Source organism: Bubalus bubalis, chromosome 21 (assembly GCF_019923935.1).
Source record: "Bubalus bubalis isolate 160015118507 breed Murrah chromosome 21, NDDB_SH_1, whole genome shotgun sequence".
Classification (NCBI taxonomy): Eukaryota; Metazoa; Chordata; class Mammalia; order Artiodactyla; family Bovidae; genus Bubalus; species Bubalus bubalis.
The window spans coordinates 47,541,174-47,602,121 of record NC_059177.1 but is presented as its reverse complement, the minus strand read 5'-3'; the positions used below and the strand labels follow the sequence as shown (position 1 = coordinate 47,602,121).

The window sequence follows — 60,948 nt, the reverse complement described above, 5'->3', positions numbered from 1 at the left end:
TCAGCATCAGTTCTTGCAGTGAGTACTCAGGGTTGATTTCCTTTCGAGTTGACTGCTCAGATCTCCTTGCAGTCCAAGGGACTCTCAAGTCTTCTCCAGCACCGCAGTACAAAAGCATCAACTCAGATGCCAGATATAGAAACAATAAACGGGGCTTGGGTCGCAAAATGTGTAGGGATCCAGATTTTGTACTTGCTTCAGAAGCCAGGGCCCCATTGCCAACACTGTGAGAAACTCCACAGAAAATGGCGTGTAGCTTGCTAAGAGTGTCTCTAGAGCTCTGGCAGGGCTCAAGCAGTGCCAGACTCATCTTTTTGGAGTGGCAGGGACCTGGGTACAAAGACACCAGTTCTTATGGAGTGTGGCTGCCTTCTCGGCTCCACGTTCTGGAGCTCTTTTCAGATGGATGGGCTGATATCAGTCTAACCAGACCCCGTACCCCTTCTTCCCCTTCTCAGGATAACAGAAGCTGGTGTGTTTCGAGCCCTTTCTGGAGGCTGCACTTTGAATGGCCTCCTCCTCCCAGGGATGTGGGGAAGATTAACAAATAATGCATACAATCACACAACAAATGTTGGTTATTACTCATGGGACTGTATTTCAAATTTATTCCAACTTAACTGAAGGAAATGTTTGTGAAACACGATGTGACTGTCATGTTGCTTTTGTTATCACCTCCTTCTGAGCCATTCTACCAGTTGGGCATAACATATCTCTTAGCAGCCATCCGCAGAGAATTTATTTGCCTGGTGAACCTGAAGTGATGTGTGGAAGCCCCATCCTCCCGCCAGGTAGGAGGCTTATGTCATGAGTTCTATTTGCGTTGAGTATGGCAGCAAACTCTAGGAGGCTGAGGATCTTGAATGGATTTAAGCCCTTTAGAAACTTGTTGACTTCTTCCCATTACAGATACCAGAAATGCAGTGTCTGAAAGAGGGAATGCAGGCTGGGCTCCAGGGTTTGCTTGATTTAGTGAGTTTCCTGCTGCTCTTCTCTTCTGCTTTCCAAGAACCCTGCTTCATCCTTAGAGGAAACCCCGTGGCTGGATTTCCAGCTGCTCATCCAGGAGAGACAGGCTGCTTCCTGTAGCTCTGACAAACATAAAAGCCCCAGCAACAGCAATCTAGAATAATTTATCATGGAGGCAATGGAATCAAGAAAGGAATTCTAGACCAGCCTTCCAGTCTGCATGGCTTCAGGTCCTTAACTCAGTGCTGGCTTAATAAGCAGCAGCCTTTGGCACATCCTTGTCACTCTTGGCTTCAACTCCCTTCTCTCTAAAATGGGTTATTGTGAAGATCAAGAAAATAGGTGCAATGTTTATGTGTTGAATGAGCATGCATTAGTGGTGACTGAGTGTGTGTATAAAAGTCATAAGAAGAAAAGAAAGAAAGTCGCTCAGTCGTGTCTGACTCTTTGCGACCCCATAGACTGTAGCCTACTGGTCTCCTCCGTTCATGGGATTTTCCAGGCAAGAATACTGGAGTGGGTTGCCATTTCCTTCTCCAGGAGATCTTCCTGACCCAGGGATTGAACCTGGGTCTCCCGCATTGTAGGCAGACGCTTTACCGTCTGAGCCACTCATGAAGTAAACAAGTCATAAAACAAGGTTTAAGCATATGCTCTGCTCTATGAAAGCAGGCAGGTAAAGCAAACATTTTAGGGAGAATTTCATTTGGAAACATACTGGGTTGGCCAACCCTATACTTAATGTGAACAGTTATCAGGGACTTATATGATTAACACTTTTCTACCCTCTTCCCTATTTCCCATAACAATCACAGTTTATTTTCTTCTCTCCCTCTTTCCTTCTTTATCAACCTAGACACCAGGCACATGAATTGAGTGCATCTGAGAAGTGACTCAGAAGATAAAATTCCCCTATAAAAGACTATTTCTCGTCCTGATTAGACCTGTTCCCTCTATCTGGGGAAACCTTTTGGGAATAAATGGATTTGTTTTGTTCTCTCACCCTACTCCCTCTCAGCAGTAGGAGGCTCTAGCACAGTGTAGCAACTCATCCGAAAGTTCCTAAGTCTTTAAGTTCAATAAAAACACAATTAAAATTGAGTAGGTGCTAAAACTTGGTTTTGAACTTTTATTAAAAAAATATATTTGCAAACATATAAAATTTAGGATGAAAAATGCTCATCTGAAAACAGGTAATAACTTAATATTTGCAAACATACACAGATGGTATAAAATCCATACCATTAAAAATGTTAATGATGCTGCATTGCGCTCATGGAACAAAAATCTTGCCACAGTCCCAGAGCTTCTCAGGCCCACATTCAGGGCAATGAGACTGGTACACTGAAGGTCATGAGAGCCACATGGCCAAAGCAGGAATACAGAATAAAAAACCATTGAGAACATATATTTTAAAAACATGTTTCTGAAGGAATCACACAGATAAAAGGGAAACACAACTCTGCATTTCCCCCTTTCAAAGTGAACGGTATTGCATCAGAGCATTTCAAATGAAGATGTCACACACAAAGCCAAGTGAAACATTGCACATGTCTCTCTTGCTGAAAAAAACAGGCTCCTGGAGGCCCCAGCCCACTCAGGGAAATGTTCTCAAGCACAGCTTTTAAAGAGCTCAGTGTAAGTTGCTTTACTTCTTTCAGATCTTAATATTTTAGACACCTGAAAATGCAGGGCGCTACTGGTTCCAGCGGGCCCTTTGAATACAACTGAAGAAAACCAAAGACAGGTAAGAAAGAAACATGTGCTCAGCAGCAAACGTGCAGCAAGAATGCAGGACAGACGTCCCTGTGAGTACTCGTTTTCACTCACACGGACCGAGCCTACCCGTGCCTGTGCCGCCTCTCATTCCTCTGTGTTTCATTTTGCCCAGAGTTACAGTATGATGGCTGATTTTGTTTTTTAAGCAGTTAGGCACCTTCAATTTCATGTTGCATTATTAGTAATACAATGGCAGTTATGGCCTCTACTACCAAAATGAGAAAAATGTCAAACTACATTCTTTGGGGAGGAGAGTAATAAAGCTGCATGGTTTAAAAATATTTACCTAGTAGATTTGATGGGGTTTAAGATTTTTTACAAGAACACACAGGTGGAAAAAGAACAATTCTTGACATGCAAAATCGGGTCCTATTCTCAACTAAGCCTGTGCCTCCTCTGGCAGAGAAGTACCCAGGTCAACTTGGGCTCTTAACAAAACCCAGCTCCCAAAAGCCTTCCAAAGTAAGCCGTGGACATTCATATTCACATGCAGATGGCATGAATGCTACTCCTGGAGCTGACAGTCACTGGACAACATGGGATTCCAAGTCACACCTTACCAACCTGGGGGGAGATGCACAATGAGGAGGAGCTTCTGCCTTAAAGAAACGAGGCTGTTTGGGCAGTGGGAGTCCACTCAAACACACCACGGTAACTGCAAGAAAAGAAGAGCAGGGCCGCCCACTTGGGTGAGGGGCTCTACAGACAGACACGGTGACCTAAGTGCAGGGCACCTGGAGTTCTGCAAACCTAGCAAGGAGCGTCTCCGTTTTGGTGTCCATTTTGACTCAACTAAGGTTTAAAACTTAAGATTCCAGTAAAGTTACTGCAGCAATGTAAACATGCAACCTAAACTAGCATGAGGTTCTGGACAGAAGTCTGAATGAGGGGTAAGGCAACTGAACTGTGACTTTTGGCCCAGGGTCATCCAACTGCCACTGTTCAGGCTTGGCCTGACTTCGCTACTGACTCATTCTGGCCTGAACTTCCTGGTTCTCATGACGGTGAACCTCTGGCTTCTGAATTTTCAAAATGCTTTGAATACAGAAATTTGGGAGTTGAAACAGGCTTACCCTCTTCAAGTCTCCATGACTTGGGCACTTAAAAGTTTACTTTCACACTAAGGAAACCTCATCCCAGATTCTCTACTGTCTATCCTATTCATTCCTTGAATTAAAGGGTGAAAATGAACAGATTTGATTACAGACCCTCTTCAGGACAGTCTCTCAACTGTCTTGTAATATTGACCCTACTCAAAGCATCATTTCAACTCAAACATCTATCATAACAAGAACCCCTCGATTCTTCCGCTTTCCAAAGCCCATAGAGACTTACACCTGGGATGCATGCCAGCCTGCCAGGGCAACTGTCTTCCGAGAACAGTCACAGGGGCGCCCTGGACACCACCTCCTGGGGTCAGCGACATTTCACACCTTACTGTAACTATCTCTTTCCTGGGTGATGCGCAAGCAATTCATTTTTGGTTGCTGAATTTACACACTACCTTTGAAAACAAACTATTCCTAATTCCTAATTGAGTATGAGAACTTAGAAGCTTCCTGGACTTCTGCACAATTCACAAATAACAGGTAGACACAATAGAAGACACTAAATTTGGAAGCAGAAAAGTTCACGTTTAGATTAACAAAAGCCAATCAAGGTATTCTTTATGCTAAAAAACAAAAAACAGAAAACAAGCGCAAACTAAAACAAGTATGCAATTCACAAGTAATTTTCTAAAATCTCAGCTAAAAGAAAAAAAACCTATGGATTTATGATTGAGTTACCATTAAAGCTTAAATGATTGTTCCCAAGGAACCATCATATCTGTCAGCATTATTCACAGCTAATCCTTAAGCTAGCTGGTTGAGCCAATTGGGTTTTTACCCCATCATTAAATAGTGCTCAGAAAAGTAAGCAGTGCATTTTAATTGGTTAAATACTACAAAATGACCTGTATCATAGAAACAAAGACACTTTCATTCAAAGAATATCTTAAAATTACTATTGCTGAAATAAATCAAATCTACATTAAAATATTACTAATCACCATTACATGCCATAAAAGAATAAATATAAATCATGGCAGATCAATAGCAGCATAACAAAGCATCTTTACATATTTTCAGACTTTGGGCTGCAGAAGTACTCACAGCCTAAGAATACATTGGTAAAGTTCAGAATATCACACTTGGTTTTTAATTCCATATTCTATAATAAAGTAAGGGCAGTGTGAATAACAGTTCCCTTTTCTGCATAGCTTTAAAACTATTCTCAGTAGACTTGAGGAATGGAACCAGAATGGCTTTGTCAGATTGGTCCACTGGTCCTTTTGTCAAAGTGTTAAGGGAAACAATTAACAATGACCTCTCACTGTGTTTAGACAGAAAAGGAAAATAAGGCTATGATTCACACACAAGCTTAACATTTTCAAAACCAGTGGAGAGTTTAACTTAAAGTGAAGATTTCTGATAGAATTTGGGTCTTACCAGTCCCAGCCTTTACTCCAAAGGTGTGCCACGCCCGCTCCCACCTCAGCACAGGGCCGGCAGGGCCCTATTCAAACATATCCGCACAGGGGAAGCCCTCTGCGTGGCATCACCGGGGACACTTAAAAACAGAACACAATTAATAAACTTCAGAACTTTTAAGGCCCCAAAGGGGCATTCATATAAAATACACTTCACTTGAACAAACCAGTCCTAATTTGCCAGCTTAACCTCTGACCCTTAAAACCCGAAGCTACTTTGCACAGAGCTGACTTTTGCTCTGTTCAGAACTTGACTACCAGCCCAAGGCTCAAGTTTTTAGATGGAAATGAGGGAGGGGAATGGGGGTGTGGGCTGGGCTGACTGCCGCAGGGCTGGTGACCTCTTTTCCCTAAGACCTTGAATACGAAAGTGAGTTGAAAATCAGATTCCTTATTTCACAAACTTGTTTAGAGCTGATGAAAACACCCACACAACTGAACACAATGGTCTCCCCCCTCCCCACCCAAAACAAAGGTCTGCTGGTGATGCTTCACAGTGAAACCTCCATTATCACTGAGAACGTCACTTGGAAAACATTCTTAAGCAATGAGTCTCTTTCTCATAGGCTCAATTTTAGAATTCTCAAAGTTCAATGTTCCGTTTAGAAGTTTCCATGATGAGGCCTGTTTGTTTCTGAGGTCGACATTCTGCCTTCAGAATTACTCTGCTCTAGTCATAGGTTGTGGTTGTCTCTGTTCTTGGTCAGAACCTGTAGGTAGACTTCATGAAGTGTGCTGAGGAAGCTGGAATCATTCTGGAAGAGATGGTCATGTCACATTTACCTCCTTAGAGCTTACTGTCATGATAACAGCTTAGGAAGAAGTTATATACGTGCTCTGTATAACTAATTATGCCAAGAATCCCACCACCCAGAGACAATCATGAGGAATATTTTGGAATTCACACAGATCTATTTTTCCACTTTGAGAATTTTTCCACAGGGAGAGAGAAACACTGGTCCTAGCTGGTCTTGGATTTTCTTTATGAATTGATTTTTTTAAAGAATCATACAATTATTTTTTTACAGAATGAAAATCCAAAGACTAAACTGATATTCTACATACCTTGATTAGATGTATTAATGTATCCTGGAGCTGAGACTTGCTGAGGATGATGGAAGGCTTTCTCTGATTTTCTGTCATCCCGACGGTGAGAGGAGAAGGGGAGCTGGCTTTCCTCTCAAGGTCTGAGGACCTTGTAACTGTCTGCTGGAAAACACTGGGGGACAGCAGGACTGAGGGTGCTGCCGAGGTTGTTGCGGGAACCAGAGGGGGGCCTGCCACCTGCAAGGGAACAACGGTTATTTTGCAACAAAGAGCGTGGGAGCCAGCAGCCAGGCCCAGAGGAGGGGACGCCTGATAATAAGCACAGCAGCAGGAGGCTGGAATGCAGAGTCCAGTGCTAACTATTTAGAGTTCAGATAAAGATTCGGAAGCAGTATCTAAGCATTTAATGTCTGGATAGGAAGCTTGTTAGCTGAAGGATGAAGAGCCCATATACATGATAAGGATGGCCTAGAGCTGTTATGAGAAGCCAAGCCCCATCACTACAGAAGGGGAACCTGCTAACTAACAGCAGGGTAGGCACAGTAAGAACAGTCCTGAGATTAAGTTGAATATGTAAAGTTTTTCCATGAGGGACACAGAAACGCTTGGAGGAGGGTGTGAAGGAACTTTCTGAGGTGACGGAAGTGTTATATAACTTTTCACTACCCAAGGGATATATGTGTATTAAAACTCAATTTAAGAAATCTGCATTTTATTATACATAACTTTTAATTCAATAAAAAGAATTACATGAAGCATTAGTTATATGAAGTTATATGAAGCATTAGCTTCTTTAGTCGTGTTCAATGTATTTATTATGCCACTACAGTCATCAAAGATACAATTTTAAAAACATAAAACTAATATTTATCTCCTTCTTTCATTTAGATATACTTCTGGGCTAACAATGGCTAACCAGCAGAACACAGTAATATTTTTTTTTGAAAATGAAAGTTGCTCGGTCATGTCCGACTCTTTTAGACCCCATGGTCTTGTATAGTCCATGGAATTCTCCAGGCCAGAATACTGGAGCAGGTAGCCTTTTGCTTCTCCAGGGGATCTTTCCAACCCAGGGATCAAACATTGTCTCTCGCATTGTAGGTGGATTACCAACTGAGATATGAGGGCAGTCTTTTTTTTTTTTTTTTTTTTACTAATTCTCATATTTTGATACACTCAACACGAAAACTATGTATTTTTCCCCTCCTATCTGTCACCCTCCTCATCTACAAAGAACCAAACTGTCCATAGTTTGAGAGTGCAGTTTCTGGGTTCTGCGCCATCTGCAGTTATTTTTGGTGCAACACCAGGCTGAGAGATCACCAAGAAGTGGTACGCTGACCACCATGCAACAGGGCAAGCTGCAAAGAAGACCTGCTAAGACCAGTCAGAAGGTGGCTTTCGTTTACAATCTTAGGCTTCAGGAGAGGTGTTAAGGCTCAAAAGCTAATGGAACCTAAAAGTTTAGGAACTGAAAAAGATGAGTGTGCCTGTCAAAGCTGGTAGGGAATGGAGGATGAGGACAATGTCTAAAAAATGAGGCAGGGGGGAAGCAGCAAGGCGCAGAGCACACAGGCCTGGGAGGTTCTGCCCACAGGGCAATGGGAAGCCAATGAGCGGTGGTGACACTGCCTTGTCTACTGGGCACCACGGTTCCTCCAGGGCAAAGACCATCTCCTATCCACAGGGACGGGGCTGACGTGCTCTCAGCAGTCGCCCGCTCACAACACAGAGGGAGGGGAGTGAGCGCCCCTGCCGTGGCCAACCTTGTCCTCCCATACACGCACTCAGGGAACTCATCACTGAGGACGGATGACTTGAGGACTGCAGAGGCCACAGCAATGAGCTCTGCCTGGGGGAGTGGGAGGGGCATTTAAGAGGCACCTAGGTTTGAAAGCTGAAACGTTTCACTTCACACTCAGCAGAACTTAAGACATACTATGCTCTTTAGAAAAAGGGGGATCCTTACCGGGATGGCACTGGATAACACCTTAGGCTGGGCAAAAACTTCAGGATCCTGGTTTTGCTGCATAGACTGCAATGTTTAAACAGAAAAGATGAACAGATGTAGCAACTTTTCATTTAAGATTTCTTAGTTACTGGGGGAAAATCTAGGTTAGCAACTGTAAGGAGGAGTTCAAACATGACTTGGTTCCTAGATTCCTGAGGGAAGTGGCTGACCAGAATTTGTCACAATGCAGGATAGGCACTTCGGGACAGCCCCCAACCCCCTTCAGTTCCACCGGAGAAAAGGGGTGTGCAAAGCCTTGAAAAGGTCTCTACAGAAAAAGCTGAAACCTGGGTCTCTTATAAGAGCAGGGACAGACCAAGCATATTTTTGCTGCTGAGAATGTAGAGACGCAAGATCCTGACAGCATGAAGCCTCCTGATAAGGCGGTTCACACTCTGGAAGGTGGCACTAAACAGTCTTACACAGCCACACACTTCCACAGACAAATGTTACACCTATTCCCTGGGAGACACAGAACTTCCTGTAGCAGAGCAAATACATTAGGACTCAGTACGGTCCCAGGTGCTGAAATTTGATACAGCCACATAAATGAGAAAGAACATGTTTGTAAGCTTCCTCTGCCAGGAGGCATGCTGGAGAGCAGGGTGCTGTCCCAGAGGCCAAATCTAGAGTGGGCGGTATTCACGACTGCTGCTGGTTGTATTTCTAGAACAACAGGAATAGTGGCAGCAGACACATTTCAGGGATGTTTTATTAAACAGAACATTCTTGCTGCGCCTTATACTACAGACGGAAACGGCACATATGACAATTTAATCATGTAACCAGGACACTAGGTTTCTTTTTCTGGACAAAATTTTAACAGAACGGAACAAAACACTCCATTAACTAAGAAATAATATTATACAGAAGAGCCAGGATAATATTATTTGGTAAAATGTTCAAGAGCTGGGGATTGTAATTATTAAAGGGCATGAGACTAAAACCTTAAAAGGCTCTACCCCTTTTCAGTTCTGTGATCTTGCACAAGTCACTTCAACTGTGACCTGATTTCCTCATTTGTAAACTCACCAACCTTATAAGTTACTGAGGGACAAACCTCTTCTTCACCCCTATATCTAAACCCCACCAAGTCCCACTCATCCTCCTTCTTAATAAATCCACATGTCCACACTGCCCAGTATAGGCCCCTGCCCGCTCAAGCCCAGGTGACTGCCCCGACCTCCTTTCTGATGGGTCGTCCTCCTTCCATCGTCTCCTCTCCCAGTGTGCCACCCTTGGCTCACGCACTTAAAAGACTCTCCAGGGCCCTCAGAACAAATCTCTAACTCCTTGACACTATTTACAAAGTTTTACTCATCACCAATACCTGCTCCCCCATTTCTTTCCACATAGATCCAGTCACCACAGTTCAAGTTCACCAAATGCCCTCTAGTGTCTAGGCTTCTGCACCTGCTATTTTCCTTGCCTTCACACACTCTTCCTACCTCTAGGTCTGGCTAATTTCTCCTGAGTCTTCAGATCTCAGCTGATGGCCAGTTTCCCGAGGAAGCTTTCTTTGACCTCAGACCTGCAAATGTGGGATGCTCTTATGGCAGCCCTAATGCACCTGGCACAAGGCGGGCACTCAGAGTACTGAGGGAGCAGGGGATGGAACAAAGTTTGGGATAATCTGGATCCATGGTCTTGAGTCAAATAAGGACTCCTAGACCTGTCAGGCAAAAATAAACGTTAAAATGCACACCCAGGAAGGAAAATACAGTTTCTCAGCTTTTATCAGCTGAAATTATTTTGGGAAGTGGAACTGAGTTACACCACCAGTTACTGATGGTTTGGTTGATCACTGCAGGGCTTCTCACCTCTCCTTTCTTCTAGCCCCTGACACACTCAACGGTTGTCTCTTTAAACAACTCTGTCTCCTCTCAATCAAAATCCAGTTTCATCCCACTAGGTTACAGCCACCCGATCTCCCGCCAGTACCTGAAGGGGAGCAAGCACCATGTTGCTCAGGGAGGCTGAGGCTCTCGCTGCTGTCGCTTTAGGGGAAGGCTCTATGAAGCTCTCAGGCGTGGCCAGCTGGCCGGCTGCTGGAGAAAAGCTGGGTGCCGCTGCACCTTTCCCAAGTGACTGTGTCTGTATTTGGTCATGCTGCGGGGTCAACCTGAGTTTCTGGAGAAGATCAACACTTGGGAGAGACGGACTGGTTGTGTTTGTCACGCTCAGCGGGGCCCTGAATGGGCTCTGGCTGGCAGTCAGGCTGGCGTGGCTCAGCTCAGGGACAGGCTGACTCAGGAGTGGAGACCTCTGCCTAGGCGCGGTCTTCACTGTTTGCATCATGGTGGTTTTTCGGGGTAGGCTGGGGGGAGCCTGTCCAGTAGAAGCTTCTGCTTGTAGACTGGGACTGAGCACAGAGTGCAATGGGATGGCATAGCTGGGGGCCTGCTTTTCACTGGACTGAGTGATGGAAGCAGGAGTGATTAGCACCGGGGTGGTGACTTCGGGCTGGACTGAGGGGTGGGCAGCAGGATGGACACCCAGGTTTTCCGACTGGGGCGCCCCACCAGGCTCAAAGGAAAATGGTAGGAATGAGTTGGGCTCTTTCTGGGAGGCATCTCCTGGCAGCTTCTCCACTTCTTCTGAATCCAGACCCACAACTGTTGGCTGTTCCTTTGACAAAGAGGTTCCAAATAATTCTTCCACTGTCAGATGTTTGTGTCCAGATGGAGCAGACTGAGAAACAAATCAAATCACCCCAATGAGAGAAAACTCTTGCAAACCAGCATAACTAAGTTTCTTTTCCATCAACCAAATCAGTTTGCAGAAGCAAGGCTAGGTAGAGTCTGAAAATAGGAAATGGAACAGGCTGAAGATGTCCTCAGGATTAAGGCCAAGAATGCACCTAGTATCCCCAAGGTGGTGAAGAGATATCTACATTTGTAATAAAAATCAAATTTTAGGGACTCAGGTGATAGTTTAGAAGTCACCTTTTTTGCTTCGCAAACACATGTAAGGTAAAGGGGCAATTACTTTACTCAAAGTTAATTTGCCCCATGCCAGTCACACATGGTAGGGAAATTACACTCAAGAGGATATGAGGACCAAATGATGATCAAGCAATCCTACCTTTATGTTCATTTTTTTTTTTTTAATTAAAAGGCAGGCATTGTACCTTAAGGACTAGGCCTCAAATACCAGAAAATAAATTTAACTATTAAAAAAAATTAAAGTATAGGTGATATAACATTATATTAGTTTCAGGTATACAACACAGTGATTCAATATTTTTATAGACTGTACTTCATTTAAAGTTACTACAAAATATTGGCTATATTCCCTGTGCTGTACAATTTATTGTTGTATCCTATTTATTTTATACATAATAAGTTTGTACCATTTAATCCCCTACCCCTATACTGCCCCTCCCAATATAACCATTTTTTAAATAGCAACCTTCCAATTCCCAAATCACAGATGCTGGAGGAAAAGGAAAGCATTTAAGCCTGAAAATGTTGAACTTACTTATATTTTAGTGATCTGGTTTACTGATACCACTGCAGTGACTCAGAGGAGACATGTTCACAGTTCTCAACTGTGAGCTTTCCTGCACCTCCCTTCAAGCAGTACTGCTGAATTCATTTAACCTTTATTTGCTGGGTATGCAGAGGGTGCCAGGCCCTGCTCTGACCTGGGCCCAAAGGACTCCTTTCATTTATTTTATTTTTTGGCTGCACTGTATGGCTTGCAGGATCTTAGTTCCCCAATCACAGATTGAACCAGTACTCTCTGCAGAGGAAGTACCGAGTCCTAACCACTGGACCCTCAGGCAAATCCCAATTACGTAACTCTTAACCACCATATTCTTTTACATATATATATGTGTGTGTGTGTACACACACACACACACACACACACACACAAACCAACATTTAGATATACCTACTTTAGAAAACATCTGCTGGATCATGGAAAAAGCAAGAGTTCCAGAAAAACATCTATTTCTGTTTTATTGACTATGCCAAAGCCTTTGACTGTGTGGATCACAATAAACTGTGGAAAATTCTGAAAGAGATGGGAACACCAGACCACCTAACCTGCCTCTTGAGAAATCTGAATACAGGTCAGGAAGCAACAGTTAGAAGTGGCCATGGAACAACAGACTGGTTCCAAATAGGAAAAGGAGTATGTCAAGGCTGTATATTATCACCCTGCTTATTTAACTTATATGCAGAGTACATCATGAGAAATGCTGGACTGGAAGAAACACAAGCTGGAATCAAGATTGCCGGGAGAAATATCAATAACCTCAGATATGCAGATGACACCACCCTTATGGCAGAAAGTGAAGAGGAACTAAAAAGCCTCTTGATGAAAGTGAAAGTGGAGAGTGAAAAAGTTGGCTTAAAGCTCAACATTCAGAAAACAAAGATCATGGCATCTGGTCCCATCACTTCATGGGAAATAGATGGGGAAACAGTGGAAACAGTGTCAGACTTTCTTTTTTTGGGCTCCAAAGTCACTGCAGATGGTGACTGCAGCCATGAAATTAAAAGACGCTTACTCCTTGGAAGGAAAGTTATGACCAACCTAGATAGCATATTCAAAAGCAGAGACATTACTTTGCCAACAAAGGTCCGGCTAGTCAAGGCTATGGTTTTTCCTGTGGTCATGTACAGATGTCAGATTTGGACTGTGAAGAAGGCTGAGCACCAAAGAATTGATGCTTTTGAACTGTGGTGTTGGAGAAGACTCTTGAGAGTCCCTTGGACTGCAAGGAGATCCAACCAGTCCATTCTGAAGGAGATCAGCCCTGGGATTTCTTAGGAGGGAATGATGCTGAAGCTGAAACTCCAGTACTTTGGCCACCTCATGTGAAGAGTTGACTCACTGGAAAAGACTGATGCTGGGAGGGATTGGGGGCAGGAGGAGAAGGGGACGACAGAGGATGAGATGGCTTGGATGGCATCACTGACTTGATGGATGTGAGTCTGAGTGAACTCCGGGAGTTGGTGATGGACAGGGAGGCCTGGCGTGCTGCGATTCATGGGGTCGTGAAGAGTCAGACACAACAGAGCGACTGAACTGAATTGACTGACTTTAGAAAACACAGATCATATTGGAATGATCTTGTAAAAACTTAAGAGTCTTTTCCAGTGAAGAATACTATTTTATAAGAAAAGGAACAATCAAAAACCAGACATGGAGAAACCTCACCATGAAATACACCTTAGGCTTCGAAAATGATCCAGGTAGCAATTTTTATCTATCTAGTGGAACAAAAACGAACCCTTACAAAACCAAAATTACCCACATTTACATGTGAAGTGTTTCTATACTTGAACTTAAGAACAGGTATTTCTGATCATTTAAAATCTACTTCATATTAAAAAATGAAGTCATCTGGTAGTATGCAAAAGCAGCAGTAAGTTTCCAATTTCTCCATGCTGCCTCCCTGCAACATCTGCCAGGCCAGAGACAGATTATTAGACTTTATGGAATAGGGTGTGTGGTAAAGCATTAGGTTTCAGAGGTACCTCACGTAAGGCAGAAGAAATGAGGTTACAAGGCAGTAAGAATAATCACAGACAGAAGGCTCACTGTACAGGAGGCCCTGTACTACACACTTTGCATGCGTTACTCTATTAATCGGTGAGGGCAGTACTATTATTATCGCCATTTATGGATGATGCCCAAGTACAACAGAACCAGATGCCAACCTAGTTCTAACAAGACAATCCATATTCTTAACCATCATGCCACTGCACCATTATGTCCACCGTGCAGATGACAGGTTATCTAATCAACTGAATGGTGATATGATCCTTTGGAAAAGAGAGGTGCAAGTAAGACCTGAATAATTAAGAGCTGGTGACTGGTCAGATTGTACCAACTTTTGGAAACATGTAACTGGGTGAATTAGTCACTAGAGGCTGAGGGAGCAGAGCCTGTGTCTTTACACAAACTCCCCAAAGCTTTATTGTCTCTGAGCTGGTTTGGACAGGACCCGTTCCATTCTCCTCTGCCTCTGACAAGAAAAACTGGCTGCATTCCTCTAGTTGTTGGGCTTATTTATTCATGGATTCATCATCCATCATCCACAGAAAAGGTGAAATTTTATTCTTTACTCATGTCTGAATATACTTACAGTCTGGATTCTGAGTTCAGTAATGCCTCACTTAAATCAGATTTTAATCTGACCATTCCCTTGTGAAATGTAATTCATGAGTGACAGTATGTATGGGACTGAAAAAAATTTTTTTTAAGAAACTATATCAGGTTTTCCATTGTTCCTCTCTCACCCCACAGCTCTTGCTGTTTACAGAATTTCATATTTCTGTTTGAATTTACTGTGTCCCTGTCAGATTTCCTACTCATTAGTGCCCTGGGCACACTAGAAGGTGTGATTATTCTTAACCACAGGAACAAAAAAACAAAAACAAAAATAATACAAAACAAACTAGGGAAATTGTCTCAAGGAAATTCTACTAAGTGAATAATGAAACTGAAATAAAATTTAATACTATTAAGGCTTGACAGCAGTATTTGCTCCTCAGCACTAGATGGCAGTGTTACTAAACCAGTGTACTATTCTGTGTACACGGCTGGCTATGGATCTGAGCTAACTGTAGACAATCACATGGCTCAACAATATCCAGTTCTCAGTATTTTACAAAACGCTGTCACTTTGGCCTATAAAATGGAGTCTTTTTGGGTTCATTTTTTCATTTGGGTTTCAAAGTAAATCTGTGAGTCAAGTACTGCCAGAATCCTTAATCCCATGATTTAGAAATGAAAAGGAAAGTGACTAGCCCACTGGACATTCATGGCTGATAAGCCAGACCAGAAGGAATCTGCTCCTCCACTTGCTGCTTCTCTTAACACATATTTTTTAAAAATTAAATTTTATATAACACTTTCTCTTTTAATATACGTTTGACCTTCAGGATCTTAAATTCAAATACAGTAAAAATGGAGCAAAGAAATGTAGTATACAAAATATGGTTTAAATAATTTACCACCTGCATCCCTAGAAACATTATACATACATCGTTTAGGAATGTAAAGATGCAGATGACACCACCCTTATGGCAGAAAGTGAAGAGGAACTAAAAAGCCTCTTGATGAAAGTGAAAGTGGAGAGTGAAAAAGTTGGCTTAAAGCTCAACATTCAGAAAACGAAGATCATGGCATCCGGTCCCATCACTTCATGGGAAATAGATGGGGAAACAGTGGAAACAGTGTCAGACTTTCTTTTTCTGGACTCCAAAGTCACTGCAGATGGTGACTGCAGCCATGAAATTAAAAGACACTTACTCCTTGGAAGGAAAGTTATGACCAACCTAGATAGCATATTCAAAAGCAGAGACATTACTTTGCTAACAAAGGTTCGTCTAGTCAAGGCTATGGTTTTTCATGTGGTCATATATGGATGTGAGAGTTGGACTGTGAAGAAGGCTGAGCGCTGAAGAATTGATGCTTTTGAACTGTGGTGTTGGAGAAGACTCTTGAGAGTCCCTTGGACTGCAAGGAGATCCAACCAGTCCATTCTGAAGGAGATCAGCCCTGGGATTTCTTTGGAAGGAATGATGCTGAAGCTGAAACTCCAGTACTTTGGCTACCTCATGGCAAGAGTTGACTCATTGGAAAAGACTCTGATGCTGGGAGGGATTGGGGGCAGGAGGAGAAGGGGACGACAGAGGATGAGATGGCTGGATGGCATCACTGACTTGATGGATGTGAGTCTTAGTGAACTCCGGGAGTTGGTGATGGAAAGGGAGGCCTGGCGTGCTGCGATTCATGGGGTCACAAAGAGTCGGACATGACTGAGTGACTGATCTGATCTGATCTGATAGCCTCTTGGAAAACAGTATGGTAGGGCAATTTCTAAACTAAAACTTGCAGTTATGAAATTACCTAACATTTGTACTCTTGGGCATTTAACGCAGAGTAAAGGAAATTTAAATCTGAGCTTCCTTGCTGTCTCAGCAGTAAAGAATCTGCCTTCCAATGCAGGAGACAACAGGTTCAATCCCTAGGTTGGGAAGATACCCTGGAGAAGGCAATGGAAACCCACTCTAGTATTCTTGCCTGCGAAACTGCATGGACAGGGGAGCTGGCAGGCTACAGTTCATAGGGTTGGAAAGAGTCGAACACGATTTAGTAACGGAAAGGACAAAGGAACAACAAAGGAAATGTGTGTACAAAAATCTGTATACAAATGTTCATGGAAAAGTCATTCACAATAGCCCCAAACTGGTAACAACACATCCGTCCTTTAACGAGTGAATGGTTAAAAATGTTAATTCCACTCAGCAGTGAGATTCAGAACTATAATATATGTAACAATTTCAATGAATCTCTTCAATGAGTTAGAAGAAACATACTCCCAAAAGGTTATATATTGTATGATTCCATTTATAGAAAATTCTTGAAATGACAGCGTTATAAAGCTAGAGACATATCAGTCACTGCTGGGGTTAGGGATGCCAGAGGAAGGCTAGGAGGGTGTGACATATAAGTCAGTGTGATAACAAATGGGTAATACAAAGGAGTCTTGTGGTGATGAAGTCCTCTATCTTGACCGTGGTGGTAGATACACAAAGCTCTACATGAGATAAAAGTGCATGGAACTAAACACACACAAATGAGGCTTCCCAGGTGCTGCTAGTGGTAAAGAACCCGCCTGCCAGTGCAGGAGACATAAGAGACATGGGTTCGCTCACTGGGTCGGGAGGGTCCCCTGGAGAAGGGCATTGCCTGCAGAATCCCAAGGACAGAGGAGCCTGGAGGGCTACAGTCCATAGCACTGCACAGAGTCGGATACGACTGAGGCAATTTAGCATGCATGCAACACACACGTGCATATACCCACAGAAACGAATATGAATACAACAACCGAGGAAACGTGAACAAGATGGGTATACGGGGTTAATATTCTGGTTGTGATACTGTAGTTTTCAAGCTGGTATCAATGGAGTAAACAGGCGAAAGGGACATGGATCTTTCTGTATTATTTCTTATAACTGCGTAGGAATCTGTAATGATCTTAAAAAGCTTAAAAAACTATGGCTTTTACTCTTTCTGTATTATTTCTTACAACTGTATATGAATCTGTAATTATCTTAAAATAAAAAGCTTAAAAAACTATGGCTTTTACTTGATATCTGTTCCCTTATCAAGTCATCAGTTTCAAGGAGAATTACTTCATAAAAATATAAATAGTAAAATAAAAAGAAATAAAAACAAAGAGAACGATTTCATTCAACAAATATTTACAGTACTGGATGCTGAGGATACAGTAGCAAACAAGGCAGACCCTATGATACTTGGATTTTGGTGGGGAGGAGACAATCAAAAACTTTAAAAAACCACGAACCCTGATAGCTGGAAGAAAATAAAGCACAGCAGAACAGGGGTAGGGAAGAATTGTTATTTAAAATAGGGTGGTGTGAAAGGCCCTCACCTATATGGAAGACACTAGAATGGGAGCAAGGTACTTCTAGGAGGCAAGTCTTTCAGGCTGTGGGGACTCTAACTGCAAAGGGGACTATACCTGCAAAGGCCTGTACTGAGGCAGAGGCAGGTCTGACACATCTGTGAAAAGGTAGAAAAGCCTATGAGGCTGGCAACAAGGCAGAAAGATGGAAGATGAGGCCAGGGGTAAGGGGGCCAGATCAGAGAGGGCCTTAGGGGTTATTGCTGTGACCCCGGCTTTTATTTGAGTGAGATGAGATACCACTGGAGGAAAGCCACGGTCTAACTTAGGTTAAACCAGGATTACTTTGACCCCTGGGTCAAGAAGAGGAGAGGGAGTGGCTAGGGCAAAAGCTGGGAAACCAGATAGGAGGCTACTGCAAAACCCGGATGAAAGACAGTTACACGGACCAGGGGAAATGACACGAGAAGATGACATCACGCTACTGCCTATACGCACATACTCTGACAGATGATCAATGGCTCAAACTTGTACTGCATCAAAACCCTTACAAAATGCTGACTCTGTGTTAGGTTACTTTGGACAAAGCTAGGGCTTGAGCTGTACAAACCTTATCTTGCAACCCAGATGGTGTCTCTTCTAGCGTCTCAGTGCTTCCCAGATTGGAGATCTGAGTACTTGGCTGCAGCCCAGGGCTGGAGATATTTGAGTCGCCCATCTGATTCTTAAATTAAAAGGAAAAGTATATCATGTGAAAAAACTTGCTATTGTTTGGCTTACAAAACAGCATTCAAGGTTACTGTTAACAGAAGTATTATTTTAAAAGTCAAGGATAACCATCCCCACCAAATGCCAAATGTTTGCTTTGGACCTGCATGTAAATATGGAAATTAATTGGACAATAAAATTTCTAGAAAGCTAAGCACATGATTTTAGACAATAGTGTTCGTAGCAACTGTTATTTTTATAACCCCTTTAAGGACAAGCAAACAGCATTACTTTATTATATATTCTTTTCCATTTTTTTTTAAAGTTAATAATATATGGTAAAATTAACTTTTGAAATGTATCAAACAGGCTTCCCTGGTGGCTCATATTGTAAAGAATCTGCCTGTAATGCAGGAGACCCTGGTTCGATCCCTGAGTTGGGAATATCCCTTGGAGAAGGAAATGGCAATCCACTCTAGTATTCTTGCCTGGAGAATTCCATGGACAGAGGAGCCTGGAGGGCTACCATTTCTTTCACTTTCAAAATTAACTTTTGAAATGTATAGTTTTGTGTACCCATTACCACAATCAGGATATCCGATCACCTCCCCAAACTCCCTTGTGCTATCCCAAGGCAGTCGTGCCCTCCTTCCACTCCTGGCAACCAGTGACTCTTCTCTGGCACTAGTTCCGTCTTTTCGAGATTGTCATCTAAATGGAATGCTGGCTTCCTTAGCATAATCATAATGCCTTTGAGATTCACCCAAGTTGTTGCATAGATGAATCTGGCAATCTCCCAAGTCTCTACCTAAAGATAAAGGGTCTATTTGGAATCATCTAAGGCAGAGGAGAGCTCATCCAAACACTAAGAAGTGAACTCATGGGCCACTGCTAAGACTAACAGCATATGATTAGATGACAGGCGAGTGCAGACAAGCAACAATACTCCTGTTTAAGGAAGTGCCACCTATTTATGGATGGCTTCAAAAATAGAAAGAACACATTATGCAGGAAATATCAAAGATTTAACTAAATCCCCAAAGGTTTAGTGTTAATCCAACCACAGAAATTTTATTTACTCCATACCATACCAGAAGAATTTTCTTTACAACAGCAATTATTGCGCTCTCCATATTTTCTACCTTTGCAATGTGCATTAACCAGAAATCATGTCAGATTTATATACTGTTCATGTGACCTAGAGTTCCTTTGCAGCTCTGCACCAGAAACAAGGCTTCAGTTCCTTCTTTCCTCTGGAGATGACTTGCTTCCCAGCCTGAGGGGGAAGGCGGGCCATCTCCTGGAGTGTGTGCTCTCGTGTGCAGCACCCCTACGTTCTGTCCCATGTGGCATCTTGGTCCCGTCCTCACTGTGAATGGGCGACAGAGCTCTCAACTTATTAGCTGTCACCACAACACAGAAAGGTCTCTATAAAAACAGAAGACGGCATCTATGTAGATAACGCATATCTCATTAAGGGTATGGGAGGGAATTTATGGTAATACATGGTAACTTAAAAGCTCAGAAATGATTCTTGATATTTATTTACTTCATCCAGTTTCCTAAGAATCAATGAATTCATTGTAGAGATGACTGCCTTTCCTGTATTAATTTTCATAGATCCATAAATTCTTCGTAATTCTCTAAGATAGACATTGAGGAATCTGGTAGAACTTGAAATGTCTCATGGGTTCTAATGTACATTTCTTTACCCAGGAAGTGGGACCTTTTATTTTCCAAAATCCTTTTCTCCCGCAGTAATTTTTTAGGAATAGAAAAAGAACACTTTGAATTTTCCGAGGTAAGAAAATCCCCTTCCTTATCTATAAGACATGTTTTCTTTCTGAACTACTTATTCCCGCTGGCCCTGGAGGTGAGCTCCCCAGTCCACCAGACCCGCCACAGGTCTCCTCCCTGCTCTGGTTTTCCTGCGCAGCGCACACAGCCTCACCCTCTCGTACTCATCCTTGGCTCTGCTTAGCATCTCCAGGATGTCAATGGGCCTGTGGTCACTGCAGCCATTGGCCTGGCTGGGACTCTGCTTATCCCGAGCTGCTTGCTGGGACCGCCGTGTCTCCTCTTCTACCACACTAGAGGAAGAGAACCAAGTTTTAGAAAGACCTTTTTTGACACAATATGACCCAAGATTTTGGCGTCCATTTTCCAAGGATACTGGAAGACTGCCTCATGGTAACAATGCCTTCCTCACAATACAGAACACAGAGCCTCAGCTACCTCATCCCAGTAAGACATGAATGACTACTTTCACCATCTCACTCACAACAGTATCAACCAATATAGTTCACTGTTAGAAGGCCAAAAATACAGAATTCCTTTCCAGATTTGGTAGAAGTAGATACTTTTAAAATCTACTAAATTACTCATTATTTCTCTCTCTTTCTTTCCTACAAGTATCTCAGGATCAGTCAAACTAACTGGTAAATTAAATCTGAAAATGGACAATGCCACCAAGACAAAGGAAGGCTGTACAGGTGAACAACTTCTATGGAGAGTGTGTATTAATAATGGGGAGCAAGGAAAAAGCTTAGCATCTTGAAAATGAAGATCTTGGTGAATCTTCAAAAATCAGTGATAACTCTACAAGCAAACAAAAGATTTTCCTTGTCTCCTTAAAAAAATCACTAAGTGGGTAACTAAAGTCAGGGTGATTGTGGCAATGCTCTTTATCTTGACTAGTGCTACTTAAGCTAATTTTGCACTTGAAAATATATATAAAAAAAGCATGAAAAGTCAAGGTCTAAGTCAAGGGTTGCGGTCTGCACATCTATCTGAGGGGTTTCGTTTCTTAGGAACATCCTTTCTCCCTGCCACATCTTAAAGTCGGAAGCAAAATGTGAGAAACTAAAAGTTGGGTGGTGAGCACATAAATGTTTTATTGCTGCTTATATTTTTTTCAAGCTTGAAATTAATGTAATAAATTTTAATAAGATAACTAATCTTTTTTTCTTTTAAACATCCATTCAGGTTTCAAGTCCAACTGTAATGAACAGGCGTACTTGCCATGGGATAGTATAGGCACAGTCGCACGTGATAACTGAATTAATTTGAGAACCTTCAGACAGTGCGGATGGCAGGCAATAAAATAATTCAGTTGTAAAAGGCTTTTTTATGGACTACGAGGCACAGAGCAGGGCACCCAGTGTCGGTTTACTGCTTTAAAACAGCCTGCCTAGGAACTCCTATTAGTGTGTGGGGGATGGTTCTTTTATTTGAAAACATCGGATTAAACAATATTAAACACAGATTTTTTTTTTAAACAGCAACATTGTTCTGAGTTTTTAACAAGCTACAATGTATTATGATTCTCCAAGGATGGGTTTAAAGCTTTCCCCAAGCTGAGAAGTCCCTGGTGGTCCAGTAGTTAGAACCCCATGCCTTCACTGCCAAGGGCCTGGGGTTCAATCACTGGTGGGGGAATTAAGATCCCACAAACCTAGTGATGCAGTCAAAAACCAAAAAACACTTTTTATTTAATACTCAGCTATAGGCCATGCCAACCATCAAGGACTGGTCACACAGCCCGTTTCTACCCACCACCTGCTACACTGTCTGGCTTACCCATGCTAGTATTCACCTCTCTCTGACCTGGACTGGATTTGTGATCTTCACTCAAAAGAAAAGACATTTCTAATAATCACCACTGTTCATCCACCCAACGGGCTACCTTATAAAGCTCTCCACTGCTGAGAGCAGAAACTGGCTGGCGGCATGGAAGGCACACCGAGCTCTGGACTCTAAGGCCTCTTCCAATCACACTCTGGGAAGAACAGCCCTGCCCCTCTTCCCTTCCTCCCAAACCCAAAGTATGTCCCAAGACAATCTGTAAGATCAGGAATAGGGCTCACTTCTATGAGTTCTCCAAATTTTATAGTCTATGTATAGGCAAACATTCAGACTAGGTTTTGTTAAAAACACTTTCTGGCAGACTGAATTTCCTCTTTAGGAGAGGCGACATTTTCCAAGTTTAGTGAATTTTCAATTTTGCTACTGATCAAAGAGAATTTCCAGATTTATTTATAGAACAGGTCTAGAAGTTTACCTGTTCTATATACCTTCTTAGTTCTTATTAACAACCTTTTGGAATAAATCAATGTTTTACTTCAAGAATTTTTATTATATTGCAGCTGTCAAAACAGTGGTAGAAAGAACTAGATTTAACAGAGCGGGCAGTGGCAGGCACTTTTGTTTAGATGCACAATATGTCCCAAAGAATTTTACCTGTATCTCTGGCTAACAGAGATGATATTCTGAAATATGTAGCAAAAAGAGGCTGTATGCAGGCAAAGTCAGAGCAAAGGAAGACAAAGATAACCTTTTTATCTTTGGTGACCAGAACGCCATTTATCACAAAGTTAATGTGAACATATTTGGTATTCTCTTCAGCCATAAATAGGCCAAACACTTGAAAACTCACTATCAACAGCTTCATGCAGGCATTTGCTAATCACTTTCAATGCCATTGCTTATAGTAAAACAAGCTGAGAGTTTAAGCAAATGCCCCTCTTTTGCACATCTCTAGTGAAGGAAACCTGAATGCCCTTCTTTTCCCTTTCTGCTTCCTGTTTCTATTTCCTCATCCTATTTTTATGTTCACTACAGTATTTTCAGATAAGCCTTGCTTTATCTTCTGCTTTATCTATGATATGAAGTCTTACCTTATGGGTACCGCCTAATTATAGAGAATATAGTTCAAAATGGTTTCCTGCAAATAACTGTTAGAGCTGAAAGAGCCAGGGTCTCTCAATTTGGGCCCCAAAGCTCTCAATCTGCAGGAGAAAGTCTATGTATTAACATACTCCAAAATATAGACATTTAAGAAAAATACTGTCAATTTCAGGATAACCAAAAATCAACAAATCTCTGTCTTCTAAGTTATCAAAAACTGCCTCTGCTGTTCCTTTCAAAAGTACAGATAGTGGTCATTAAATAAACGGCTTTGTAAAAAAGTAGTTTCCATCTTTTTTTTTTAAGAGAAAAGTTCTAAAAAGAAAAGTCTGGTTGTGGAAAGCCAATACATTTTCAAATGAATGACACAAGTTCACGTGGAACAATGCCCTTGGGGTCACACCCACAGCAAACAAAGCGGGAAGCAGATAAAAACCCAATTGAGACACGTTAGCAGTCCTGGACTAAACTGTGGCCTTAGCCATGTGCACTTCTTTTAAAATGCAAATGTATCTGGAAATGGGATGTGGGGCCCAATTATTTATTTATAGTTTAACAGGATTTAGTTTAATATTAGACAAAAGAAAAAGAAAAAATCAACTGTTTTCTCCCAAACATGTAAAAATTTTGCAGAAGAGCAAAGGGAATTCTGATTTGATGGAGGGGGAAGAGAGGCCAGCATTTCTGAGGAAATCCAGGCAGAAACTGAAAAGGAAAACTTAAATCCACCAGAACTCGTTGCCCACTGCAGCATTCTGTCCAGGGTGTAGTAGTACCTCAGGCCCCTCTAACCCCTGTGTCTTAGATTCCCAGAAACCAGAATGGCAGTACCAGCAATACAGAGGGATGGCTTCTGTGGGCCAGTCTGAGAAAGGACAACGACCATCCCTCAGAACATCAATTCAATGAAAATTAGTTTCCAAATTCCAAGATTCTGATTTATAAAAGCTCTCCTGGGACATAACCCATTAGAGGACTGGGGATTCTAAACCTGGAATCTGTGTCAAAAATAAGTTCTCTTAAAGGAAGTAGCCATGGATGGGTGTGGGAGTTCTTTGTCAGTTACTGAACACAGCTCCACCTGCTACAGTGGAAATCTGGAGAGAACCAGAGTCAGATGCACTGCAAGTGGTGGGGCTGTGCTCTGGACACAGAGAATACCCTCTGGAGTGAGGCAGCTGGATGGTTCTAACCACATGCTTAACAGCAAGGCTCTGGTTAAATTAGGATCTGTCTGCAGAACAGAATACACAGCAGACATAAATACTATAGAAGACTATTTAATGTCCTGGAAAAATGCTGTGGACGTGAAAAGTCCAATGTACAGCGTAATCTTACTTCTGGAAGTGTAAAAAAAAAAGTGTTGCCTGCCATTCCAGTTCAAGAAGGATCAAGCCTACGGGCCACTGCAGTTACCATAGAGCGCGCCGTGAGAGGAGCTCAGGATGGAGGAAAACAGGAAACACTCTGGGCTCTGGATATACTGGCCCGTAGATAATTAAGATGCATATCCAAGGAATCACTTCACTGACCTCAGATTCCTGCATCTTCCCACATATAGGAAAGCACTAAAATCTTCATCATGAGATGTCTGTTTATTACTAGGAGTAATCTTTTGATACTTGACTATACGTTTTTCTCAGCAAAAAAGTTTACCTATCCTCATTTTATTGGCATTCTCTTCTCTAGCTCCCTTGTCTTTGCTTTTATTTTTTCCAAAAGTATTTTAAAATTCTTGTTACTATTGCTGAGGATCATATTTTAAATTCATTTTTTCTGATATGACTACACTAAATACCATTTTTTGGTTTGATTAATTTGGTAACAAAGCAGTCTTTAGATGATTCCAATTATGTAAATATTTTTCCTAGATATTCTCCTCTTGGAGGTATTATCTCTTAAATAATTAGATGAGGCTACCTCCCAGGCTATAGGCCTTAATATAGTCACTTAATAAAAATTAGCTCATAACTCTTTTTTGTTTTGCATTTTTCTTTCAGTGAACATAAAAAAAAGAATAAAAAACAATCACACATATCAACCCAAGGTACACATAAAAAGAGACTGGTGGTAGTAGGATTATTGATAATTTGAGATTTCTTTAAGCTTTTCTGCCTTTTTCAAAACTTTGACAATAAAAGGAAATTGGGGGAAAATATAAGAGTTAGTGGACTCTGGTAACAAAGAGAAGGGAGAAACATTATTTTTTCATCTGCCATATATCACTAATTAAAAGCTATGGTGTAACAGAAATACTTACTCGGCCATGAGTTTGGCTATGCGGTGACAGTCATTCTTGTCATAAAACCAGATACTGTATATCGACACTTGAAAAACAAACAAACAAAAAAGATAAGGAGAAATGAAGTTTCAGTACTTGAGTATATGGCAGTAATATATTATTGCCATAAAATGTCACAGAATTTACCATCAGACCCTCAAACTGTTAACAGTTCCTCTAAAGAAAAAAAAAAGCCTCCCCACAAAATGGTTAATAAATTAATAAAGTTGGGTCAGGTAAAGTATACAGACAGTTGGTTTTAGACATCATTATCAGATCTCATTGAGTTTAAGATGACACTAAACTATAAGATTCATTATTATTTTATGTATTCAGATCAGATCAGATCAGATCAGTCGCTCAGTCATGTCCGACTCTTTGCGACCCCATGAATCACAGCACGCCAGGCCTCCCTGTCCATCACCAACTCCCGGAGTTCACCCAGACTCACGTCCATCAAGTCAATGATGCCATCCAGCCATCTCATCCTCTGTCGTCCCCTTCTCCTCCTGCCCCTAATCCCTCCCAGCATCAGAGTCTTTTCCAATGAGTCAACTCTTCGCATGAGGAGCAAGGGAAAAATGCTGCCAATTAAACTAGGAGTTTCGAGGTGGCACATTAGTAAAGACTCTGCCTGCCAATGCAGGAGACACAAGAGAACATCGAACACTAGTGTTCGATCCCTGGGCCAGGCAGAGTCCCTGCCTGGAATAGGAAATGGCAACCCATTCCAGTATTTTCGCCTGGAAAATTCCACGGACAGAGGAGTCTGGCAGGCTACAGTCCATAGGGTTGTAAAGAGTTGGACACGACTCTGCGATTAAGATACACGCGACAAACTAAGAAACAACACTGATTGTGTGGAAAGGGAACGGTGTCTACCATTCCAGTAAATAAGGAATGCTGTCCTTCCCTGCTGCAGTGCCCCCACGGTGAGTGCTAAGGGAAACTCAGGATGGAGACAAACAGGAAACTATGTGCTCTGCATACTATGGCCCTCGATGGCTGTATATCTAAGATGCCTACCTAAGGAATAATTTCAATGAGCCCAGTCATCTTCCCGCACAGAAAAAAGCACAAAAATCACTAACCTGAAGTATCTGTTTTTTTGTGAATAGCAGTAATATTTCGATGTTTGACTACATGTTTTCAGCAAAAACTCCTATACACCCTGGCTCCTCCCTTATCTCTTCACAGCATTCTTCAGAGTTATCTGAGGCTATCCCCTAGGCCTTAGTTCTCAGAGAAGTCTCTGAATAAAATTTAACCTTTAACTTTTAGGTTTTATTTTTCTTCACTTGGTCACTAACTGCAAAATACCTTCCAAATTGACAGTCAAATGTAGAGGGAAAAATTAGTGAAAATCACATTAAACCACATTCCAAAACCAAACACCAGAATCTTTGAGTCTCTTGAAATTTAAAAATATAAAATTAATACCATGTTACGGTAAAACAAAGTTTTAAAAACAAACACCCACCCCAGAACCTTCTATGATCAACTCTACTCACACTTGAAATGGACGTGCCCAGGCTGAGCTCCATACCACACTTCTTTTCCAATCTTTTATTCCCAATATGGTGATCACGGCTAAGAAAGCTCCCCAAAACAGTGGTGAATAATAAACAACAAGGTCCTACTGTATAGCATTATATTCAATATCCTGAAATAAGCCAGGATATATTAAAAACAATAGGATATATAAAAAAGAATATAGAAAAGAATGCATACATGTGTATACCTGACTCACTTTGCCAAACAGCAGAAATTAATACAACACTGTAAATCAACTATACTTCAACAAACAGAGAAAAGCCTGGTGGATGCATAGATGGAACTGTATTATAAAGAATATAAAACTGCTCTAAATACTTCTTGAATATATTTTTACTTTTACTTTTTTATACAATTTTAAAGGTTACTTTCCATTTACAGTTACTACAATTTTGGCTAGATTGCCTGTGTTTTACATATAAATACTTCTTGCATAAGGAGGACCCTTATTGCCAAGTTCAGACTTAAATTGAATAAAGTAGGGAAAACCACTAGACCATTGAGGTATGACCTAAATCAAATCCCTTATGATTATACAGTGGAATTGAGAAATAGATTTAAGGGACTAGATCTGATAGAGTGCCTGATGAACTATGGATGGAGGTTCGTGACACTGTACAGGAGACAGAGATCAAGACCATTCCCAAGAAAAAGAAATGCAAAAAAGCAAAATGGCTTTCTGAAGAAGCCTTATAAATAGCTGTGAAAAGAAGAGACGCGAAAAGCAAAGGAGAAAAGGAAAGATATACCCATTTGAATGCAGAGTTCCAAAAAATAGCCAAGAGAGATAAGAAAGCCTTCCTCAGTGATCAGTGCAAAGAAATAAAAGGAAAACAATAGAATGGTAAAGACTAGAGATCTATTCAAGAAAATTAGAGATACCAAGGGAACATTTCATGCAAAGATAGGCTCATATGGACAGAAATGGTATGGACCCAACAGAAACAGAAGACATTAAGAAGAGGTGGCAAGAATACACAGAAGAACTGTACAAAAAAGATCTTTATGACCCAGATAATCATGATGGTGTGATCACTGACCTAGAGCCAGACATCCTGGAGTGTGAAGTCAAGTGGGCCTTAGAAAGCATCACTACGAACAAAGCTAGTGGAGGTGATGGAATTCCAGTTGAGCTATTTCAAATCCTGAAAGATGATGCTGTGAAAGTGCTGCACTCAATATGCCAGCAAATTTGGAAAACTCAGCAGTGGCCACAGGACTGGAAAAGGTCAGTTTTCATTCCAATCCCAAAGAAAGGCAATGCCAAAGAACGCTCAAACTACCGCAAAATTGCACTCATCTCACACGCTAGTGAAGTAATGCTCCAAATTCTCCAAGCCAGGCTTCAGCAATACGTGAACAGTGCGTGAACTTCCAGATGTTCAAGCTGGTTTTAGAAAAGGCAGAGGAACCAGAGGTCAAATTGCCAACATCCACTGGATCATCGAAAAAGCAAGAGAGTTCCAGAAAAACATCTATTTCTGCTTTATTGACTATGCCAAAGCTTTGAAACTGTGTGGATCACAAGAAACTGTGGAAAATTCTGAAACAGATGGGAATACCAGACCACCTAACCTGCCTCTTGAGAAATCTGTATGCGGTCAGGAAGCAACAGTTAGAACTGGACATGGAACAACAGACTGGTTCGAAACAGGAAAAGGAGTACGTCAAGGCTGTATATTGTCACCCTGCTTATTTAACTTATATGCAGAGTACATCATGAGAAACACTGGGCTGGAAGAAGCACAAGCTGCAATCAAGATGCCGGGAGAAATATCAATAATCTCAGATATGCAGATGACAGAAAGTGAAGAAGAACTAAAGAGCCTCTTGATGAAAGTGAAACAGGACAGTGAAAAAGTTGGCTTAAAGCTCAACATTTAGAAAACTAAGATCATGGCATCCAGTCCCATCATTTCATGGCAGACAGACAGGGAAACAGTGGAAACAGTGTCAGACTTTATTTTCTTGGGCTCCAACATCACTGCAGATAGTGACTGCAGCCATGAAATTAAAAGACGCTTGCTTACTCCTTGGAAGGAAAGTTATGACCAACCTAGACGGCATATTAAAAAGCAGAGACATTACTCTGCCAACAAAGGTCCGTCTAGTCAAGGCTATGGTTTTTCCAGTAGCTGTGTATGGATGTGAGAGTTGGACTATAAAGAAGGCTGAGTGCTGAAGAATTGATGCTTTTGAACTGTGGTGTTGGAGAAGACTCTTGAGAGTCCCTTGGACTGCAAGGAGATCCAACCAGTCAGTCCATCCTAAAGGAGCTCAATCCTGGGTGTTCATTGGAAGGACTGATGTTGAAGCTGAAACTCCAATACTTTGGCCACCTGATGTGAAGAGCTGACTCAATGGAAAAGACCCTGATGCTAGGAAACATTGAAGGCAGGAGGAGAAGTGGACGACAGAAGATGAGATGGCTAGATGGCATCACCGACTCAATGGACATGAATTTGAATAAACTCCGGGAGTTGGTGATGGACAGGGAGGCCTGGCATGCTGCAGTCTATGGGGTCACAAAGAATCGGACATTCTGAGTGATTGAACTGAACTGAGACTAGAAATACTGAAAACATAAGTCAAAGTAAACACATGGACAGGCATGGCTCATCGCTATCCCAGGCTGCATTCTATTTCATATGACTCTGGCACAAGAAGGGAAGGTATGCTTTTATTTTTTTAAATTAAACTTTCAGTTTTGAAACAACTGTAAGTTCATGCATATTGTAAAAAAAAGAAACAGAGATGCTGTGTGCCCTTTATTTCTTCCAATGGTAACATTTTGTAAAACTGTAACATAATACTACAGCCAGACTATTGACATGGATACAATCGAGATACAGAACATTCCTATTGCCATAGAGATCCCTGTTGCCCTTTTATGGCCACACCCATCTCCCTTGGTACCCCTCCCCCATCTCTGACCTCTGGCAAACACTCTGATCTCTGTATTTCGATACTACAATGTTGCCAGTTCGAGAAATGTATTACAAATGGAATCACAGAGGATGCAACTTCTTGAGACTGACTTTTCTGACTCAATCTAACTCTCTGGATATTCATCTACAGTTGTTACTTGCATCAAAAGTTTGCTCCTATTTTTTGCTGAGTAGTATTTCTTGGTGTGGATGTACCAGTTTATTTAACCATTTATGCACTGAAGGTCATCTGCAGTGCTTCCACTTTGGGGCTATTATGCATAAGGCTGCTATGTTTGTGTATAGGTTTTTGTGAACCTAAGTTTTCATTTTTCTGGGTTAAATGTCCAAAAGAATAGTTACTGAGTCATAGTAGTTGCATGTTTAAAAAAAAACTGTTACACTGTTTTCCAGTTTTATATTTCTGCCAACAATGGACAAGCCATCTAGTCTCTCCGCTCCTTGCCAGCATTTGCTGTTCTATTTTTAATTTTACGCATTCTGATAGGTGTGTAGTGGTATCTCATGGTGGTTTTAATTTACATTTCCCTAATGACTAATAATACAGAATGTCTTTTCACGTGCTTGTCATCTATATATCCTCTTTAATTAAATGTCTATTCATATCTTTTGCCCCAAAGGATTGTTTTCTCAACTGTTCAGTTGAGAATTCTTCATATATTCAAGAAACCAATTCTTTGTCAGATGTGGTTTGAAAATATTTTCTTTTGTCAATAGCAAAGTCCAATTTATGAGTTATGCCTTCTGTGGATTTCAAGTCTAAAAACTCTTTGCTGAGCCCTAGTAAATAGGACTGGGGCTCTGAAAAGACTCCATTTATGGCAATTATACACAATCATCTTTCTCTAATATGCCTCTTCTGACCTGGCTAAAGAACACACAAAACACAAGAGACCAAATACAAAAGACACCAATTTTTCTCTAATGGACACAAGAATGATATGCAATACATCAGGCTCAGAGAAGAACACACAACATTTTGAGGGGGCTAAGCAGAGGCATTTAAGTTTTCATAGAGGGGTTTGTAAACCAAACTCTTAGGAAAGAATTCCATATCAATAATCAAAATAAGTCCAAAATAAGAGCTGTCGACTTACTCTGACAAATCTTTACCTCAAGTCCCACTCTCTTTCCTTTGAAGAAATACGCTATATTAGATAGAAATAAGATGCACCTTTTCCACATTTGTGCATTATCAAATAAACTGCCAAAAAAGTCAAACACTTTCAAAGGCATGCTGCAGAAGAAACAGAGATAAGGAAGCCATAATGATAGCTTAATGGGTAAAGGATAAGAGTCACACTCAATTCTGCCAAAAGCAGACATGCAGAGGTTCAGACACGCATCCAAGAATCAGCTCTGTCTGCCAACATATCAGATGCTCAGTGCATGCAACTGGCAAGGAGGCCCAGGGAGCTGCCACTGAGCCTGTCACTGTCACTGTGAGCAAAGACAGAAAAGTTCACTAGATAGCTAAAACCATGGAAGACCTCGTCTCCACACCAAAGCCAAGTACTCTTCCCTCAAGGGAACTTACACTTGAAGGCCCAGCATATTCTGCCAACCATCTGCTTGCTAAAACATCCTGAAATAATTTTCCTTGATTAATTATGCCACAGAGGATGTAGACATTTGGCAATACAGTATAATTTTGCTATGGTAAATAATAACGGCACCATCTTTTGTACGTGGCTTTTCTGAAGATGAAAGCAAACTACTCAGTTACTGGACGCCCACCACGTATCGTGGCTGCTAACCACTGTCCCAATTAGTCACGCTGTCCCTGCAGAGTTGGGGGTGTGACAGGACATTTCAATAACTTTATGCTGTACTTCAATAAAAAATATCAAAATGCAGAAAAGCATATTCAAAATTAACTGTTTCCCTTGCTTCTCAAATGACAGCCCTCTTCTTTTGAACATATGAAAAGTACAACTGACAAAGATCGAAGTTGTTGGATTATTTAATGCTGAGAAATTTTCAAAAGTTGAAGGGCAAGTCATCTGTTTCCCTGGAGAGTCCTGTTTGAAGATTCAGCAGCCAATTATGATCTGATGTTATACCTCATTCTGCTTCTCATCAGAAGTGGTGTATGACACACACAAGGTCAAGAAAATCCAAATTAATTTGGAGCCCTTACAAAATCCCTTGAGACTTCTAGCAATCTGGTAAAATGTCACTAAAACAGAGCTGGGGACCACTTTCATGCACGTGCTGCAGCCTTTTTGATTCATTTATTAGTTACATCTGACCTACTTTTTAAAAGGATCTGAGGAGCTGGAGATTTTCTCAGTATGCTGCCAAGCTGAAAAGGGGGTTTGATAAAGCTTTTGGCAATGGTGTTATGACTTATAACATTTCTGAAGATGGCACCAACAAAGGTCCTCTAGACCAGGAAACAAACACAACAAAATGTACTTTGAACATAACCAGAAATATTTACTCTGGAATAAGGAAGACTCTTCTGATTACAAAAGGACTGTAAGAATAGAATAGATGACATATACATAAGCATGCCCTGACAAGTGAAAAAACAAACGCTTTGACAGACCATTTCCTTTAAGATAAGAAGAAGCCTGGTGGCTCCATAGCATTATCAAAAGGTTGGGAAAGAGACAGAGGAGAAAGTCTCCGGGGTGGAGGTTAGAATACACACATACAGGTGAAAAGTTACAGAGCCCAAGACTGCTGGACCTGGGATTACAACACAACAGTGTGCAGTGGTAAACAGGCAGGTGAGGAAACGCTGTGAATCATAAGTAAGGCTGCTAAGTGCAACTGGGTTGTAGCAGCAGCTTAACTTTTTGGGGCCAAAGAGTAGACATACTTAAACACCACTGAACACGAACATGGCGGAAAAAGAGCCCACTTTCTAAAATTTAAATTATGTCTATTTAGTAAACATTGATTAAAAGACTTCTTCCATTAAATTAAAAATGCTATTCTGCAAGCTCTTTAGTTTATTTTTAAATTTGGTACCCTTCTCTAAATCAAGTCCGAAAATATTTACCAGCAACACTACTTCCACAGTTCCTTTTAACTGTAATTTCAGTATAGGATTCAGACATATGAAATGACTACTAAACTTTGTGGAGGACTAGGAAAATAAAACCCAAGAATATCACAAGTGACGATTCCTATTTATAACCTTTTTACTCTGTAATGATGTGTAACCCTGAATAAAACAGTGAGTCATACTAGGGTTTCACCTCTGCTTTTAGGATTTATCGTCACTATAGCTGCATAGCACTTGCCATGAATAGAGTACACGTGATCAACTTTTAAAATCTTTACAATTAAGAAAATAATAATAATAATAATAAATGATAAAAATTGCTTTCACCTGAAAACACTACTGGGGAGAGGAGGGGAAGCCAGTAATTGGGCATAATGAAAAGAATCTGTTTCGGAAATTCTCAACTGTTCACAGACTCAAGTTAACAAGAAGGTACCCGATGGAGGCTCTACTGGAACACTAAGTAGTGACCTACAACAGCTAGGAAGCATTAAAGATTTTTGATATGCCTGACCTAACAGCGTCACCAGATCAACCCTGGAGTCCAAGTCACTGTTTTCATGGTGTTTTACCTCTTCAGTCTACGTTATGTGACAACAGCAAGGCTCTTTCTTTATCTTGGTTCAGAAGGCCAGACGAATGCAGCGCCAAAGATTTCTTCCTCTTATGCTGATTGCAGAATCATACCAGCCGCAGCTGCTGCTGCTGATGGGGGAAGACTGCCTGCCTCTCTTCAGGCTACGTAAGAAGCAGTGTGTACTGGATTCAAAGATCACAAAGTATGGGCTGTGGAACTTTAGAAACTGTTCATAAAGTCGTCTTTTGGCCTGGTGGTAGAACTCACATTATTTGAGTTGCCAAACTGTAAAACTACTCTTGCAAGGAAATTTCCTGTATTGTGCTTTAAGTTTGAAGATTTGCACCGAATGCCAACAGCCACCTAGCATCTTTACTGCTCTTGCCCTTGAACTGAGAAAGGCCAAGCAGAGACCAAGAAAAACACACGTACACACTACAGTATTTCTTCTAATAAAACTTACCATTTGGCAGCTACATTTTCAACGCTATGGAAATGAATCTCCCTGCTTTTTCTAGTGATCTAATTTTAATTAAAAATGCTCTATATCAAGAGACTGATGCTCGATATAAAGGAAAAGTGACAAGTGAAGCGGAAATGAAGGGGTACTTCACACAGATTTTTGGAGGTAAGTTCTTTCAAAATATTTAACAGTGATAAGATTTTTATTTCCAATTGTTCCCGGTGTGGTGATCTGCTGTTGCTGTTAAGCTGGTTACAGGGTGTCTATGCCTTAACGTCCCCTCTCTTCTCACATCAAACTTTATTCTGTCCTTAGACAAGTGTGTGATGGTGGTTTTAGCCAAAAGAGAAGTGATTATTTTACTCTGTGTGCATGTTAGACTTGATATCTCATAATTAATTCACAAATACATATACATATATATACAACAAATTTCAGGTTACCATGTTAACCCTGGAAGATACCCACAGAAATGAAAATGAAAGTACCCGACACTGATCTTGGGGGAAAGCACCTTCTAAGAGAAACATACTTAGTGAGGTTTTGTTGTTTGTAGCCAGTGCTCACCAAATGCTTGAAGGAATAGTGGATAATATGAAGCATGATTTCCTTTCTATGGAGGTAAGTGTTCCTGTGGTAAGATCAGAAATGTGAAGATCTTATAGTTACTTTTTCAGAGGCCCGTTGCTATATGGATGACTACTTTAGTACCACTTACTGAACTGGAGAAAACATTCTTCTCAGCATTCTTTTTAGATGAGATAGAAGAGATTTTAAAACTACTGACCCAATTATTTCATTGAATCCATTTACTCCTAAGTTTTGTTACACTGTTTTTTTCCAGGAAATTGTCTATATAATCCAATTTTAAACTTCTGTGCAAAAAGTTCTTTACAGTGGTTTCTTATTCTCTATCCTTAGTTGCTGTATTATATATATAGTATATGTTATTCCTAATATTGCTATTTATGTCTCTCCTTCTCTTTTTCCTGTTGGATCAATCAGGTCATAAGGGAAAGCTTTTGTTTTGTTGATCTACTCTATTGCTAATATTGATAGATAGATCATATTGCTAATATGATATTCCTACCTATGTATGATAATTTTAATAAAAATTCTATACATACTTGAAAATAATGCAAATTCTTGAACTGCTAGAAGCAGGGTTTTTTCCTTTGTCCATTAAACCAAGTCTAACTGTGTTGTTTAAATATCCCATAACCTTAGTAAATTATCTGCCTTATCTGTCAATTACTGAGGTGGTCTGTTTATATTTCCCACTATAATGATGGATTTTAAACATTTGATGTGTAATGCTGATAAATACAAGGTATGTATCAGTTTAGAACTGTTTTTTCTTGTAGGCAATTTACTTCTTTTGTCATTATGGGATAACTTTTATTCCTGATGTTTCCCACCTCAGATTCTATGACATGTGATTAACACAGCTACATCAGTCTTGTTTGGTTAATAGTTACCTGACATATATCATCCTATTCTTTTACTTTCAACTTTTCCTGGCTTTGGAGTTTTAAGCTTTTTGAAAACAGCATTACTGGCAAATTCTGTATCTATCCAATCTCAGAATCTCTTTTAACTGTCAAGTATAGTTCACTTAACATTTGTTTCAGTTACTGGTTTATTTATTTCTGCCATTTTATTAGAACTGGGCTATTCCCCATAGTTTCTATTTACTTTTCTCCCATCTCAAATTGTACTGGTTTAAAATTAAGACATCCTATTTCTGTTCTGCAGTGATTACCCGGAATCTTTTGATCAAAACATACCTTGACTTACAAGTCTATTGGTCATCAATTTATCTACCCTCACCTCAGTCTCTGTAATTTTTTGGTTTGGAAAGTTTTTATCTTATATTATTGCTGTCTGGTATTATTGCTTTACCTTTTTAATACCTCTACTCAAGCTAGGCATTTTATTTTTTTATACAGTCAATGCTTATTTTGTTTTACTGTTGCTTAAACCTAATTACTTCTGTATTCCATTTTCTTCTTTCTTAACTATAGCCTTTAGAGCTGCACTGGTAAAAATAAATTAACTAAACTAAATTAAGAACTTATAGTTAAAAACATAGTTGTATAGGCACATTTCAAGGGTTCAATAGCTACCATATAGTACTGCTTTGGAAGCACATATGACAAAGGTCTGCTGGAGTTAACTTCTGTTTTTGTTGAAAAATGTCTTAGTTTGCTCTCTTGAATTATTAAATTGATGGTTAATTGTTTTTTTCCTTTAGTACTTGAAAATAAAATTCCTTGTCTTCTAAACTCAGTAGCTGCAATTAAATATGCTGTCAGTCTAACTGACGCTCTTCCTAAATAATAAATCTCAACAGTTTGGCTGTTTACGTCTTTGCCTTTGATCCAGGTCTCTATTTATTTTGCCATGTGTCCAAGTCTGTATTTATTTCTATTTATTTTGCTTGAGGCCTTATTTTATTGCCTAAATCTGAGACTTATGTCTTTCATGGATTCTGGAAAATTCTGAGTTATAATCTCCTCAAATATTCCCTCTTAAAAAAAAAAATTCGCCCTCTACATATTTTATCATTCTGAAATTCTTCTCTGTCATTATGTTAAACTTTCTAAGACTTTCCAACCCTTTGCTCTCTGTCAAACTTTCCATTTTTCCCCTTTCTGGACTGCATCCTGGATAATTTCCTCAGATGTCTCTTCCAGGTACCCAATTCTCTTTTCAGTCTTTATAATTAAATGTTAAATCAGGTAGAGAGTTTACTTCAACAACTAAAATTTTAATATCTTAAAGTTTTACTTAGCTATTTTTCTAATCTACCTGTCACTTTATTTTATAATCTACTAAAATTTTAATTTCTTAAAGTTTTACTTAGCTATTTTTCAAATCTACCTGTCACTTTATTTTATAATCTACATCTGATATTCTTATCCATTAAATTCTCTAACTGATCATATCATTAACCAAAATTTCTGGGAAGGGCTGGCTGTTTGTTTTACCATATGCTTTACCGACTGTGAATTATGTCTTTGTATATATTGTAATTTTTGGACCATGGGGCTTACCAGTAAGATCCTGGGGCAATTTTGATTAAGAATATTCTCTCCAAAAAAGTTTTGCATTTGCTTTTGCCAAGTGTTCTAGAGTATTCAACAGGTGAGAATCAATTTTATGTTAATTTTTTGGCCTGGGTAAGAAATTACACCAAATGAATATTATAACTTGAACCTCAAATCTGAAATATGAGAGGCCTCTGGCTACAATTTTTAGGGGGGAAATCTTCCCTCTAGTTCATAGCACAGATTGAAGTAGATAAGCTTGCCTGTCATGTCCCTAGGTTGATGGGCTATCTTCCTAATTTACTAATATACAACTCATTAGGGGACCTGGATAATAAAATCTTTAAGATCTTTCACTAATTAGACCACTTGGTTTAAGTCTAAGACAGAGACACAGTCTATAATATTTTAATTTGTAAGTGCCTGATAAATTACCTTTACATATATGATGCTTTCTTAAGACAAGCAGGTCAGATCAGTGGTTTAAGTGATTTATCCAGTTACAGTTGGGAAAATGGCAAAGCCTAGAATAGAATTCTTTTCTGCAAATTAAATTCCACTGCAAAGAGTGTTACCATGGCAAACCCACCCTCAGGGATATCTTCTGCAGCCCTTGCATCTAGAAATCATTTGTAAATTTTAAAAAGAAATGATTAAATGAGAGGCATACAAATCTAAAGGTGCCCAAGTATGTTTCTGCATGGATCTATGCTTCAGAACTCTGGTGTCCAATATGGTAGCCACTAGTCTTATATGGCTATTTAAATGCAAACTGATTAAATAAACTTTACAAATCTGTTTTTTCTTGGCTGCACCAGCCACACTTTAAGTGTTCCACAGTCACATGTGGCTGACCGGTGACTGCTATACGGGACAATATCGATAGAGAGCATTTCCATCATCACAGAGTCCACAGGGCAGCACTGCTCTAGAGAGTGGACTGATAAAATAAGTTATTTTACTGTTGTAGCAAAGTAGAAAGAACATTTGTTTTGAAGCTCAAGAGACCTAGATTTGACTTCTGCCTGTTACTTATAAACTTTGTTGACTCTTGGGCAAGTTTCTTAACTTCTCTGGGACTCTTGTTTCCTCATCTGTAAGTGGGGAATCAGAAATAAGGTGCTGGGAATATAATTTTCACTTAGTAACTACAGAATCTGCAGTCTCCTCAACCCTTATTGGGGTCTTATGGCTGGCAAAAGGTATAAAAATAAACTGTTTCCAAAAGGTGCAAGACAATCACCAAACCTAAACTTCTGGCAGGTGCAAGCATTTCCTTTCTAAGCTTTTACCTTTCTCTTGGAATGGTGAGGTGGGGTGTTAAAGAAAAACTAGGGAATTCCTGGCAGTCCAGTGGTTAGGACCCTGTGATCTCACTGCTGTGGGTCTGAATTTCATCCTTGACCGGAGAACTAAGATCCTACAAGCCACTCAGTGCATGCCCCCCTACCCCCCAAAAAAAGTTAGAACTGGAAAAAGTTATAGCTCAATATTCTATCAACTCTAAAAAGTGATTTAAGAGAAAGAGGCTGGATCTGAGGGTGTAGCTGGAATACAATGGGTCAGGTGTCTTGGTGATATTTCCCACGAGAAAATGACAGAAGAGCAGCTACAGAAGCATGTATAATTACCTGTATACACATCAGACACTAATTAACTTTTTATTTAAAGATCAAATCCCTAAACAATTCAGTAGCTTGCTGACCTGACAAGTCTACTTGATACTTTTAAGACTAGGGAGACAAAACATACTCCGCAGAGGCTTTAATACTCTCAGAATCACTTTATGCTGCCCTGTCACTTCTCCCCAGTACAAAAAGGCCTCTAAATACTTTCCCCAAGCTCTTCTTCTAGATTATTTCTCATATATCCACAGTATTGTTCTTGACCTTTTCAGGCTTTTCTCTGGCTTAAAACCAAACTGATGTGCTCTTGAATATCTCATTAGCAATACCAGAAACTGTTAGGCCCTTAAGAAATAATTCAGTGCCTCAATTAACGGAGAAGCGGAATGATCTAGGTTAAGTGACTCTTATGTTTAACTAAGGAAACCTTTGTTTCAACCTTTTGTTGAAAATCTTTCTACAATAAATAGCATTAGTGCACTGTCCCCCTCAAGAATATTCTAATTAACATAAGAAACACTTCTGATGGTTTAAGGTCTTATCATTACAGCAAATCAATCTATGACACTATAGTGTGGTAAAACTTATAGTACTGATCCCAAGTAACCCATGAGAAATTTGCTAGATTTTCACAAAATAAAACATTAGCCTTTTCCCTTTACAATTTGCCTTCATTTCTTCCATACAAGGACTATAGAAATATTTACAGATATTTTAGGCTCTGATTGGTTACATTTTGGTTAATCAGCACAACATGAGAAATGAACTACACTCCAATAAAAATTAATATAAAATACTTTTTGGTTAATCATGGTTCATTTTGATTTGTGTTATCTTGCACTTCAACTTCATAGGTAAGTTTACTTGTTCAATACAACTCATTTCAGGCTTATGCTAAATGGTAATGAAGTCCATAGGCCTGTGATAATTTCCCCTACTGACTACTTTACTTGGAGAGGGCAATGGCACCCCACTCCAGTACTCTTGCCTGGAAAATCCCATGGACAGAGGAGCCTGGTAGGCTGCAATCCACGGGCTCGCTAAGAGTCAGACACGACTGAGCAACTTCACTTTCACTTTTCACTTTCATGCTTTGGAGAAGGAAATGGCAACCCACTGCAGTGTTCTTGCCTGGAGAATCCCAGGGATGGGGGAGCCTGGTGGGCTGCCGTCTATGGGGTCGCACAGGGTCAGACATGACTGAAGCGACTTGGCGGCAGCAGCAGCAGACTACTTTACTAATCAAACTTGTATTAGAGGCAACAGCTAGATTAAGTTTTCAGGTATTAAAAAACAGAATTAACCCAATTTTCCTTAAATAAAAAATTGGATCTGCACTGCTTTGCAGACTTTCCTCTTTAACAGAATAGTCAGCATAAAGAAAACAGCTATTTGAAGTAATTCTTACTGTTAATAATAGTTTAAATAAATCCATCCATTCAAACTAAGAGAGATAATTATCTGGACAAATCGTTTACTAAAAATTCAAGAGATAGATTTTACTTTGCTTAAAAGTGAGCTAGGGAGAAGAATTTGGGGCTTTTAGTTTCAACAAAGATTTGTCACTTCTCATTCAGGGAATGAAAAGATGCATACTTTCTTGTAGTTTTTTTTTTAAACACGTTCTATTGAAGACATTCCCCCAATACTAGTTACCTCGCACTCAAGTGAAATTCATACTTTTAGGTTTTGAGTTAGAAGCCAAGCCTCTCCAGCAGTCTCCTCAGATGATGGCTGCAGCATAGTCCCCTTACCGGAATAACCAGGGCTGGCATTCCTGCCAGCGAGGCCAGACAAATTGCCTGTCTTCTGTTCCCAAACACTCATACCTCCAATCCCATGTTGAAATACAAGAACCAGGTGTACTTTCTAGTATTTATTTCTTAAAAAGGCCACTCTGGCTTTGCTGACTATACCCAACCATTTTTCGTGTCTTAAAATGCCTGAAAGGACCCTGGACTAGAAAGCAGCAAAAAGGGTTACAATCCTCTCTCTCCAACTGAGCAGCTGCCGCTCACCTGAGTCTCAGCTGACTTAATGGCCTGTCTACCCTAAAAGTTATTATACTATTGACGTTAAAGTACAATAGCTCTTGGCCCAGCACTTGTACCCAACACTCAACTAAATAAACAGACTGAAAAATACCACAATCAGGGCAAAGACAGTCCTTTCTTTGTGCACAGAAATATTAGTATCTGTCTTTAAGTTCTTTTGCTCAGTGGCATCAGTTCAGTCGCTCAGTCATGTGAGACTCTTTGCGACCCCATGAATCGCAGCATGCCAGGCATGGGCAGCCAATAACACATATTACAACAAAAACAAAGGGTGAAATTTATTTTCATAGAACAAATAGTAGAAATATAATGTAATATAATTATATAGAGTAATATAGTTAACTATTACTAAAATAATTAGTTACTGTATACAAAGAGTGTTTCAATTTTAGAAGTTCAATTCAAAAGCTCTGATCTTAGCAAGAGACTCACTTATAACCAAAAGAGTATAGACCATAGTTTTTATCGTACCCTGAATTTCCAAGAATACTCTGCTGACAGAAACTAAAGTCACTCAATTAAGCAGCAAACACATGAACTATAATTAACAGATAGATACTCACAACTTGCATTTCTATACAGAAGAAATGGTTCGTGGAGCTGAAATTCCAAATCTTTATTTACTGGTTCAACTAGATTGTGCATATTCAGTCGATTCACAATGGTGAAACCATGGTAAGGTGAAGCTGACCTTAGATTTAATAGAAGAAAAAAAAAGTAGTCATTAAATTTGCTGAAATATTATCTACTTTTTAGTTCCATTTTAAAGAATGAATGGAATATTGCATTATATAATATTATTAGCACTGAAATCATAAACAAAAAGTTTAAGTCAGATCATATCCCTCCCCATGTCGGGAGCTTTCAAGGACTGTCCCTCAGAATAAAGGCCAAGGTCTTAACTAAGGCCACCCACCCAAGGCCTTAAGTGATATGTGCCCCTTTGACTTCAACGCCTGTGCCTCTTCCCTGTTCTTCCTGCTCCAGCCACACTGGACTCCTTACCATTCTTCCTATAGGTATGTTTCTACCTAAAGACCTCTGTCTGGGCTACTTGCCCAGAATCTACAGTTATCTCATTTCCCACAAGCCTCTGTTCAAATGTCCCATTCTCACTGAGGCCTGCTACAGAACTACCCTTTTCAATGCTACCAAGCTCAATACCTCTAACCCTTCTCTCTCTTTTTCCATACCACTATTTTTTGTATTTATCATCTTTCTCCACTAAACTGTACCATGCAAATAGGATTCTTCTTTTTTTCAGGTAAGTACCAAGAGAGACATATAGTAGATATTTAGTGAATATATGCTCAATAAAAATATCATTTATTTTAAATATGGTATGGGACTGGTTACAATAATTATTGCCCACCATCACAATGATTTTGCTTATATCAAATGGGAGAACTATGGAAAGACTTGAGCTGGTAAGAAAATGTTTTGAATCCTACGAAACATCTTCGGTTCCCATGTCAGGGTGACCCAGCACACGACCCTTCAGGCACTTCTCACTTGTATACGAAATATTTCTCTGTGTACATGGGAGAGGTTTTAGAATTCTAGTCTACAGATTAGGAAACAAGCTTAGGATGATTCAGGCCTGCACCCAAAGTCACACAAATAATAACCAGGATTTAGCTTTTAGGTTTTCTGATTCCAAATCCATGCTTCTTCTATGCTAAGGTCTCTCCAAAGGGACATTCTGACATCTGGTATATATTTATCCATTTCATCCATAACATGTTCTCACATTTCCCCAATAGAGTCTCACTGGTCTCCTTTTATTGGAATCAATACAAGTGGAAGCTTCCATAAATTTTATTAAATCAAGTCAGTCACTAAACTAAATTTCATTTTCTGTAATTGGTGAATCCACACAGTTACAATAAGGCCAGGAAAGTGCTTCCCAAGTACCAAGGTTCTAATAATAGTTGAAGAGCTTCTAGAGATTTATATTGGTAATGAATATTACCAGGTAAAAGTCTTTTTTTTTTTTTAAAGGAGAAAGATGAGTAACAGGGAACAAAATGTCAAAAAGAAAGAGTAACATTAAATCACTTAAAAGGAAGAAAAAAAATCAGTGTTTTTTAGACAAGATCTCAAAGGTGCACAACACAATTTAGAAGAATATTTGACAAATTCTTGTTGCAATCCATAAATAATTTACCACACACACACGAAAAGAACCAGTATCAGTTCTTTTCGTGTGTGTATGTGTATCAGTAATCCTGCTGAGTTTCCTAAGCTTTAGAAACCAAGAAAAGGCATCTATCTCAATCAGAGCGAGAGTTAAGAGGGATCCAGGAAAACAAGAAACTCCAATGACTAACATATCTCTGTTTTCCTAATATGGGGGGAAGGAGAAAGGCATCTGTTTTAGATTCATTCATTACTACAAAATGTTTTCTATTTTGCTAGGTTCCTAAATAAGTTCTGTTTGATTCTGAATCACAGGAACTGTCAAAGAAGGGACATTACTTGGTTAAGATTTCACAGCAAGGGATGGATGAATACTTGGAAGGGTCAAGCAGGAAGGTTCCAAACACAAATTACAATAGGGCTGAATCACTCTACATGACATTGTTCACCATCAAATTAAAAAAAAAAATTTTTTTTTAAAAAGCTTACCTTCGATATACAAATAAGGTCCCTTCTATATCGGTCTTCTCCTGTAACAGACAATGAGTCAATTAGTTTTTTCCCCCATAATCTAACCACAAGTTGTCCCAGTGGAGAAGTACTTCACGTTTAAGATCAACTTATTTATTTTAAAATTAATTAATTAATGCATGTTAATTGATATGCAATGTTCTATCCAGCAACATGCCTATATCTACAGTAACTTTCCTTTTCTTTTTTAAAATTTAAAGGAGAAAAATATCTAGAATTAGCTTTCATTTTTTAAAACTAAAATGTTTTAGCCAAATTTCTTAATTTTAAAGCCAATGTCCGTATACAGTCATTACTTCACCTTTAAAGTTTATCAAAGTTAGTAAGAAAAAAAAAAGAAATTTTATTTTACAGGACACTGTTTCATCACTTGGGAGATCCTGGCATATTTTCATGAGTAGCAAATTTTGTGGTTAGTTAAGAACTACTGTCAAACACAATGAGTTTGTTATTCTTAGAACTTTGTTGAAGAATCACGAATACTGAAATTATACTTAGTATAATTTGTATAGTTCTTACAAATAATTTTAAACTTTTTTTTAGCTTAAAGTAAACGTTTGATTAAGAAAGTACAATTCATCATCTTTCATTTGCTGTGACAAGAGTGTATTTAGGTTTTAAACAGTTACAATGTTTAAAAAAAAAAAAGAAAAAAAAATTAGTCTACAGTTCACAGCCCAGATAGGATCTAAATAGTTTAATGCAATCAGCAAACTATTAGCAAACTTAAATGTTAGTCATATAGAATTAAATTTGGTGGGATGAAAAAAAGAACTTTAAAAGATATTTACCATCTTGATTTCTAACTTAAACATCATCATGGAATTTTTCCTTATGTATTTCTTGCTTTTCAAACTTTATTAATATAAGAAATTGGTAATCAATTGCTTCACAATGAAAGAAAACTTACCCAAATAAACAATTGTGTAAAGTTACAAATCACTGCCATGATACAAATGAATAATAGCAGTTTAGTTTTCAATTCAGGTTATTTCAGCTTGTATTTCATTCAGCTTGTATTTAAAGAAGAATGGCACAATTAAAATTCCAAAATATTGGAAGTCTGTGACAAACTAGAAATAAAAGCTTGTCAGTAATAACCCCATGCCCCAAATATTCACCATCTGTCTGCAATCCACATTCCAAAAATGTATATGTACAGCAAGAAAAGAAAAATGGTCCAAACAATTTAAACTAAAGTAATATCTAATAAAACAGTCACACTTAAAAAAAAAAAAATCTATAATTTTGTTCTGTGTGGCTTGCCATACCTCCTTCTATTCCAGGAGGTGAAGGAAAGACGATACAAAGTAAAGCAATATGACTTTGAAAACTCTCCGCATCTGATTTAACTGTTTATAAATGCGAAATGATTTTTTACAAAATTAATGATTAAATATAACCCATGTATCTGCATTATGTTGCAAAGGATATATTATGATAATAATCTTTCCGTTTTGTTAGTACAAGGACTTCAATTCTTATTGAAACGTGAATGTGAATCATTAATTCAATCCAACAAACATTTACAGATTATTTTTTAAATAAAGCCTATATAGCTAAATGAGTTAATCAAGAAGATTCATATTTTTAAGGGAAATGATGTTACGTTTATTTATTTATATTTTATTTAGCCACTTGGGTGGCTTGTTAGATCTTAGTTCCCCGACCAAGGATGGAACTCTGCAGTAGAAGCGGGGAGTCCTAACCATTGGACCACCAGGGAAGTCTCGAAATTCTGACATGCAAACAACAACCGAAGCTTCAAACCGGCTAATCAGCGAACTAACTGAATGTAACTTTTCGCAACCTCTCTCGTGCAAAAAAAGGCAAAAAGTCTGATGCGAGCATTCAGAGGTGACATCACCAGCGGCATAGCTGAAACAAACACGAGGTCTCTTATCCAAAGGTTTCAAGGTAACAAAATTAACAAGCAAGCCCTTTTCCTAAGAGCCTTGAAATCTTTTCCAAACTCTGGAAACACAGTGTAGTTTGATAAATGCGGGACTTATCACCACCCTCTCGCCTTTCCAAGAACTGAAACTAATTGGATTTCAAACTTTAAATCCTAATAACCTCTGCGAAGGGGTTTCTGATTTATCTATCTGTTGCGGGGAGAGGAGTGTTTACTTTATAAATTATGTATATATAATGTATCTAACAACTCTCAAAGCTTCAGACAATCTTACAGGCGTCTTTCTGACTCCATCGGTCTCATATCCTCCAACACACCTGCAAAGAAGGCAGGTCGCCCACATCCTCGAACTGGACCCCTGGGGACTAATCCTTCTTCAACCCTCCCCTCTATCAGCTTTACCCCCGGATGTTTGGACCTACTTCCCTCTCTCCTCTCACCCAATCCCCAGCGGCGCCGACACCTCTCAGGCGCCGGCCAGGCTCTCCTCCAGTCCCTGGCCTCGCCTCCGCCACCCTGGCCTCCCGCATCGCCCCCTACCCAGATCGGTCGGCGCGGCCCCTTTAAGAAGCGGCGGCTGGGAGAGCAACTTCAGCGGCCTGGCTGCACTCACCCACTGGTTGGCCTTGGGGCAGAAGGTGTACAGTGCGACCTGGCCCGTGAGGTCTGCGATGCTGGTGATGTAGGGGTCGTGTTGCTTCAGGGCCGCTAGGCTCATCTCTTGCCCAGCTCGACTCAGCGACTCCATCTTGAATTCCGGAGCCGAGCCCCTCTGGCGGGGCGGAGTCGAGGACAGGAAGGTGCCATGGAGGCAAAGTTCCCCCAGCTGCGTCAGCGCCCTCAATTTCCGCCTATCCACCGGGCCTCGCGGTACGGCAGCTATTATGCTCCGCTGAACCCACGCCCGGGGCGCCGGGTTCCGGTGTCGTCAGGTCCCAGTGGACTGAAGGTGCGAGGTGGCATTCGCCGCCGCGTGGCGGAGCAAAAAGGCCTGGGCGTAGGTTCTTCTTTTCCGCGGGCTGAAAGGTACCGGCGCTCGGAACAAGGCTGCTCTGGAGATTTCTCACCGTTCCTGCCGTATTAGTTTCCTGCGGCCGCAGACTGGAAACCTAGCTGTGTCAAGGCAGGGCTCCAAGGGCGATTTAGAAAACAGAAAAGTGGGGAGAAACGGGGTGGGGGTGGGGGAACCTCGGAAAGTACCCCAGATCTCAGATTTATTAGTGTTTTTATAAAGGAAGTTTTTGAAAAAGCCAAACTAGCCCGTCTGTAACTACACGGAAATGTCTTTTATTGTCAACTTATTTTCTTCCTCTGAATCCCACGAAAATCTTCATTCAGTTTTGGAAAGAACCCGTGAAAACTTGTTTGCCGGGCATCGTTTAAAGCTTTAAAACGGTAACTCATCCTTTTAGCAAACATCTGCTTAATATTTTAAGACATTTTAAAGGAGCCAGTTACTAGCTAAAGAGTAAAAACAAGGCTTGGAAGATAAAGGGAACTCTGCACCGCCCCCGCCCCCCCCCCCGGTTTGTTATAAAAAACCTTTTTTTATACTGAAAAGATAACCGAGAGGTGTCTGTGGCGGCCCAGTGGTTGACTCCACCCTTCCAGTGCACGGGGTGTAGGTTGAATTTTTTTTGCCTGAAAAAAACTATTGACTGTAATAGTTGTATTGTTTATGATTTTACATCCCGAGGTCGTTAACGGAAAGATACTTCATGTTTTACATTCTTGGCAGAATCATGTTACATGTACAAATGCAGACAAGGAAACATATTCATTTACTGTTTCTTTAGCAAGTATTTTTGTTAGTTGCTCAGCCGCGTCCGACTCTTGGCAATCCCACGGACTATAGCCCACCAGGCTTGTCTGTCCGTGACGTTCGCCAGGCAAGAATACTGGAGTGGATTGCCATTCCCTTCTCCATCAGTTCAGTTCAGTCGCTCAGTCGTGTCCGACTCTGTGACCCCATGAACAGCAGCATGCCAGGCCTCTCTGTCCATCACCAGCTCCCAGAGTTTACCCAGACCTCATGTCCATTGAGTCTGTGATGCCATCCAACCATCTCATCCTCTGTCCTCCCCTTCTCCTCCTGCCCTCAGTCTTTTCCAGCATCAGGGTCTTTTCAAGTGAGTCAGCTCTTTGCAACAGGTGGCCAAAGTGTTGGAGTTTCAGCTTCAACATCAGTCCTTCCAAAGAACACTCAGGAATGATCTCCCCCCGGATAGACTGGTTGGATCTCCTTGCAGTCCAAGGGACTCTCAGGAGTCTTCTCCAGCACATCAATTCAAAAGCATCAATTCTTCGGCATTCAGCTTTCTTTATAGTTCAACTCTCACATTGATACATGAGTACTGGAAAAACCATAGCCTTGACTAGACGGACCTTTGTTGACAAAGTAATGCCTCTGCTTTTTAATATGCTCTCTAGTTTGGTCATAACTTTCCTTCCAAGGAGTAAGTGTCTTTTAATTTCATGGCTGCAGTCACCATCTGCAGTGGTTTTGGAGCCCAGAAAAATAAAGTCAGCCACTGTTTCCCCATCTGTTTGCCATGAAGTGATGGGACCAGATGCCATGATCTTCGTTTTCTGAATGTTGAGCTTTAAGCCAACTTTTTCGCTCTCCTCTTTCACTTTCATCAAGAGGCTTTTTAGTTCTTCACTTTCTGCCATAAGGGTGGTGTCATCTGCATATCTGAGGTTATTGATATTTCTCCCGACAATCTTGATTCCAGCTTGTGCTTTCTCCAGCCCAGCGTTTCTCATGATGTACTCTGCATATGAGTTAAATAAGCAGGGTGACAATGTATAGCCTTGACGTACTCCTTTTCCTGTTTGGAACCAGTCTGTTGTTCCATGTCCAGTTCTAACTGTTGCTTCCTGACCTGCATACGGATTTCTCAAGAGACAGGTCAGGTTGCCCTTCTCCATAGCAAATATTTATTGACCTTCTACTTTGAACGGGTATCTGCTTGGGATGCGAAGAACTGACTCATTGGAAAAGACCCTGATCCTGGGAAAGATTGAAGGCAGGAGGAAAAGGGGATGAGATGAGAGGATGAGATGGTTGGATGGCATCACCAACTCCATGAACATGAGTTTGAGTAAGCTCCAGGGAGTTGGTGATGGTCAGGGAAGCCTGGGGTGCTGCAGTCCATGGGGTTGCAAAGAGTCAGACACAACTTAGTGACTGAACTGAACTGAGTCCCTTGGGAAGCTTCAAAGTCTAAGACAATTTTCTGGTTCTGGGAGAAACTGAAAGAAGTAGGGGCAATGCTAGAGATATCTCACTTGACACCCAGGGGATGGAGCCAGTAACTTCATCTGTCAGAAGAGTATTGGAAGGCTTGATGGAGGAGATGATGTTTGAATTAGTGTTTCAGGAATAAGGATGAGTTCATCAGGAAGGACAGGCAAGGACTCCCTTTCATATCATAGTCTAAATGGTAGTGATGTGCACATCCTCTTTTGATGGTTGCTTAATTGAAGCTGGGTGGAGACGTCACTGGCTCGTTGTTCCACACTAGTCAGGGGGATCTGGTGTTAGAATCCAGGGACTAGGCGCGCCAGGGTCCTTTTCTCCATGCTATGCCTGCCTTTCTTCGTATTGGAGAGAGAGCCCTACATCTCCCGCTACCTTCTTTCTTTCTTTTCCTTAACTTTTTATTTTATATTGGAGTATAGTTGATTAACAGTGTTGTGTTAGGGGACTTCCCTGGTAGTTCAGTGGTTAGAAATCCACCTTCCAATGCAGGGGATGCAGGTTTGACTCCTTGTCCCGGAAATAAGATCCCACATGCCTCCAGGCAGCTAAGCCTGCACACTGCAACTAGAGAAAGCCATGCGCTGCAACGGAGACCCAGAGCAGCCAAAATTTTAAATTTAAATAAAAACATAAAAAACCAACAGAAACCAATATTCTGTTAATTTCACGTGTACAACAGAGTGATTCAGCTATACGCATACATGTATCTATCCTTTTTCTTTTCAAAATATTTATTTGTTTTGGTTGTGCCAGGTCTCCGACGCTGCAAGTGGGCTTCTCTAGTTGCAGTGAGTGGGAGCTCCTCTCCAGTTGCGGTGGCTTCTCTTGTCGTGGGGCACAGGCTCTAGGCGAGTGAGCTTCAGAAGTTGCAGCACGTTGGCTCCGTAGTCGTGGCACACGGGCTTGTTCTGTGGCACGTGAGATATTCTGGGATCAGGGACTGAACCCGTGTCTTCTGAACTCGCAGGCGAATTCTTTACCACTGAGCCACCAGGGAAGCCCATTTATTCTTTTTCAAATTCTTTTCCCATTTAGGTTGTAACAGAATATTGAGCACAGTTCTCTGTGCTATACAGTAGGTCCTTGTTGGTTATCCATTTTAAATATGGTAGTGTGTAGCTGTCAATCCCAAACTCCCTAACTATCCCTCCCCATCCACCTACTCTCAAGGGAGCATTTAAACAATCGGTACCCTAATTTTTAATCGTAATTTTGAAATAAGTAACACATTCCCTTGGTACAAAATTCAAAGGCACACCTGAAACAATTTAGGTTTTTTAACTCTTATTTTTTACCTTAGATACAGTTAACATATTAGTTTCAGGTTTATAACATAATGAGTTGATATTTGTATATATTAAAGTAATCACCACAATAGTCCAGTTAACATCCATCACCACTCATAGTTACACATTTTTTTTCTTTTGATAACAGCTTTCACGATCCACTCTCTTAGCTACTTTTAAATATGTAATGCAAAATCCCAGTAGTCACCATGCTACTCCTTATATTCTTGTTCCTCGTTAATGAGTTTTCTTCTTACATAGATTTCCTGAAATAATCTAAGACATGTCCTTCTTAAATTATTAACTGTTTATTTTTGATTGAAGAGGACTAGACTAGTGAAGAACACCCAGTTATTTTAGGGAGTTTTCATATTCAGAATAGAAAATTGCTTCAACATGCATGCATGTTTGCATGGCCCCAATTATATTAATTGACTTTGATGCCCTATTCAGCTATTAAGATATATGAAAGAGAATGTGAGTATTTTGGAATTGAAAATCTTTCTCATTTACTTTGACGCCTGACTTTACCTTACATTTGTGAATCAAACATGAAGACCTTTCCTGTGTGTTTCACACAATAGGCTTTGAGAGGTCAGAGATTACATCTTAGTCCATTAGGTCTCTAGTACCTAACACAGCCCCTGGCAAAGAGTAGACTTTGAATAAATACAGTGAATGTTGTCTTAAAACCCAACTCCCTTATGGTCATGGAAGAGACTAGTGGCAGCGATGGGGAGGTGGAAAGGAATCTTACTCTGCACTGGAAAACCTTTGGTTAGTTTTGTGTCGTGTTCCATGAATGCAACCATTTTATATTTATTTATTTGACTGTGCTGGGTCTTAGTTGCGGCATGTGGGATCTAGCTTCCAGACCAGGGATCGAACAAGGGCCATCTGCATGGGGAGCTCAGAGTCTTAGGCACTGGACCACCAGGGAAGTTCCAACAATTTTTTACAGTAAAACTAATTTAAAATATGAAAACCTAAAACCCATGTCTCTGCCACTCTGAGTGTTTTTGTGGTAAAATAAATAAAACTTGGCATTTAAATCGTGGGCTATAGGTCCAAGATGGCAGAGATGTTGACTTCCACTAGACCTTGAGCCTCAGTATACCCGTGACAGGCACCGCAACAAGCCAAGGCCGACCAGAAAAGGCCAATAAGTGGGCCATGGCCTAATTCCTGGAAATCTCCACCTCTTTCCCAAAATAGTTGGAGTAATCCTCCCACTCACTGGCCTATTAAATTACCCAGCCTATGAAAACTAACCACACCTTCTTTCAGGTCCTTTCACCTTCTGGGATGGCCCAAACTCTGTCTGTGGAGTGTATCAGTTCAGTTCAGTTCAGTCACTCAGTTGTGTGCGACTCGTTGCGACTCCATGAATCGCAGCACGCCAGGCCTCCCTGTCCATCACCAACTCCCGGAGTTCACCCAGACTCAGGTCCATCGAGTCAGTGATGCCATCCAGCCATCTCATCCTCTGTCATCTCCTTCTCCTCCTGCCTCCAATCCCTCCCAGCATCAGAGTCTTTTCCATGAGTCAACTCTTCCCATGAGGTGGCCAAAGTACTGGAGTTTCAGCTTCAGCATCATTCCTTCCAAAGAAATCCCAGGGCTGATCTCCTTCAGAATGGACTGGTTGGATCTCCTTGCAGTCCAAGGGACTCTCAAGAGTCTTCTCCAACACCACAGTTCAAAAGCATCAACTCTTCAGCGCTCAGCCTTCTTTACAGTCCAACTCTCACATCCATACATGACCAGAGGAAAAACCATAGCCTTGACAAGACGGACCTTTGTTGGCAAAGTAATGTCTCTGCTTTTGAATATGCTATCTAGGTTGGTCATAACTTTCCTTCCAAGGAGTAAGCATCTTTTAATTTCATGGCTGCAGTCACCATCTGCAGTGATTTTGGAGCCCCCAAAAATAAAGTCTGACACTGTTTCCACTGTTTCCCCATCTATTTCCCATGAAGTGATGGGACCGGATGCCATGATCTTCGTTTTCTGAATGTTGGGCTTTAAGCCAACTTTTTCACTCTCTACTTTCACTTTCATCACGAGGCTTTTTAGTTCCTCTTCACTTTCTGCCATCAGGGTGGTGTCATCTGCATATCTGAGGTTATTGATATTTCTCCCGGCAATCTTGATTCCAGTTTGTGTTTCTTCCAGTCCAGTGTTTCTCATGCTGTGGAGTGTATATCTCCCTGAATAAACCTTCTTTCATTTTTAAAAATAAAATAGGACTTCCCTGGTGGTGCAGTGGATAAGCATCTGGCTGCCAAGGCAGGGGACACAGGTTTGATCCCTGGTGTGGAAAGATTCCACATTCCATGGAGCAACTAAGCCCGTGCACCACGCCTGCTGAGCTCAGGCCCTACAGCCTGAGAGTTGCAAGTACTGAGTCCACAGCCTGCATCTACTGAAACCCACAAGCCTAGGGCCCATGCTCTGCAACAAGAAAAGCCACTGCAGTGAGCAGCCTATGCGCCACAACTAGAGAGGAGCCCCCACTCTCTGCCGCCAGAGAAAGCCCGCTAGCAGAAAGGAAGACCCATGCAACCAAAATAAATAAAAAATAAGAATCAAATATAAGCCATGGAGTCTAAGATAAAGAGCACTAAAGTACAAGTCATAAGATCAGTGTTTTAGTTCCGAATCTGCTAGTCATGTAGCTTTGTTAGTCCCAGGCTTCCCCTTTCTCCGCTGTCAAATCCCAGGTCCTTGCCATGGCCTGGGAGGAGGCATTTCTGGGCCTGCTCTCCTGCTTCCTTTCTATCTCCATCTCCTGTGAATTTCTTTCAATTATCCATCCCAGTTCACTGACCTGCAGGTGCTAAATGAGTCCTGCCTCAGGACCTTTGCACTTGTTCTCACTTTCTGGAGCATTCTTCTTGCTGATATCCCTGTGACAGCTTGTTTTCTAGCTTTCTTCATAGCATTTATCTGTGAGTTGTAATTATTTTGTTCATGTATGTTTCGTCTGTCTCATCAGCGCAGTGAAGCAGGAAACATGTCTGCCTTATTTACTACCACATTTTGACACAGAGGCCAGACCTCATAAATGTTTAAGAGTGTTAAGATGATTTCTGTCACATAGAGCTGAGAGAAGGGATGGTTGTTTCATCTCTACATCCAACAAAATATTTGTTTGTCATAAGTGCTAAACAAATCATCATGCCTGATTTACTTGTACTGATATATTTTGATTCTTAGGCTCTGTGCTTATTGCTTTTAGTATAGCCCGGGACAAGCATTTGGCATCTTTTCACTCTTGCAACTTTCTCCCTGTCCATTTTCTCTCCATCTCTAAGTCTCCCTCTTTTCCTCTCTTTCTCCCCTTCTCCCTCAGATTAAAAAAAAAATATTCTCAAAGTATATGCTTATTAATGTTTTGCCTTTTTAAGTAGAGAAACCAAGCTAACTAATTTTCCCAAGGTCATATAATGTTTCATTTGCTGAGCTGGAATTCTTTCATGCATTGGAGAAGGAAATGGCAACCCACTCCAGTGTTCTTGCCTGGAGAATCCCAGTGATGGGGGAGCCTGGTGGGCTGCCGTCTATGGGGCCGCACAGAGTTGGACACGACCGAAGTAACTTAGAAAGCAAGCAAGCAAGACTTTGGCCAGCTGATGTGAAGAACTGACTCATTAGAAAAGATCCTGATACTGGGAAAGATTGAAGGCAGGAGGAGAAGGGGATGACAGAGGATGAGGTGCATCACCGACTTGATGGACATGAGTTTGAGAAAGCTCCAGGAGTTGGTGATGGACAGGAAAGCCTGGTATGCTGCAGTCCCTGGGGATGCAAAGAGTCAGACATGACTGAGTGAGTGAACTGAACTGAGCCTTGGTTTCCAGGTGGATCATGCATCTTGCTACTCTTCTGCCAGGCACACTTTTTTTTTTTAATATAAATTAGTGAGGTTTATTAATGAAGGAAAATACTATCTATGAGATAATGACACATAATAAAGCAATATCAAGCAAACAAAAAGAGAAAGCACAGCTATTATTACATCAAAAATGGGTTAGTCTAACAAAAACATGGTAAAATAAGACATTAAACACATCAACTTGAAGCCACACTTTTAAATTATACTGTCTACACATGAATGAAACTTGCTTTTCTTGTGTTGCTATTTCACTACTGAGATTTATTTTACATGATTGATATCCAAAACATTTTGGATTTACTATTAAGCATAACACTCATTAAATTACCCTTGCCAGATGATTCAGATGGTAGTTCTTTCTTTAGGTTTCTCTAGAAAGGTCTCAGACCTCTGTATTTTAAAATGTTACCCTATGAAAGTATTTTAAGTGGTGTATTCAGGTGGCCCGGTGGTAAAGAATCTGCCTGCCAATACAGGAGACACGGGTTCAATCCCTGGGTCGGGAATATTACCTGGAGAAGGGAATAGCAACCCACTCCAGTATTCTTTCCTGGAGAATCCCATGGACAGAGGAGCCTAGAGGCACAGTCCAAGAGTCAGAGATGACTGAGCACACACGCACAGATGCTTTATATAATTACACTTCTGATATGTTGCACTAGTTTAGTCTATCAGTCCTGGAGCAGAAATAATAATATTTTCAACCAGGAAGAAAGAAATAGCTGTCCCATATAGAGTAATGTAGGGAGAATAAAATAACATGGGATTAGAACAACATTTATTAATAGTTCATCCCTCTATTGCCAGGAAAGATTGCACGTAACATGGTGTTATTGACAGTGTTCTTTGGTAGGAAGGACAATGTTGTTTAATGTTACTTTACCAAATGTTATGTTTCAAATTACCAATAGCATAGGAATGTCATAAACAATGGCAGTATATTCAACTGCTTATCCTTGGATCAAAGTGCTTCGTAGGTAGACTGTGGAAGGGAAATAAAAATGGAGTCAGTGTTACTAAGGGAGTTCTCTGAAGCAGAACAGGCAGGACACTGAGGAAGTGTGACTGACGCATGTCTCAGCCTGTATGGAATCTGAACTTCTGACCAGTTAGTGTCCTAATGCAAGCATCCAGAACATCTACCAGAAACTCAAGATATTTATCACCTCTTACCCTAAAATAACCCATTCTTCCTTAAGGACAGAGATATCCTGACTTGTGTCTTGAGTCAGTCACAGTTCTTGCCAGGCAACTGTAACAATGTGATGATGTTTGTCTTCAGAAGCGCCTGATTCTTTCTCTCCCAAGGAACACACTTTTGGTTTTATCCAAGTCTGCGTCTCCAGAATGATCAGATCTCGAATAAGTTGTTTTTTAACTTGCCACCTTTTCTTCTCTTTGGGTTCGACAGTACACGTTCGCAAGCCCTCAAGATTGGTATATGGATGCAGATCACTGTTACTCATTTGCACATGAAAGAGCCAGAGGCACAAGATGAGTTGACTTGTCTCTGGAGGAGATTGTTCACCAACAATCCCTTGATCCCTTTCCGTTGATGGAGGCACAGCCAGGCTTCACTTCCCAAGCTCCTCTGGGTTCCCTTTGTCTCCATGACCAAGCTCAGGCCAGAAGAACGTTAGCAGAAGCGCTGTGTGCCTGCCACAGGCCAAGGCCTTCAGGAGCACCTTCCCCTTCCCGTGTTTTACACCTTCTGCCGACTGGGTGCTGTCATGGTGAGGCCATGGAGGAATGGCAGCGACACAGGATGAAAAGAGCCAAACCAACCACCGCACGAAGGAGAGCTGGCCACCAGCCAGGGTGCCCTTGAGAGACTATTATAAGGAATGAGAAGTAGGCTCTGTTTGGTTTGAGGGATTATGTTATGTGAGGAGTTTTAGTTACCCAAGTCCAGCCTATCCCAACTATATTACTGCTCCAGGTTGCTTAGAAAGTCACAAGTCACAAATGACAGTTCAATCTTCTGAAGTAAAATTAAAATGAAGCATACGACTGACCAGAACACAGCTTAGCGCTTTGAAAATAAGTCCAAATTATAAAAGAATTACAGTCAAAGCTCTGCATTTACAATCGATGATAAGCAACAAATTTGCAGTTACAAAGTGGCTAAAGACCAAAAATAGTGTTCCCTGGAGAAGGCAATGGCACCTCACTCCAGTACTCTTGCCTGGCAAATCCCATGGATGGAGGAGCCTGGTAGGCTGCAGTCCATGGGGTCACTAAGAGTCAGACACGACTGAGCAACTTCACTTTCGCTTTTCACTTTCATGCATTGGAGAAGGAAATGGCAACCCACTCCAGTGTTCTTGCCTGGAGAATCCCAGGGATGGGGGAGCCTGGTGGGCTGCCATCTATGGGGTCGCACAGAGTCGGACACGACTGAAGCGACTTAGCAGCACAGCATACCATAAGCAAACTGAATTTGTAATTGCGTCATGAAAAACCCTTGAAGATGAATGGTACACTGACTTTGTGGCAGTTTCCACGGAAACTCTTAGGTTTCTGTTTTGTCTTTTTTCATCTGACATACTGAAAGGAAACTATGTCTTATTTTCTCTTTATAATTTGAATTTGGTTTTTCAGAAATTTTTATTTAAAATTAGACCACAGTTGATTTATAATACTGTGTCAGTTTCAGGATTACAACAAAGTAATTCAGTTATACATATATTCTTTTTAAAATGATTTTTCCATTTAGATTATGACATAATAAAGTAGATTAATAAAGTAGTTCCTATGGTATACAGTAGGTCTTTATTCCTTATCTATTTCAAAAGTAATAGTATGAATATGTCAATCCCAATTTTAAAATTTTGCCTTCTACAGATCACAAACTTTCTCTTGGTACCCATAAGTTTGTTTTCGAAGTCTCTGAATCTATTTCCATTTAGTAAATTATGTCATTTGTATCCATTTTTAGATCTCACATATAAGTGAATGATGTGATATTTGACTCTGTGTCTGACTTACTTCACTTTGTATGATCTTCTCTGGGTCCACCAATGTTGCTGCAATGGTACATTTCATTCATTTCTGGGCTGAGGAATATGCCATTGTATATATGTACAATTTCTGTATCCATACATCTGTCTACGAATATCATACATGCCTCAGAGGCTGGGCTGTTGTATACAGTGCTGCAGTGAAAAAAAAAAAGAGTGCTGCAGTGAACATCAGCTGCATGTGTATGTTCAAACATGATTTTCTGCAGATTCTTGCCCAGAAATGAAGTTGTCTGGTTGCTCTACTTTGTGTTTTTTGAAAAACCTCCAATGTGTTATCCATACTGACTAGTAATTTGCATTTTCCTCAAATGCAAAGGAGATTCGCTCTTCTCCAGATTCTCTCTCGGATTTATCGTTTGTAGGCTTTTTGATGCTGGCCATTGGGATTGGTGCGAAATTATTCCTGGGGGTAGTGGTGGTTTCCATTTCTCTAATAGGGCCAGGATGAGCAGTTTCTTTGTTTCTTTCCTTTGTAAACAGAGTGGGTAAAAAGTACCTATTGACTGGCTTCTTGAAAGCGGGCCTTCTTTTGAATTCTGTTGTGATTAACTACCCCAGAATATGTCCATTTTTCCCTATAATATTTAAAGATTAATTAATTTTTATTTATGATTCTGGGTCTTCCTTGATGAACTAGGGCTTTCTCTAGTTGCCAAGGGTGGGGCTACTCTTCCTGGCGGGGTTCTCATTGCAGACGCTTCTTTAATTGTGGAATATGGGCTCTAGGCACGCAGGCTTCAGTAGTTGCAGGACAAGGGCTCAGTAGTTGTGATCACTGTCTCTAGGTTGCTGGATCAGTACTTGTGCCTCAAGGAATTACTGGCCCCCAGGCACATAGGATCCTTCTGCAGAAGAGGTTGAACCCAAATCTCCTGCATTGGCAGGCAGATTCTAAGTACTAGTCTCCCAGTAAAGCCCATCCCAGGGCAATTCTCAGTTCAGTCACTCAGTCGTGTCCGACTCTTTGTGACCCCATGGACTGCAGCACACCAGACTTGCCTGTCCATCACCAACTCCCGGAGCTTGCTCAAATTCATTTCCATTGAGCTGGTGATGCCATCCAACCATCTCATGCTCTGTTGTCCCCTTCTCCTCCTGCCCCCAATCTTTCCCAGCATCAGGGTCTTCTCTAAGGACTCAGTTCTTTTCATCAGGTGGTCAAAGTATTGGAGCTTCAGCTTCAGCATCAGTCCTTCCAATGAACAGCCAGGACTGATTTCCTTTAGGATGGACTGGTTGGATTTCCTTGCCGTCCAAGGAACTCTCAGGAGTCTTCTCCAACACCACAGTTCAAAAGCATCAATTCTTTGGCACTCAGCTTTATTTATGGTCCAACTCTCACATGCATACATGACTACTGGAAAAACCATAGCTTTGACTAGACGGACCTTTGTCAGCAAAGTTACGTCTCTGCATTTTAATATTCTGTCTAGGTTTGTCATAGCTTTTTTTTCCAAGGAGCAAGCATCTTTTAATTTCATGGCTTCAGTCACCATCTGTGGTGATTTTGGAGCCCCCCAAAATAAAGTCTCTCACTGTTTCTATTGTTTTCCCATCTATTTGCCATGAAGTGATGGGACCAGATGCCATGATCTTAGTTTTTTGAAGGTCGAGTTTTAAGCCAGCTTTTTCACTCTCCTCTTTCATTTTTATCAAGAGGCTATTTAGTTCTTCACTTTCTGCCATAAGGGTGATGTCATCTGCATATCTGAGGTTATTGATATTTCTCCTGGCAGTCTTGATTCCAGCTTGTGCTTCATCTAGCCCAGCATTTCATATGATATGCTCTGCATATAAGTTAAATAAGCAGGGTGACAATATACATCCTTGATGTACTCCTTTCCCAATTTGGAACCAGGGCATTTCTAGAGGGTAGATTTTGTTTGCAGTTGTACAGGACCGGTGCTCTGGTCATAGCAAACACCCTCTTCCAACAACACAAGAGAAGACTCTACATGTGGACATCACCAGATGGTCAACACTGAAATCAGATTGATTACATTCTTTGCAGCCAAAGATGGAGAAACTCTATACAGTCAACAAAAACAAGACCAGGAGCTGACTGTGGCTCAGATCATGAACTCCTTATTGCCAAATTCAGACTTAAATTGAAGAAAGTAGGGAAAACCACTAGACCATTCAGGTATGACCTAAATCAAATCCCTTATGATTATACAGTGGAAGTGAGAAATAGATTTAAGGGACTAGATCTGATAGATAGAGTGCCTGATGAACAATGGACTGAGGTTCGTGACATTGTACAGGAGACAGGGATCAAGACCATCCCCATGGAAAAGCAATGCAAAAAAGCAAAATGGCTGTCTGGGGAGGCCTTACAAATAGCTGTGAAAAGAAGAGAAGCAAAAAGCAAAGGAGAAAAGGAAAGATATACGCATCTGAATGCAGTGTTCCAAAGAATAGCAAGAAGAGATAAGAAAGCCTTTTTCAGTGATCAGTGCAAAGAAACAAAAGGAAAACAATAGAATGGGAAAGACTAGAGATCTCTTCAAGAAAATTAGAGATACCAAGGGAACATTTCATGCAAAGATGGGCTCGATAAAGGACAGAAATGGTATGGACCTAACAGAAGCAGTAGATATTAAGAAGAGGTGGCAGGAATACACAGAAGAACTGTACAAAAAAGATCTTCACGACCCAGATAATCACGATGGTGTGATCACTGACCTAGAGCCAGACAAACTGGAGCATGAAGTCAAGTGGGCCTTAGAAAGCATCACTATGAACAAAGCTAGTGGAGGTGATGGAATTCCAGTTGAGCTCTTTCAAATCCTGAAAGATGATGCTGTGAAAGTGCTGCACTCAATATGCCAGCAAATTTGGAAAACTCAGCAGTGGCCACAGGACTGGAAAAGGTCAGTTTTCATTCCAATCCCAAAGAAAGGCAATGCCAAAGAATGCTCAAACTACCACACAATTGCACTCATCTCACATGCTAGTAAAGTAATGCTCCAAATTCTCCAAGCCAGGCTTCAGCAATACATGAACCATGCATGAACTTCCAGATGTTCAAGCTGGTTTTAGAAAAGGCAGAGGAACCAGAGACCAAATTGCCAATATCCGCTGGATCATCAAAAAAGCAAGAGAGTTCCAGAAAAACACCTATTTCTGCTTTATTGACTATGCCAAAGCCTTTGACTGTGTGGATCACCAGAAACTGTGGAAAATTCTGAAAGAGATGGGAATACCAGACCACCTAACCTGCCTCTTGAGAAACCTGTATGCAGGTCAGGAAGCAACAGTTAGAACTGGCCATGGAACAACAGACTGGTTCCAAATAGGAAAAGGAGTATGTCAAGGCCATATATTGTCACCCTGCTTATTTAACTTCTATGCAGAGTACATCATGAGAAACGCTGGGCTGGAAGAAACACAAGCTGGAATCAAGATTGCCGGGAGAAATATCAATAACCTGAGATATGCAGATGACACCACCCTTATGGCAGAAAGTGAAGAGGAACTCAAAAGCCTCTTGATGAAAGTGAAAGTGGAGAGTGAAAAAGTTGGCTTAAAGCTCAACATTCAGAAAACGAAGATCATGGCATCCGGTCCCATCACTTCATGGCAAATAGATGGGGAAACAGTGGAAACAGTGTCAAACTTTAGTTTTTGGGCTCCAAAATCACTGCAGATGGTGACTGCAGCCATGAAATTAAAAGACGCTAACTCGTTGAAAGGAAAGTTATGACCAACCTAGATAGCATATTGAAAAACAGAGACATTACTTTGTCAACAAAGGTCTGTCTAGTCAAGGCTATGGTTTTTCCAGTGGTCATGTATGGATGTGAGAGTTGGACTGTGAAGAAAGCTGAGTGCCGAAGAATTGATGCTTTTGAGCTGTGGTGTTGGAGAAGACTCTTGAGAGTCCCTTGGAGTGCAAGGAGGTTCAACCAGTCCATTCTGAATAGATCAGTCCTGGGTGTTCATTGGAAGGACTGATGCTAAAGCTGAAACTCCAGTACTTTGGCCACCTACGGGAAGAGTTGACTCATTGGAATAGACTCTGATGCTGGGAGGGATTGGGGGCAGGAGGAAAAGGGGACGACAGAGGATAAGATGGCTGGATGGCATCACCGACTCGATGGACATGAGTCTGAGTGAACTCCGGGAGTTGGTGATGGACAGGAAGGCCTGGCGTGCTGTGATTCATGGGGTCGCAAAGAGTTGGACAACGACTGAGC

At 40.8% G+C, this 60,948-nt stretch overlaps 1 protein-coding gene and 1 long non-coding RNA gene across 2 annotated transcripts; one reads left to right on the top strand and one right to left on the bottom strand.

The window, feature by feature from the left end:
- Nucleotides 1-2,071: 2,071 nt before the first annotated feature.
- On the bottom strand, nucleotides 2,072-46,117 carry DCP1A (decapping mRNA 1A). The gene is made up of 10 exons (XM_006050261.4): nucleotides 45,891-46,117; nucleotides 43,321-43,361; nucleotides 41,256-41,383; nucleotides 25,385-25,451; nucleotides 20,390-20,528; nucleotides 18,341-18,454; nucleotides 10,278-11,027; nucleotides 8,295-8,360; nucleotides 6,344-6,562; nucleotides 2,072-6,033 (listed from the first exon to the last, which is right to left on the bottom strand). The coding sequence occupies exons 1-10, from the start codon at nucleotides 46,023-46,025 to the stop codon at nucleotides 5,953-5,955; spliced, it is 1,740 nt and encodes a 579-aa protein (XP_006050323.3). The 5' UTR covers nucleotides 46,026-46,117; the 3' UTR covers nucleotides 2,072-5,952.
- LOC123331004 lies at nucleotides 33,717-45,134 on the top strand. Its single transcript, XR_006547384.2, has 3 exons — nucleotides 33,717-34,128; nucleotides 34,520-34,584; nucleotides 44,997-45,134. It is a non-coding gene; the product is annotated as an uncharacterized LOC123331004 (long non-coding RNA).
- Nucleotides 46,118-60,948: the final 14,831 nt, after the last annotated feature.

Bases quoted from the DNA above. Each gene is read 5' to 3' on its own strand.
- DCP1A (XM_006050261.4), bottom strand. From the start codon at position 46,025: ATGGAGTCGCTGAGTCGAGCTGGGCAAGAGATGAGCCTAGCGGCCCTG. The intron at 25,452-41,255 runs GTGAGTATCTAT...TTGTTTTTCAAG, and splicing joins TCTGTATAGAAATGCAAGTT to TGTCGATATACAGTATCTGG. The intron at 20,529-25,384 runs GTAAGTATTTCT...CTCTTCCTCTAG, and splicing joins ATAGCCAAACTCATGGCCGA to TGTGGTAGAAGAGGAGACAC.